The following is a 72,089-nucleotide window of genomic DNA, read 5'->3' as shown; positions in this document are numbered from 1 at the left end:
TTCGATTCGGATTGAAAATAGGAAGTTTTGATTTATAGTGCGTGGTTTCCCGCGTGTGAAGCATAGTGCCAACGACCATCCCGAGTGCTGCTGAGCTCTTGGATCCATGGGCAAAGAGCTGATGGACGGGATTCCTGGTGAATTTCCCTCAGCTTTAACCAAAGTCATTCAGTAGATTGATTCCAGTCTTACTCCAGAGGAAAGAATTTCTGTTCCTGGGGAAGAAACATTAACTATGCCACTCTTTACTTGGGTTATCTGGTAAAAACTGAAACAAAGCTTGATCTACCTGACTTGCTTCAAAGCAAAACCAGAGTCAAGAGCTTCTGGCATGAGTTTCCAAGAGTAAATGTGGACTACAATGAAAAACATACACTGATAATTACACTGTCTCCACAATTTTCACACAACAGAAAAGTTTCCACCTATGAAAATCCTAAGACTTTACTCATGTCTCCAGAGACACAGTTATAAATCTGTAGATCAGATGAGAGAAAAAGGGAAAGTAGGAGCTGAAGGAGAAAGAGAGCAGGAGATGGATGTCCTCACTCATGCTAAATGGACAGCATCTCTTCCAGAAGGGTCTTGAAGGCTTCTATCCGTCAACTAATCAGGATGTGTTTGAGTGGGATACTGATTAATTTAAGGCTCTGTGGGATCAGGAGATTAATTAAAGCTTTACTGATGTAAAATCTCTTGCTGAGAGTTCACACGTAAAGTGTACTTCATATCTCAGCTCAGAGAAGATTATAATCTGAACTTCGCTGCGTCTTTCTCCAAAGACCCAAGACCATTCGTATCCTCTGGTTTCTCATCCTGAAACTCAGGACTGGAGATTTCATTGTCAAAGGGACAGGGAACTAAACAACGCCATGAAAATATTGCTCCTACCACCCCTCTTTATTTTTCCATTTCTTTTATTTTCTTCTTCAAATGAGATGATTTTTTGTTGTTGGGTTTAATCATGAAAATAATTCTTCTTCTTTTTCTTCCTTTTCCCCTTCTTCTCCTCCTCCTCTTCTTCTTCCTCCCAATGATGAAAGAAAAAAGTTTAAATAGTAATTCCCAAAATTTTCTCACCTGAGTCAACCAATGTTGATAATTTTGCATACATCTGAATACCTCCCATGATTTCTCCAGTAAAGACATGGTCATGCATGGTCTCAATCTCCAAATTATGTTTTTCTGTTTTCTTGAGTTTATCCTTGTTTGGTTTTGCTTGTGTTACTGCTACCTTTAATGATTTGCTATGTGGTCTTGTGTTTTGCATTCTGTGTGTTGCCCTATTTAATTTGAAAAAATGATATTTTTTTTTTATTTATACTGTTGACAAACCAATATTAAACAGAGGACTGTGTATTCTTTCCATGAAAGAGAATAACATTAGGATATCTACATTCTTGCCTATTTCACATTCTAGGCTTGGCAATGAAGATTTCAAGTCTTTTCCTTAGTCTGTTATAGTTAAATGACTTTTGCAGAATTGTATCTTACACGGGATTTACTCTTTTTGGAGCTATTCCAAATCTCATGGAAGAGCCCAAAATCATGTGTTGTCAAAATTAGCTGTGAAAGTTCCCGAGGAGTTTGCATTACTGGAAGCTAATAAAGACTTCCAATAAGTTGAACAAATTCAGTCTCTCATTCAAAATGTTGCAAACAACAGTCAGTTTTTTGGTTAAGTATCAGGTAAAGTGGCTGGCTTTCAGGGGCCCCTGTATACCAAGTGGGGACCTTTAATGCTGGAACCACAGTACAAGAAAATGCTGATGGTCTGAGAATCATGTGAGACCCAAGGTTTCCTAAGGAGACCTCAGAAATGTCCTTCATCTCACCTTGCCCGGGCCTCGGCCGTGAGTTATGTGGCAGGCAGAGTTAATGCCACTAGTTAGGCTCCCCAGGCCCAGTCCTATTTTGGGGGACTAGAGCCTCAAGCACATACAGCTACATCCAGTCGATGCGCCCCTGTTTCAGTGCTCACATTACCATAGCTTTCTGCATGAAGGAAGACACCAACATATTTAAAAAAAAACATAATATCTAATTCTTTGGAGTTAATTTCATGTATAAATGGCTTGGACCTCATTGCCAGATCTTTACATCACAGCTTCCCATCTGTGGATTAGACATGCCTACCACACCCTCACAGAGACGTCCCGGGAAGGAGGGCAGAGAGAACAAACGCCACCAGACGCTGTAGGTTAGGGGATTTGTTTTCACTGACATCACTTGCAAACAACAACTTGGGTATTTTTAATCTTCACTTAATGCTGTAATAATATTGCCTGTCTCCTAAGTTTATTTCTTTAGTTACAAAAACTCCTGTTACTTCTCAAGGTGTTGTCATCAAATCATCTTTTATTTCAGAGAATTTTTTTTAAATTTTCTTGAACGTATCATACTTTTGATAAAGCACTGATTTCCTGAGGTACGTCTTCCAAGATGGTAGCGGTACACTAAGGCTTTCTGCTTATTACATGAGTCTCCCCTGCTTCTGTCCTGAGCTGTTTGTCTGCAGAAGGAGGCAACTCTTCTTCGGCCCCGTCCAAACGCACATGGGTGGATGTGTGTCCCTCCCCGTCCTGACCCACCACTGGACATCTCCTGGCCTAACCCTTTGCCGGGGTGGCGGTGGGGGGTGGCCAGAGCGCTGAGTGCCGGGGTTCGCATTATCTGTTCAGTAACTCATGGCTTTAGGGAGGTGCGGGAGGCGTTAGGACCCTCCTGACTCGGGCCACGATCCCTGAACTACAAGAGCGTAGCCCACTCTGTCCGGCTGTTGTCTGTCTCTCCGACTCGGGCATAGAGGCCATTTGACAATCCAAGTCCTGTGTCCTGGGTTCTTTGCCTGATTGATGGCAGGAGTTTTCTGTTGGTTTTCCGTTTTGAAAAAGTTCTTCAGAAAATACCTCGTGTTTTTCCGCATCTAAAGTACTGCCTTCTGCCCTCGGCCTCCCTCTTCCCAGGCTGCCCGAACGTCAGGATGCGCTCTCTGTTCAAACACGCAACTGCGGCTTGCATTTTCTTTCTTTTTTCTTTTCTTTTCTTTTCTTTTCTTTTCTTTTCTTTTCTTTTCTTTCTTTCTTTATTTTATTATTTTATTTCTATTTTATTTTATTTTTTTTTTCAGCGGAACAGTATTCATTGTTTTTGCACCACACCCAGTGCTCCATGCAATCCGTGCCCTCTCCAATACCCACCACCTGGTTCCCCCCACCCCCCCCCCCCCCCCCCCCCCCCAAAACCCCCCAGATTGTTTCTCAGAGTCCAGTCTCTCATGGTTCACCTCCCCTTCCAATTGCATTTTCTTTTTGCATTTTCATTAACAGGGCGGGGGCCACACAACGTCCTGCTACGTGCACGGCCGCTGGCACTTGCCCTTCCAGCTCTGCTGCTCCCGCTCAGGAGGCTCTGTTGGACGTGGCCAAGAAAGGAACCCCGAACAGGGGTCTCCGGGTTCATCTCTGGGGCCTGGGCCCCCGGCTCCCCCGCCCAAAGTGAGTTTTATAGCATTTCCTTCATTTCTCTCCTATTTCACGACCCTCCCTCACAGGAACCAGAATCATGTCTACGTTTCTCGTGCCATCTTCATTGTATTGCTTTTGGTGAATACGGCTCAAAATGTGTGCTGGGTCCCAGAGCAAGCCCCTCGCGCTGTCTAGCAGTCTTTCTTAGCCACGTCTACATCTTGTTTGTTTGTTTTTTCAGTAAGTCTGCTTCGGTGAGAGGTATATTAGAAATCCAGCCCGAACATCCCAGCATTCCTGGAATTCTAGTGTTTCTTCCTCGGAATCCGTTCAGGCTCTCAGGCTCTAGTGGACTGTCGTGTTCTGAATCCACTTGGCCCATGTGAAATTTTGTACATCCTTGCTCGGCCAGACGCTGGGAGTCCAAGCCCCTGTCCTTACTGTCCTGGCTTCACTGTCCCCCCAGGGAGCCCCACCAGAACGCCCAACCTCCCCCTTCTCCAGCCTGGAATCAGGCACCCATCCCTCTGTCCCCAGAATCCGACTGTCCACTCTTCTCGTGCTCCACTCTGGGTGGTTTGAGTTTCTGCACCTGGGCAACCCCTGAGCTGGGCAACCCCTGAGCTGGGCAACCCCTGAGCTGGGCAACCCCTGAGCTGGGGACAAGCTTCACCTTCTGGCTGACGCCTCAGTCTTAACTGGCGGGTGTCTCAGAGCTCCCTCACCTCTCTCGAGAAGCGACCAGATATGAAACAGTTCTCCCTACTCGTCCTTTACTCATAAGAATTCCTTTTAAATATTATACCCTTGATCAATTTGAAGGGTTCTTTTAAAGAGACTAGAGGTAGAGACGATGGGGACAGAGGATCTTGAACACCTGTCCTCAAGCTTTGCGTGCGCGCGTCTAGCTTTCCTGTGCAGGCACGACCATCTGGGCTTCAACCTGAGCTCCTTGGCTGAAATTCCAGAACAGCGGGACAAGCCCCCTTTACTATCCTGATACTCCTAGCTTCCCCTCATCCGGGCTTTGCCTGGACGGCTGCTGATTTCTTCTCCCCACTTTTCCAGACACGACGTTCCCCGCGCCTGGATAGACACCCATGCAGCCTGAGCAACGGCGTAGCAGCACAACTCGCCGTCCTTCCATGAGGCATTTCAGAGAATATGGACTTTAAAAGACCATATGGTAACAGAGTTGCTGAACTCGTTCACCGGAGCCCAGCACCCTTGTCCACGGGCATGAATTTCTGCTCCATCACTGAAGGACGAAAGACAGGATGGACAGGAATACCCCACGCTGGGTGGGAAGCCATGTGCAGGAGCGGATGTGCGAAGGGGACATGGAGAACCATTGTCTGGAGGGGGGTCAGCGATGGGGAAGAGCAGGCATGGCGAGCCAGGGGTCAGCTGGCCCAGGACTGTTCACAAAACCGTAGCTTCCAGGATACCATCCAGCATGCATTTGCTGAAAGACCTTAAGCATTTTTACTTTCTTTTAAGTATACTTTTGCCCATTTAATAGCACCTCTTCCTGTTTCTAGTATATTCCTTCCCTCCTCACTCCCCAAATCCAGTCAAGGGGCATCGCACTCTACAGGAGAAGTTTTTCCAAAACTAGCAACAGTCTGATTCTGCGAAGCTCATGAGACTTCCCCTGGGAGCTTCTGCAATGAACCAACTTAGGAAAACCCACTCTGTGTTCCAAATACCCCTAAAGGAGAATCCCTGTGGATCTCAGTTGGAACAACATTATCATCGCTACCACTCAGGAGCCAATGAGGCCTGGGAACAGAACCACCAGAGATCCCAGCGACTCCAGCGTTGCAAGGTGCCGATCAGAGAAACCAATCAATTAAAAGGTTTGGATGCATTCCAGGGCCTGGCCGGAGAGGCCCAGCTCAGCGAGAAGGCCCAGAAGGGCCCTCTGGCCTGCAGTTCTGAGGTAGCCGACCTTGGACCTCGTAAATCCTCAGGGTCGCGCTTCCTGCCACGACCTCTCATGGCAGCCGGGTATCCCTGCTAATGCCTTTTCCACATGGGCCGGCCAGAAACCACCTTGGGGGCTGGGGCGGGGTACATCTTCTCAGCTCATTTTCAGCTGCATATTTAGGTGATCATGCAGTGTCTTACACATCCTTGCCTTCCTAAAAATGCTCTTACTGCCACGGAGTCAGGCAGACGGGACTTTTCACGAGAGCATGTGACCCCCGCACTGAACAACGGGCAGTGTCTCCGAAGTTCACGTCCATGACATGCACCCTTGGCTTCCTGCCATGACGCGGCTTAATCACTCGTGCCAAGCAGCGGTCGGAAGAAGGGAAAAAAGAAATGCCAGGTCTGCTCTTTACATCAGAACATGGTGACCGTAATTTTTAATAGGAAGTATTCTGTTCGTAGGCTTGTGACCTATGCCCATTCTGCAGAAGCATTTGTGCTGGGTGACAGAAGCTGGTGTCAGAGTGTCGACAGGGCTGGACAGGCTCTAGGTCCGTTTTGGTCAATGGGGTGTCGGAGTGAGGCTGACTGTGCCTCTGTGACCCATGGCAAAGTCATGTGTTGGGGGTTCCTGGCTGCCCCCGGACTGTAACACTTCCTTGAGGCTCTCATTAGGACACTCTGATATCTGGGGATTTTTCCTGAGAAGATCCATGTTTGGTGACGTCTCTTCACCCAACCACTGCTATAATTCGGGACCTTCGATAGGACGTTTCACAGGTACCCTTGAGGCATGCTGTTGGAAAAAGGATTTCCCAGATCATATTGAAAAACAAAACAAAATAAAACAAAACAAAACAAAGTGAGGTTTTGTGTGACAAGGCAGTGCTAGGACCACAAGCTAATATGAGTGTAAGAATTAACATGCAGTGTTCTCCCTTACGAGCAAATAACGAGGTTATTAAAAATACACGTATAAATGCGGAAAATCCCCTGTCCCTTGCTCAGCTTTATAAATGAAGCGTCTCCCTGGAACCCCAGGCCCAGGCCGCTGCCGTGGAGCGTGGACTCCACTTTCTCTAATGTGTGGCACCAGCTGTCTGGCTCAGGTTCATCGGACCAAACTGTCCGTGCAGCTGCTGCCAGATGGCAGACGAGGCCACGGCCATCTGGGGTCACAGCGCTTTCCCCTCAGAGTCCGGGACACCAAGTGCTGCTGAGGGTCCCCGACACTGCGGCCGGGCCTCCTTCGGCCACATGCCATCAGCCCCTGCCCGAGCCCCTAGCAGACCCTTTATCCAAATCAAGACACGGACACACACACTTTTCTCTTATGAAAATCAGTTTTGAGACCCAGTGTCTGGGAACACCGTATAGAACAGCGTGGTCTGGGTCTCGCTCACCCCACACCGTGAGGTTCATGCCCTCCGGAAAGGACTGCTACACCTGTCCGCTGCGCTCGGGGCTGGTCCGTACAAGTTGACTGGGAGGGTGGGGAGCCACCAGCAGGAGAGATTGCGTGGTCCCCCTGGGTTTAGTCTGGTGTCCATTCAGTTAACGATCTATTCAAACGGCTTGAGTGGAAAAGACGAACGTAGTGGCAGCTGATGACGTGAGGTTCCACATCGCCTAAAATGACTGCCCAGTACAGTGTGAGTATTCAGATTAACATGCGTTCCCTCACGGCACCAGATGCGCTCGAAGTGGCCGACAGCCGTGTGCCCCACAGCCCCTTCAGACTGCACGTACGGAACAGGGTGCTGTGTTGGGAAATGCTCGTCCAACGGATAGCTATTACTTCAAATTGTCCAATGTGGCTCGTTAGAAAAAACGGCCGATAAAAACACAGGATGGATTCTAGCAAGAGCATATACAATGGAATAGATGTACACAAAAGACAAATTCATTTTACTTCAACACTCAGAACGCCAGCACCCCGGGGAGCTCTGGCCAGAGTAGGGGAGCACCATGGGCCCTGGGGGTTGCCCCTGAGTCAACAACTCTGTAGAATCCGAGAAAAGGGGTACCTCCTCTAGGGAGGGATCACGAGGGTGGGACATGAGGGGGAACCATAAAACAAGAGGTGTAATATATGTTGTGTGCCTGGTCTCATCAGTTCCTGCGTTGGGTGCTGTGGTGTTACTGGGGTGAGATGCGTGTGCTGACCACAGCCAGGCACGTGGGGAGAGCTGCTTTATCTTTCAGAGGATCATCCCATTTCATTTGCAGAACAACGTCATGAACAAGAGGACTACTGATCCCCCGACTTCGTGAAGGAGGAAACCAAGGATCCTGCTGGCCCATGGTCATGTGACCAGAAGCCGAACTTGAAGGGTGACCTCTTTCTGTCCAGATACAGACCCAGTAAGCTCCTGAAGATGTGAACTCCTGAAGATGTGGTCTGTTCATTTTTGGTTTCCCAGTGCCTAGGATTTTGTTAGCATTCGACGATGTTTTTCAAAAAATATAGGAATGAATTAAATCCTCAAATGCTTAAACCATAAAACAAGGGCAGATAGAAATTTCCAAATGACTGACATAGTACTGGATGCCGCAGCCACTAGTAAATATGGCCTTACGATCTCCTACAAGATTTAGCAACTGCAGGGCAATAGCATCCAATGTTCTCCTTGATGTTCTCCGAACACAGAGTCCAACAAAAGACAGGTGTGTCTTGAACGAATCCCCGAGCATCCAGCCCCAGCTAAGACTCGCCAGCCACACCTGATGTGCTCATGGTGAAGGTTCTGTCCTCAGATACCTGCTCCTTGCTGTCCTCAATCCAAACTACATCCCACACTTCAGGAAGGTGGGCAGTCCTTCCCGCTGCTGTGCCTGCCCCTGCTCTACTCTGCTCCCAAAAATGACCAGACCCCAAAATCCTGACAAATGTCGTCCTTCAATCCCTCTATATGGTCAGCGAAAGGATTTGGGAACATACAGTGTTTGTCCCGTGGCAAGATCCTATGGAAAGGTCACTGGGTTTAGACCCCCCAGGAGCTGAGTGAGAGCCAGAAGAAGCCCTGATAAATGCTGGGCCCACAAACCAGTCACGAAGTTCTGGAATATTATATTCTCCTTCATAAACCGATGGTGCTATTTTCTTCAAAGTATTGATTAAAAAAAATGAGATAAATCATGAAAAAGCACTCGAGATATTAATTAGATATGATAATTGGTACACATAGTTATTGGTTTACTATTATTTATTATTTATTTGTATGCTTTTATTCCCTTCCCCAAACGAGCTGTTAACTGCTACCACATAGGGCTATTTTATCATTTGTCTTCCAGATACTCTACCACAGTGCCTAAAACCCCGCTGGCATGAACGGTGTTATGTGTTAGTGTTTGTGTCATGTAGTAAAAGCCCACATTCATCCGTCACTGTACTGGTCGTCATGATGTCACAGAGGCTAATCACAGCCCCTCATCCCACAGCCCCTCATCCCACAGCCCCCTCACATAACACCTGCTTTGCCCAGAATTCCTGCTGCCCCCCAAAGTAATTTTTTAAATAAGAAATATCTCCATTTAACCCTGATCACAACTGACTAGACTGGTGGGGAAGGCAAGACCCCGAGACCGGGCCATGCCCTGTGGTCGCACATAAAAGGAGAAGCAGGCAGACCAGCTCCGGGAACTTGGTGTAAAGAAAAGAACAAAGCTATCGGTCACGGCTTGAGTGTTGCAGCCAAAGGCCACGTGAAGTCCGGGCTGGAGAGAAATGTCTTCCATATGCTCGCCCGAGTCACAGAGAAGAAATGACGGGTGAGAAGGAAAGGATGAAAGAGCAGATGTGCAGAAAGTCTGAGCAGCTGGGAAGGGAGTCCCCGGCACGCCCTCATTTCAGGTTTCAATTCTAAACCCCAAGAAGCTCATGTATGTGTTACATCTTTTGCTCCCTGGGCCATCATTTTGATATTCTTGGGCTATCTTGAGTGTTTCTTTGTACCTTGGATCCATGGTGCCCTAACCAGAGCAGGTGAAGGGGTAGCAAGTGCCCCAAACCCAAGGCACAATGAGCAGCTGCTCAGCCCAGTTCCGGGGAACTGCTTCGGGGACTGAGTGAATACACGGAAGAGGAGAGAGAAGGAAGCAGCAAGTGAATGCTCTGTAATCGTGAAGACTTCGGTTCGGAACCTCCATGGAAAACACCATGCTGTTGAGCTGGTCTGGACTATGCGCGAGCCCAGGGGTGGTTCTTCTCCCTCTAGCTTAAGACAAAGACGAGGAATTGGCTAGGGTTGGTTAACATGTAGACCATATATAAGGTAAAATAAAAGTTTCTGTGTCTCCCGTTTGTTGTCCAATGTGGACAACCAGGATGATCCTGGGCAGGATGGGTCTTTTCCTTGAGGCACCTGGGGACCCAGGCTTCTGCTGTGGTGACAATGCTGCCGTCACCCGTACCTAGCTGAGGAATGGTGCAGAGGATGCTCTGGAAGCCTTGGCCTGGAGGTGGCACCTCTGACTTCTGCTACATCCTGTTGGGGGACTGATACTCCTCGCATGGGCCCGTTGTAAGGGAGGCTGGGAAAGGATGCTGTGGATGCATGTAGCTGTGGATGCACGGTGGAAAGAGACCATGAGCGTTGGGTTTTGGCCATCTGTGTCAGAGCCCTGCTTCCAGCCTTCTCTTCCCTGAGCCCAGCCGCAGGCCCCACTTTTCTCTTCTCAGGTAGTGAGACTCCCCGAAACAAGAGAAACCCTCAAAATCAAGAATGACAAAGTCATGGTTCACACGGGAGAAGAGCAATGTGCAGCGGGATTTATGGGGCAAGAATGACTTGAGACCCCTCGACACCTCTCACACTGTATCTCCATCCTGAGCACCATGACCAAATCCATCTCAGAGAGCCCCCTTTTGCAGGGAAGTGTGGGAAAAGTGAGATCTCAAACTCCTTGTTCAAAGTCAAGGACCCCACTAACATTTATCACTTACAAAGGACTTCCACGCCATTGAAATGTCCTCACAAAGTCATCAAGAAATAGTCATGACCATCACCATCTACTACGGCACAAATCTACATTCCAAAGGGATGAACGGTGTGGCCAGATCTCACAGCTCCGGTGAAGTGGGATCCAAACCTGGTCTTAATTTCCGTTGAGGGCTTTCCATGAGCTCATGCTGATAACTGTTTGTTTGTTTTTTAAAATTTTATTTGCTTATTTTGTCAAAAACAGAGAGAGCACAAGCAGGGAGAGCAGCAGGCAGAGTGAAGGAGAAGCAGACTCCCCGCTGAGCAGGGAGCCCAGTGTGGGGCTCCATCCCAGGACCCTGGGATCATGACCCGAGCCAAAGGCAGCCGCTCAATGACCTGAACCACCCAGGTGTCCCTGCTGATAATAGTTTCATAAACATCATGCTTGAGCCTAGGGTCCTTCGTGCTTTCCAGAAAACTGCACAGGCCCAGGCTGGCAGGCCTGGGGGATTAGAACCAGATGTGAAGGTGTCCCGGGTAGCAGAACATCCAACAACTGGTTTCCACAGCCCCTCATGCCTGATGCCTGTTGGCCGTGCGGACAGTCTCTGCCAGCTGTCAGGGACACTCTGTGTCGGCTGTGGGGACACTCTTTACTGGCTGTGGGGACCCTTGTTGCTGGCTGTGGGGATGCTGGCTGCTGGCTCTCAGGGCAGTTGGGAAGTTCCTGGTAGGTAGCACCTGGAGAGGTTTCATCATCTGATAATAATCACAGATCCTATCTCCAAGATTCTGTTTGTTGTTTTAGCCTCATCATCAATTATTCTGAACGAGCCACGCATTCAATTAGCAGAGGATTTTCGAAGGCCTTGTTTTGTGTCCAGCAACAGGTTCTGGGAACTTCATAAAGGAAGTCTTTGGAAGTTTGGAAGAATGGGCCGCGCACACCTGCTGGAGAGGAAGGGAGGGAGGGAGGCGCTTCCTCGCCGCACAGACCTGGTGAGCAGGTCCGCGGACCTGCTGCATTCTCAGTTACCGTCGCTCTGTCCTGTCTCTTCCTCGGGGGCTGACAGCTCATCCCGTTGCTGTGTGTGGCCCGTAAAGGTGACCGGAACTCCTGGACCGGGTCAGTGCGGAAGCAGCTCAGATTCGAAAGCCTGACGCTTCCTGCCATACGGCACACTTACTCGGAGCGCGGTAGACACCCGACCCACAGTCTTCCACTCGGCATCCAAACGGCGTCCTCGCTGCCGGGACTGTGGCAGTGCAGCGGCCGCCGGCCTGACGCTCCTGCGGGGCCTGGTTCTGTCTCAGGTTCTCCCAGGTTCTCCCGCCTCCTGCGTCCCGAAATTTTCCCTCCTTGGTGGCTTATTCCTGACCATGTTCCACCCTGGGTTTCGATCCCGTGCACCTCCGGCTCCCATACTGCCTCTGACTACCTCTTATTTTGGAGTATTTGTCCCCCTCTGAAAATACATTTTATTCTAGAATAGATTCTGGGACTCCACTTCGTTCCTCTTCTTTCTCCAAACGGGCTCCTGCAGAGCAGTGGCCATGTGCCCTGACTCGGATCACCCACCGTGAGCTTAGGGCTGCCTTCCCGATCTCTTCTCCGTCTCCGTCTCTGTCTCCTTTATCAGACTCTGGGATCAGGCAGGTCCACACTGACATTGAAGACACGTCAAATCCCATAGATTCCAAGCAGACTGCCATTTTCCTCGCCACAAACCTTGTTCCTCTTTCTGTGCTGCTGCCCCAAGAAAGAGATGCTGCGGCCATGGCCTTCTTCTTGCCTGATGGCGGGAGAACCATGGCACCACCCTGGATGGACAGAGCAGGGAAGATACAGAGTGAGGAACCTGGACTGGAAACTCTCCTGCCAAATTCCAGATTCTCATGAGGTATCCTACCAGACCACTTCCTCTTTTATCTTTTTTATGTTGGGAGGAAAGTGGTTTTAAAATGTCAAAAACCACTAGGCTATGTGATTTTCAATCCCCTACACTATTTTGAAAATGTAAATGTGGGAAAAATTATAACAGTGATAAAACTGGAAAATATAAACTCAACACTTCTATCTCCACTTCTCCTTTGTCTTTGCATATTCTGAAAATTAAGTGCATCATTCTGTTAACTTGTTTTTTTTTTTTTCCAAAAAAGTAGAAGCTGTAGAAATTGAGTCAACATCTAGCTTGCCGATTCAGATAAGAAGAAGGAGGAGGAGAAGGGGGGGGTAGGAAGAGGAGGAGGATAAGGATGAAGAAGGAGGTTGTGGAGGGCGGAGAGGAAGAAGGAAGGGAAGAGAAGGAAGAAGGGGAGGAGGGGAGAGGAGGGGGGAGGATGACAGGGGTAGAGGTGGCAGGAGGAGGAGGGGTGGGGAGAGGAGAAGAAAAAGATGGCCATCAACCAGAGGAGCCCCTTTGAAATGGTTTTCTTGAATGAGGTCATCAGCCACAGAGAAGAGCAAGATGGACCAGGAGGGGAGGCGTATGTGGAGAAGACGCTTCTGGCCAGACTGAAGACACCGGATCTGGCTGCATTGACACTGTGGCTGACAGCAGCTCACCGGACTGCACACAGCCAGGGCGTGAGGCTGGCTTTGGCCCCCTTCCTGCAGAACTCTGACTCAGGAAGCACACTCCATTCCGTTCGATTCCATCCCAGTCCCTCCACAGCTCCATTGTAATTGACTTGATTTTTTTTTCCAGTGCTTTGAAAATAAGGTATCACATGAGTAGTTTTCAGGAAATGATCAGACCAAATAGGGCATTAAACAAAATGCATTATTGAAGGTTAGTCTACTGCTTCACGTATATCCTCCCTCAAATGTGCATTCATGTAGAAAGCTGGAGGGGGAGAAAACAAGCCATAAAAAGCTGTTCAGATGCATTCTGCTTTTTGAACCCAGGAGACGTGCAGAGAAAGTTCAGCTTTTAATATTTTAAAACAGAGGACAGCCAGTCCAGGGTGATTTTCTTGCATGGCTTTTATTTGAGGAGCCTATGCCTCCGATGGGTAATTCTGTCTCCTTAAATATGTATATTTTTCTCCAAGACAAAACACTAGTTGAGGTTATGACATAATTCTACCTAATACTAGATTCCATTAGTCTATAGACTAATGTGTGTGTGTGTGTGTGTGTGTGTGTGCGTGTGCGTGTGTGTTAATTGCAGTTACCCACAATCCCACCGTCACCAAAAATGCCTTCACACTTACCAGATGGAATTTTCTTAACTCGATACTTTTCTTTTGATTTAGGGGGACAATGAGGACTGAGCTGCTTCCAGTCGTCTTTAAAATTTAATAGAACGTCAGATAAAAAAGATGTTCCCCGCCCTCTGTGTGTGCGTGTTTTCTCATTTGCTTAAAAAAGTAACAAGTTTTCCTAGATCTGTTCAATGTCCAGCCCAACATTTATTTTTTCCTGCTTCATACGGCGTTGGTTCGTTTATTCTGCCCCTAAACACGAATCCTTTACCAAACCCCGGTGGCACCGTGGCTTACGTGAGCTGGCTCACCAAGGGTGTGGGAAAGGCGGGTGCTTGGGTGATGGATTGGGGTTTCCAGAAAGGTCTTGAGACATGATAATCCTTTATGGGAAATGGGATTAAAATTTGACACTTCTACAATCTTCCCTCTTTGTAGTGAAAATTTCATTTTTCATCAGTTGGCCAAATAATTCCATGGGCCATCATCCTTAAATTAATCTTGAATTAATTTTTAAATCTTCTGCCTCCCGATATATAATTTGCCATAAGAAAACGCAAGACAGTCAGTCTTCCATTAGACACGGCTGAGTGGGGTCAGCAGACACCCTTCCAGACTCAAATGACGGCCCCACGTCAGCGGCACTCGCCGGTCTGCAGCGCACAGGGCTTCACGGCGAACCCAGGGCCTCAGAGTCGGGAGCAGGCTCTGCGTAGGGGGCGGGGGGCAGACGTGCGGGACCAACTACCCCAACCGATCCGTCGCCCGTTGAACAAGCTGTGTGTAATAAAGCCCACTCCGTGCAGAAGGGGGGCAATCCCTCCGGGGTGGGAGAGACCTAATAGTAGGAGCAGAGGGCGTGCTTGGGTTCGTGGACGTGCGTTACTAGCCGCAGCCTCTTTGAAGTCAAAGGGAAACGCCCGGGTCTGTTACCTGTGACTCCGGAGCTCCGCGGGGGTGCGGGGACGGGCTTCCGGCTTCATGGTTTCCCCGGTCCGGTCTCGGCAAAGCCCTGTCCGCTTCTTTCTCCATGCTCGGCTCACAGCGAAAACGCAGGACAAGCCCCAGGGTCCCCCACATGGCCACAGACGCAGGGGTAGGACTGAACTCCGCCACCGTCACACTTGGCAGAGCATGGCTGAGTTCTGTGCTGGGTAGTTCAAGTGAGTGGAGCCCAGGGCTCATGCAGGTGGGGGTCCCACGTCCGATCTTGAGAGGAGCCCATTCACTTATGACGGCGGAAACGACTCAAAACGCAGGGACATCTCCTGATCCCAGGCCCTGACGCGGGAGGCCTTGGTGGGACAAGAAGCAGGCTCAGGCCCAAATCATCAGATAAGTGATCTCAATGGGATCCACTGGTGCTTTCAGGGAATGGGTTAAGAAAAGCCATTTTCACAAAGCTCCTTGGACAAGGGAAGGGTGTCTGTGTCCCCATGATCAGTTATGCGGCTCAGGTAATGCTGGGTCCTTCCTGCCTTGGGAAGGAGCCCCTTCAGTCTTTGCGAGAAAGGCTCTAGTTCTGCCCACAGCAGGAGATCGAAGCTCCTAGTGGCAGAGGCTGGTGGGCTGGGAAGGTGGCCCCACAACCTGCTTGCCCTGCACGTCCGAAGGGGAGAGAGACAGAGAATGTGGAACTCCTAAGACTTCCAGAAAAACAGGCAGGAGTGTGTGTGTGGGGGGGGGACCAATCTGTTTACCCAAACGTGAGGCTGGAGGGGTCTCCTGCCTATGTTTGTTTCCATACGGTCATGTGACGGTTGTCACTAGGCTGGACGGTGACGCATCTAGTTCTGACTTGTTTCTGAGTCCAGTTTGATTGCTAAAGCCATCCTCCCAGAGACAGAGCCTTGCTTACCGACTTTGAAGCTAGCCAAAGAAAACAAGACCCCAGCACAGCAGCGGAGGGCAGCCCTCCGCAGGAAGTTTGAACGAGGGGTGTGCGGATGGCGCGCCTGCTCGGGGAAGAGTGAGGAAGCTGTCTACACACAGAGCCGCCTCCCCGTGGACTCAACACTTGACGTATTTTCTCACTTCCTCTGCAAAACAAACTCGTGAGAGCCCGTGGCATTGCCATACTGCTGGTGACAAAACTGAGGGCTGCTTGATAGGGCAGAGAGGGAGTCCCACTTCTCACTAATAACAGATCCAAGATCAGCACAAACTGGGAGCTTCTTTTGGCTTCCTTTGTTTTGCCTTAAAAAAAAAAATGTGATATAAATACGTAGAGTTAGCCCTCACTTCCTAGTTCGTTATCATAGAGATCAAAGAATGCGTCATTATAAAACTCTGGGAAAATGAAACATAGACACAAAAGAGCAGTCTTTATTGTTTTTAGTTTTTTTTTTTTTTTAAAGTAATGTTTTTTGTGTATGTCTTTAACAGAACAGGTGAGGTGAGGGGGGTGCTGGGTGTTAGAGAAGCCTCAGGATGGATTGGGCAGGTGCATCTCTGCAAACACGTATGTGCAATAAACCAAGAAAACAGGGAACAAAAACGTCTTCCTGAAGAGTGATCCGGTCCGCCAAAATGAGGGCAAAGCCACAGCTTCCATCACCTCGGAGCTGCAATGTCACCCTGAGGCCGGGGGCCCAAGCTGGTAAAGAGCAAGACCGCAAGGCCCTTTCCCCCTCTCCCTCCATCTCTTTCTCTCCCTTTCTCTCTCTCCCCTCCACCCTCTCCCTGTCTCTTTCTCTCTCCTCCATGTGAACACACACGAGAAGGAAGCTATCTGCAAACTGGTAAGAGAGATCTCACTAGGAACTGCATCACCAGCACCTTGATCCCGGGTTTCCACCTCCAGGATATGAAAAATAAGGTCTGCTGTTTAAGTGGCCCAGGGCAGGATTCTCTGTTACAGCCCCAATGTGACTAAGACAACCACGTACCTTCACTGAGTAGGACATCGTGTAGAATCTGGCAAGAAACGGTTGTCTCTTCATCTTAAAGAGGTTACAATCTGGTAAGAACTATGTTCCCAAGAAATATAAGGTAAAAATGGTAAGTTTTACAAAATGGGCAAATTCAAAACACCAAAACACTGAAACTCAGAGGTAGGAGAGAGATTTTCCCTGTTAAGATGACCCCAGGTTTTAAGAAAAAGATGGTATTTTGGCAAAACCTAGAATAGGGGATATTTTGGCTTTCAGCAGAGTGGATTGGAGAGGTGCGGTGGAGAGGCACAGCAGAAGGGAGAAGGGGTCAGGATTAAAAGTGACATTTAAAGATGACTGGTAAACTTGAGATTTTTAAAAAATTTAGAGATTATAAAAAAAATCAAAATTGGCTTTAATTTTGATCATACAACTTTGCACTCCCTTAATTTATAATGGGGGTATTTTTGTAATCGCCCTTCTTTATACACCAAGAGAAACATGCATATATTAAATAAATAAATGTAACCAGATTTTATGCACCAATGAAAACTATGTTTATGGATGCCTTAATAAAATTAATAATAAAGCAAACCATAAAAATTGGTGAACTATTACTCACAGACTCACTCATCAGCATGACTCAGACCTTGACTAAGCCCTGTAGGAAAGTCACCTCTCCTCCCTCAGCCTGAGTAGGCAAGAGACAAATGTATATCCTGGAACCCACCTTCTGACTTCATCCAAATGATTGATTTGAAGCTGGCCAGTGCCTGGTTTTGTACAATAATCAGAGCACCAGAGTGCAAAAAGCAACATAGGGTTCTAATTCTTGATGTCATTAAATCTTCTGGGATTCAGAGTCCTTGGGGATTAAAAAAAAAAAAAAAAAAAGGAGATGGAATACATTTCCATTTGCAAAGGATATTTCTGAAAGCATGGAGGGGTGGGGTGGAGAGAGAGGCGTCCCCACAGCACACCCCACAGGCATCTGGGGGTGGGGTGCCACATGCCACACAACTCTAGGGAAGAGGTCTGCTCCCCCTCTTACCAAGTTCATCTGCTCATGGGACCATTATTTGTATTAATACCCTTAAAGATCTCAAGTAATTTAACTTGAAAAAGTCCTGATCAGATCATTTTGAAGGTTATTTTGAGCATAACAGTCTGTGTCTCTAGATCCCAATTTAAAATCATTAAAGTACCCAGACCAATTTGCATAAATAAATTCAATCGACTGTTAAGTTTCTCTCTCAGTGGATAAACAGTTCTTCAAAATTGTAGCCTAAAGGAAGAGTAGCCAACTTGGCTGCTCGTGGACCTACAGACGTCATCCCCGCCATGTGCACTGAAGAGCCCCCCTCTGTTTCAGAAGGTCTCTTCCTCCTCCTCCACTTGGTGGACTGTTTCCAGGAGGGAGGCAGGAATGCAGGCTCTGTGTGTCATATCTAATTTTTCAGAGAAGACTGCCATTCGGATATTTATATAAAGCCTGTCCACTTGAAGAATGTCGATAAAGCATTTGCTGAAATAATCCCTTGCAGTGGTGCTCGCGGTGGTCCTAGAGTCTTTCCCCACCCTGTGCTGGTGCCGCTGTCTGGTCTCCAGCGCTGTGTGCCCACGCGTAGGTGTCCCCCCACCCCTATGCCTGCGGAGCCCGCTCCATAGCCCCACGTAAGCTGTCCACGCAATCCCATCGTCCTTGTGCACCGATAGCCTTATGGTTTGTAACAGTTTTTTGATCACTTGTGGAGATTCTGTAAAACACTCTTGTTGGTCCCACACGGATTGACGAAAAATCTGAACGTCTTGGAAAGGGACTCAGGACCTACACATATAGTGAGCTTCCAGAGATTTCCATGTGCACCAAAATTCAGAACTCGCACTTGAAACGTCCACACCAAAGTGGGGAGTTACAGGTCTCGTGACGGACTTCATCGATCATTCGTTCCAGTAGCTTTGGCTTCATATCAGCAGGGAAGAAAAGGCCTGAGAAATGGACTTCCCTAGAGAGATGTCGGTGACTGGACAGGGGCAGAAGCCCGCCTGTGACTACCAACATGGTAGATACTAGTTTGTTGATCTTTTATGTGATTCCATACGGTGCCCGAAGCAGACCGATCATTTCCTTTATCCTAGAATTGCCTGGCGGGGTGGGCGCCGTGTAAGTGATGTATGCGGATGAGGTCTGCTCTCCAGCCGAGCCCCAGAGGAAGGGGCCTCCACACGAGAACGTCTTCCTCCAGCACACAGATTTTTAAAAGTCACCGAAAGGGACGGGGAATGAGTAATAAGTGCTCCTGTTTCAGGAGGGGTCCCTGCTCCTTCACCTCCAGTCTAAGCACCATCCGGGAAAGGGAACTTGGCCGTGGGAGACTCAGACATGACCAAGAAGAAGCCTCTGCTCCTCAGGGCAATGGTAGTGTATCCCCCACTCCTCACGTAGAGGTTGGCTCCAGCTTGAAGTAAAGGGGGTGTGAGTTTCCATAGGTCTAGAAGGTTCTGTCCCATTTTCAGGTGACCTGAGACACAAGCGCCACCTTGTTCCATGTGGTCAGAGAGCTTGGATGAGCCTCTGAACTGTGGCATCCACTGACTGAATCCAAAAAGAAACCGATGTCTGGCTGGTATGGAAGGTCATGCCTCTATGTCAAGGAGACTTCCACTGCAGATTTTCTCCATCATCTTCTACAACAGACACTCTCTTCTCGGAGGGAGGAAACTGAGGTTGGAGGCTAGGTGATCCGTCCAAGGTCACCTATCCAGCTGTGGGTGAATCAACCTCCTTATAGCATGCCAAGCCTACAAGAAGTTCACGAAAAACTCAAAGGATTCCCAGTAAGTTCTCAGACTAACTTCTTTTTTTCCCCCTTTTTAAATAAAGAAAAATAAAAAGTGGTGAAATAAAAATCACACATTTTCTGTGAGTAGAAAGCGCTGTGCTTCAGATAGAACTCTTCAAGAAGAAGAAATAAAAGGTGAAAAAAAATTAACTAAATCAGAGCAGACATGATTCTTCATTGAGTGATTAATCTGAAACCAGGAAATTCTCAGATTCAACACAGATTTCAGCTTCTTTGTAAATCACGCAATCCTGGTCCACAGTCAGAAGTGACCTCAGCCATTTGAAAAATCCCATCGCCCCCCTCCCCCAGCAATCAATCCGGCAGCTCCCAAGGGAAAATGGATTGCAAATTGAAAATATTCAGCAAAAAATGGTATGCATTTCTTGCCAGAAAAGAAAGCTCTAGGCTCACAAATGACATTTACAAAAATGCTTGTTCAGACCTTGGGCTGTGTGCATGTGATTTTTTGTTAGGATTGCTAAGTGCATTTTCTCAATATTTGAGTGTAAATCATGATGGCTACTATCCACAGTTAGCATTCAAATGGCTAGAGCCAAGGGTAGTCTGGAAGTTCTCATCCTCTGCGACAGACTACTGAGACACACAGGCAGGTGCAGCCTCCGTGTGCACCCTGCAGTGGGAAGTACCGCATTACAGCGGCCCCCACCCGGCACTCCTGGCCTGGGCAGTAGTTCAGGTCAGCCATGGGACCACTCTCACCATCACTTCTTTTTGACCCGCTCTCCAGTCTCTTTACTTGCCCCGGACAACACTTCCCATCCCTTGATTTCTCACCTTTCTAAACGGAGACTTTTAGAAAACCCATTCTTAATTGATCTACTTTAAAACATGTTCTTTACAGCTATTTGGACAAAAGGAATGTGATCCTTGGCTTGTTTAAACAGTTCAACTCATGTGAAACACATTGCTCACGGAAAGCAGGGGATTACAGGCGGAAACGTCACAATCAAGAGAAGAAAAAAAGCACAGGTTGACCTGGATTTTGTTTTCTCTCCAGAAATTGAACACAGCTCGAGGCACCGCTAATGCCGGTGGGTACTGGTGGGTACACCGGGGGTGGGGGCTGGGGGTGGGGGAGGGAGGCCGGCAGAAGACAGACCCTGTTTCTGTCACTCCATGGTGAGATCCACCACCCACCACCCTCCTCTTCCTTACCCCGGGACACGGCTTGGACTTCTTAGACATGCTCTGATGACTTTAACACATTCTGTGAATGTATCTGCGATTGTTTTCTATTTATTTTAACTTGCTCTATTATGTGTATCGATATGAACTTCCTTGGCCTCTTACGTACAAAAAATGTAACTACTTTTGTTATTTGTTTGCCTGACAATAGTTGAGAACTGAATGGCCATTAAATGTCCCCTCCTCCAACCGCATCTATTTACCTGTAAATAGATCTATTTACCTTTCCAGGTAATTAAAAAAATGTATCTATTTACCTTTCCAGAAGGAAAGGCAGATTCCAGGACCGGTGTCCCCTGCCTCTTGCCCAGCGATCTTCCCTCCAGGGAGCAGAATCTCTAGTGTGTGCTAGAATCTTTCAGGGGTAGGGGAAGGATGGGCTCTGCCACCGTTTCCAGCTCTGGATCTCGTCTTCACGGGCTCAGGTTCTGACTCAGACAGTCTGCAAAACACGTCAAAGCCTAAACACACATTACTTCAATTAATTAGAACTTCCCCCCACCCAAATAATTTCTTGTTCTTACCACTAACCCAGGGAACAGTATGAATTTCCCAAGCACTTCCTTCATCAAAGATTATTTCTTACAGGGGTAGGATAGCTACAGACTGTAAAACTTGTCGTTATAGCCATTTTTAGGGGGGCAACGCACTGCGTTTGGCACATCCCCACTGTTGCAGGACTAGAGCCTCTGTCTGTCTCCAGGGCCTGTGCCTCACCCCAGACAGAAACTGCCCCATTAAACAGTCACTCCCCATCCCTCCTTCCCGACTTCATTTTCTGTGGCTATGATTTTGCCTGTCCCAGATATTTCGTACAAGTGGAATCATACAAGATTTGTCCTTTTGTGTCTGGATCTTTTCAGTTAGAGCAAGGCTTACGTTGTCATATAGACCTCAATTTCATTCCTTTCTATGGCTGAGTAACAGTCCATCGTGTGGATACAGATACGCCACAGCTTTTCCATCCGCACACCTGCTGACGGACACGCTGTTGGCTTGTTTCTACCTTGTGGCTCTTGTGGACAGTGACACTCTGAACATCTGTGTCCAGGTATCTAGCGGGCCCCTGTTCTCAATCTGTTATGTACATGCCCAGGAGCAAGATTTGGGGTCGTATGATAACTCCATGTTCCACTTTTTGGGTGAACACTAAAGTGATTTCCACTGAGCATTTCCTTTTGCAGGTCTGATGGACTCCATGCCATGGTGAGCTGAGGACATGACACATGTAGAGTTAATGAGTAGACACGTGATCATGGCTCTTGCATTTTATTTATTAACGTCCAAACACATTCTACAGAGACTTGAGCTGACTTTCAAGAATATATAAAATAAAGTGGAAAATATAAATAATGTACATGGTATGATGGTATAAATTAGACTGAGAGAAAAATAAAATTTATATATGCAGGTCATAGGCGCTTACACCATTTGATTCTGAGTTTCGTGGCAACCGATACGAAAGGTAAACACACTCCATCTCTGCCACCTTCCCTACCATCCCCATCCCCCCATCGCCCCATTCCCACCATTGCCATCCCCACCACCTTCACCACCTCCACCGTCCCCACGAACCTCATCACCACCACTGCTACCATCTCCACTCGGTGCCTCTCTGCCTGTTTCCTGTCCACACAGGATCATGTGGTTCTGCGATGAAGAGGGATGTCTAAAAAAATATTTTTTATCTAAGCGAAGGGCATTTTAAATTTTTATTCATCCAATTACTCCTCCAACTGAAGTAGAGAGTCAGAACCTAGGCCACTCATCAGAGACTTTGTGCATGAGCCTGGCAGCTGATCACCCCCGGGTAAAGGCATCTGCCTGACCACCTTGTCAAGACTTCATCCCATGGAGGTGAGGTGGGAACAGACGGAGCAGTTAGTGGGGAACAGGGGAGACTCAAAATCAGCCACTCATGCCCACGACAGAGGTTGGGAGACCCATAAATAAATAAATTTCTTGTGTCACAAAACAAAGGGAGTTACTACAGGGACCACAGCCCAAAATCTACCTGTAATTCACTTAGAACTGTGGCACTTGGTGATGTGGAAAGGGCTTCAATGAATGCAGACAGACACACACACACACACACACACACACACACACACACACACCCTCAGGGAACTGAGACGGGAAATATGTACCTGGGACACCCAGATGGACTGTCTTCTTGATGAGGCAGGAGCCTGCATCTCACCTTCTCAAATCCCAGCCCAGAACGTGACCCACTAAGTGTCTGTAGAGCTGAACTGCGTCCCAAGTGTGGGCACGACTCCTTCAATTCAGTAAGAGTGTGGAGACCTTCTTCAAGTCAAAGGGAAAACCCAGTGGAGAGAAGAGGATTCTGAGAATTCCCAGGAGCACCTGATTATAATGCAGATGGATACAACCCAGAAAATCCCGTAGCTCTCCTACAACTAACTCACTGGGACTGGTGGAGACAGAACAGGTCAGTGTGCCTACAAATTTATGTTTCTAACCCGATAGTAAATGGCTCCTTTGTTTTTTCTTTTCTTCTTTTTCTTTTTTTTTTTAATCCAAGAATGACTCTACATGAAACATTGCTGTTTTTCAGGCAGTTACTAAGGCCAGAACTTGAATTTCTGCCGGCAAAGTGAGGTGACCAGGAGAAACAGTTAAGGGTAAAATTAATCGACTGTCAAAACAGAAGCATTACACCGGGAGCTAAATGAAGGCAGAGCACATTTACTCAGCAGATTAATGCACATGACCTTGGGAAGGACGGGCCAAGGCAGCAGCGGTTGTCCTCACGTGCTGGTCAACGTCCAGGCGAGCGTCTGCTCGGGCTCTGGTAAGATATTCTCCCACAGTCTTATGCAAAGATACAGTCCTAAAAGTCCCTCTATTAATTATTGAGATTTTGCTGGATTTGACTTATTTTCATATACAATCCAATATTTTAAGTCCTCATCTTTCAAATAGTGTTTATCCTTTTCTAAAACGTCATCAGTATTATTAATTTTTAACGTCTCAGAGACAAGTTCTTACTAAAAGTAAAACTAGGCGGGATCCGGGGGAAAGCACGCTGTCCATCACAGTGCTGTGCTGTGTGGCATTCACGCTGCCCTTTCTTCGATACCTGGGTGGGGGGAGATGCGGTGGGGGGGGGGAGCAGCTCAGCTGGGCCCGCCGTCCCCGCCACAGTCACTGGTCCCCACGACCCTGCTGCGTCGACATACTCACAGAAATGAAGTCACGCCGGGGCAGCTCCCTACAGCCAGAGATAAAATGTACTTGTGCCTTCTAAGAAGGGAAGGAGGAGGAGGAGGGAGGGAAGGAGAGGAGGGGGAGGGGAGGGGAGGAAGGGGAGAAGGGGGAGGAGAAGCATACACTGGCGAGCCTGCACTCAGATACCAAGCAATAGCTCAGCTTGTTCCTCAGGAGAGGGGAGGTGATGACGAGCCTGCAGCGAGGCGGCCGGAGCCTGGGCTGGAAAGGCTGTGGCCAACCTCAGAAAGGCCTGGCCCACTGACAGCAGCAGGGCGATGTGGGCCCGAACCATAGGAGAGACATCCACGGGAGGGGCTTTGTCTGCGGGTTTTGCTGGCTCACACAGCAACCCCCCCATACCCTGCAGGTCCAGAAAAACGTGAAAGGCAGAGAAGCGGGTTATATATCGGTGTCTGTGTTCCAGGTTGGCCCAGGAAAGGGCCCGAGAATGTTGAACTCCGAGGTGCTGTGATGAGAGGACCTGTCTGGTCAGTCGTCCAGGAGACGGGAGCCCCAGGACGCACCGTTTGTCTGAGGGTATGAGGCAGACTCCCAGCGACGGCCACAGCCACGGCCTGCAGAACTCTGGACCTCGGGGCTAGCCCTCTGAGAACTCTTCTCTTTGGAAACATTCAGTCTCTTACCCACCGGTTCAAAGTCACACTTGTCAGTGGGCGCACTGTCGGCACGTCATTTGTCCACTAAGCCTGGGTCTTGGGCACGTGGGGCTGCATCGCCGCCAGCCAGGCCTGACCCCACTGCTGTCCTCTCAGTCCCACTGCCCCTTCCCGCATGGCCAGTGGGAGGGAAAGCCTGTGGATGGGCTTCACGGGGTCAGGATGGTGGGAAAGGGGGATCCTAGGAGAAGAGGAGGAAGCCAGGCTGAGATACTTTGCTCTCAAACCCGCCTCGATGACTCCCAGGAGGGCGGCACAGGGGACAGGCGCGCACGTCTTCCAAGGGAAGAACACAGCAGAGGCAGAGGCCGCTCTTAAATAATTTCCTTACTATTTCCGGAGGGGGGGTTGCTGTTTGTCACTGAATACTCAAACACGGCACCGTTGTTGCGTTGCAATTGTTGGAAACATCTCTCCTACCCACCTGGCACGTATGACGGGAACAAAGTCCTTAAAGAACAAAGTGAAACAAAGGAAAGAAATCCGGAACATTAATTTGCATGTGTGCAAACGCACACACAATTCTCATTACTCCTTATCTTGGACTAACAGACCGGCCTACTATGGTGTTTTATACCCTCTGGGGCCTAGCTCTGTGTGTGTGTGTGTGTGTGTGTGTGTGTACACATACATCATTTTTTTAAGTGGAAAGATGAAAAACAACAACAACGAAAACCTACCAACCAACCAACCAAACAAACAAAAAAACACACATTTTAAATGCAGAGCCAGCTTTTGGCATCTGCAAACACTTCTGCAAGGGAATCTTCGGTTCCCCCCCACACACATGTTGGGTGGTAGAATGTGCTTAACCGCGGCCGCTGACTCCCTGCCAGGGGTCCCCGGCTGAAATGGGTCCAGTGCAGTGATTTAAGATCTTTAAGGCATTGTGGCAACAAACCGCCACATGTTGGCTATAAGTTAATTAAAATGGGCACAAACAAAAGGGCTTTATTACGAGGTGTTACGTTTAGACCCTGGGAGATGCATAATGTTTGCAACAAAAAATAAAATACCTGAATGTGCCAAACTGAGAATAGAATGTGGGTGCGTGAGTGTGAGTGTGTACGTGCGTCAGGAGCCTGATCCCAACGTAACTGATTTTTTTTTTGTCTTGCTCTCCGGGGCGTGTGTTTGAGTTAAGTAAAGGAAAATGTATTACACTTAAAGGCTTTGCAATTTCAGCAATAAATAGAGTATGGTGAGGTTATCTGGCAAAACCTCGCTGCCACTTTCCTCAAGAAAGAAAGGAAAAGTTAAAATGAACAAAAGCAAAACAGATCTAATTGGATCTAATACTCTGACAGATTTTGCTCCAAAACCTTGCACGTCAATGGCAAATAAACTGAATCCACCCCATCCAGAAACACTGGACATCACAGTAGCAAAAGATGATTATCATTTGCCTTCGTTCACCTCCGCTAAAGACAGAACTCAGGAAACCCGACCAGCTGACACCGGCCGGGGCAGGTGAGGAGGGAGGGACGACAATGCCGTCCGGAGGACACGGCACGTCTCCTTTACGGTTAAATCACTCTGCGTTGCACCAGCCGAGGGTAAGCCTCCCTGGTCTGAGAGCCGTCGGCCACATCTTCGTTTCATTAGAGACAGGTCTTTCACAGGAAAGGCTATTTCTGGGAAACGTGGCAGAATGTTTAAACTTCTACTTTCCATATTATAAAATGTGTCCTTTCAGTAAGTGAAAACAAAAATTCAAGAAAACTATGAAAATAAACAGGTTTTACTTGATCTCTGAACTGTCTCCAGTCTCAAAGCAGAATCCCTTGGTTTACACAGAAATAGGAGATGCGCGCAGGAAAGAAAAACAACCAAAATCCGTGGACGAGGCCCTCCCTCAGGCGAGCACTTCTCTGTCCTACGTCGAATCGAAATTTGAAAGGTGAACTCGAAGCACCGTGCATATGAATTGCTTTCAAAGGGCACTTTGTTTTGTCTCTGGGTATCTCACACAATGATACTGGTTTAGAACCAAACCTCGGCTCTCTCTTATTACCAGCGACGGAAGTCTGATAAACCTACAGCGGCTTTGTTTTGGGGATTCACGTGCCAGCACTCATAAGCGCGGGTGGAGACTCCTCGGCGAGTGGGGGGACACAGAGGGGACAGCCTCTGGGTTGTGTCAGCTACGACCAGACGGAGCGTCTTTGCACACCGGTCCGCGCGCACCTCACCTCTCCAGCGTTGCTTTGCCGGTTACAGTGGCTGCATCCAGAGAAAAAGCATCAGGGACAGTCATGCCGGCTGCACTATCATGTACGAGTCAGGGCGCACCTCGACAGCTCCCACCACCCAGCGGCTAAGACTGCGGACCCCGAGCTACAGGCGGAAGCTCGCTCGCCCTGGGCCAACCCTCATGGGAGGATGCGGGCTCCAGGGACAGACTCAGGGACGCAGCTTTGCAGCCGCAGACTTCCAGAAGCTTCCAGCTGGCCGTCATCCCTGAATATGGGTTTGCTCTGCAGCCCTAGTCGGACAGCCGCCCTGCCTCATCTTTGCTGAGCAGACGACAGCATTTCTAAGCCTGTCTGTTCATTAGAAACTGTGCCTGCCGTGTGCGTTTTCACTGGGTGGTTCCTACAAAAACTCCACACACCCTGGCTTCTGTGATGCAGGCCCATGAGGACAGAGCCGTTGGACGTGCTCGAAGGATCATCTCCCGTGCCCCTCCTACAGAATGAAGAATAAATAATAACGCAGGAAATCCATGAGTACATGAATAAGTAAGTGGAGGAGAGAAGGTGGGGAAGCAGCAGGTGAGGGTCTGCATGGGGAGATGGAGGGTGTCCAACATCACCAGCTGGAAACACTCAGAAGGCTGGAGCGAAGCGCCCAGTCAGCGCTGCTTTGCCATCCCCATTGTTGTAGGAGGGTTTACAGTGGGCACCTAATGTTGTTTCACCCATGTGGGTTTAAATACATGTGTATGCGTACATATACCAAACTAACCAGTTCTAAATGTGCGTGTGCGTGTGTGTGTGCGTGTGTGTGTGCGTGTGTGTGTGAGCGTGTGCAGATTTGTTTCAGGAGAACATCTTATTTGGTGCTGATACTCATTTTTTGTGAACTCCAGCAGAACTCTAAATACACCCAGTAAAATCTCACTATTCATATTAGTAACAGGAAGAACCAACCACCTGGCAAATTTTGCCTCCCAGTAAATTGAGAAGATTAAGATAAAACCACATGAAGATTTCATTACCAAGAGCAATTTCTTTATTGCCCTTACACAAGTGCAATTTCATTTTAATTATTCATGGCATCTCATAGCACACTTGTAACTTACCATCTATCTCTTTGCAAGAATGATGAACTTTAGAAACGTAGGAACACTCTTGTATCATTCGCCATGAAAATAATCTCTTATTGTAAACCTGGGGTTACGTGGCAGCTTCTCTAACGCCACAAATGGGCCAAATCCCACTTCCATGTATGGGGTAATCTTCGGCTGACCACAGTGCTCTGTTTCTTGGCCTGCATGGTATGTGGCCTTTGCTTCAATGGCACATTGGTTTGGTTTGTGTACTTTTCTAGAATGTAGGCTCTATTTTGATTAGAAGTTTAAAATAGCAATCGTGATGTCACATGAATTGCATACTGACATCATCTAGATCACGTGCCACCGGCTAGAGGTCAATCTGATTGCCTGACCATGATCAGCTTCTGAGCCACCCAGGCACCCCTCTCAGGAAAATTCTGTAACAAAAGCATATCTGCTCATAAGACAAAAACATGGTCTTATACATTTTTTTTTACTTTGCATATTTTATTTATTTTATTTTTTTATTGTGTTATGTTAGTCACCATAAAATAAGTCATTAGTTTTTGATGTAGTGTTCCATGATTCAATGTTTATGTACAACACCCAGTGCTCCATGCAATCCGTGCCTCCTTAATACCTACCACCAGGCTCACCCATCCCCCTCCCCTCTAAAACCCTCAGTTCTCAGTCTTATACATTTTTAATAAGTGTTCAGTAAGTACCAAACCACAGTTTTACTTAAATCCAAATTCATCAAAAATTTTCAAATTTCAAAAAAAAAACTTTTATTACCAAAACCTTCCATTGAGATTTTAGTGAATAGACAGTAAATTCACAGTGAGTAAAAGATCTTAGCTACTGAGAGTTGCTGTTTTTAAAAAATTATTATTCATGGTTTTGCAAGTAGAGGGTTATTCTAATACTGACTCTTAGGGGTTAATTTCTTTGGAGCAAAGTCAAACTTTGGCAAGAAAATATATTATAATTAGAGTTTATTACAAGATATAACATTTTTTAACAATGTTCCTCAAGCTTTTGGCATTGACGATGGCACATATATATTTTTAAGATGGTGTCTCTGTGCTGTACAGAAAGGAAATATCTTGTGTTTAATTTCTCCTTCTCCTTCTTTTCTGCCTCTTATTCATTTATTTGTTTGTCTGTTAGAGAAACCTGCCGTGTGTTTTTTTAATCAAAGTGCATTCGTGAAATCTAACGTCATCTGCCCAGAAGATCCCAGCCATATTGAAAATAAAATACTCAAAAAGTATCCCTCACGATTCATAGATTGATTTATTTCATGAGTACCCACCACTCCAAATATTCGGGGTTAACAATCTCCTAAACCCACAGAGCTGGGTCCGAGGATTTTGCTGATCAACTTTGTCCTAAACACTCATGCTCAATCCTCAAAAACATGCTTACTCAATGGAACCGAGAGAAAAGACTCAGCGGGGAGAGAAATGTTCAAGGTATTCTTGTTGCCAAGGTTGCAAAGTGTAGACAATCGGCCGTGTGCACTGAATGCTCTGTGAAATGCCCTGATTAGCGCATAAGTAGAGCTCAGGGCTTGGCTTCAGTCAAGAAGGGATCTGGTTATTCACAAAGCAAATTCTATCACTTCAACATTTATCACTTGCTCTTGAAGCGTCCTCGTGAGCTGAGAGTCAAGATCCGACCCTCACCCGGCTGCCCACCGGCAGAGTGTCTCTGACCATCTGACCATCTTTTTAACGACTTTACTCCAGAAAATGATGGGGGAGAAAAGTAGAGCAAATTTTCTCTTCTCAATTATTTTCTGAAAGAAAACAAAATGTTCTTACAGCCACTGAATTTAAAAGAAAATAGTTTGACCAAAAATCGAATAATCTTCAAACAATAGTGAAATTATTGGAAAGTGAGATGGATGCTTACTTCGCTTCTGAAATATGATGCAGCTGTAGTCAAGTTTATCAAAAGCTTCATTTCTTTTCAAAGAAGTTAAAATCAATGTGTGTCTGAGATAAACTACAGAAAATTGGAAAATGGGGCAGAATCATGGGGGAAATCTGGTATTCATTAATTTCTTCATAACATAAATTCACGTGTTTTGTTTTTGTTTCTTAAAGGAAAATTAAAGGGAGTAAAAGGGAAAGGCAATTCTAACTCTTCCCTCTGGATATCTAACTACAGTTTGAATAGCAGAGGTTACATAGCATAAGCTAAACAGGATGATAATATGTAAAGCCCCAGGCTTCTTAAAATTCTGGAGGGGGGGGACAGAAACCATAAAAGTCATTATCAGGTCATTGTCATGACCCCTGGTGAATGGAAACATAATTTAAACCAATCAGTAAAAACCTGGAAATTAACCTAAAATTAAATTTTAAAAACTCTTGGCTGAAGTGGAAATGTCATTATCCATGTGGTTTAGGATTCCACATCTTCTGTTACTGTTTCGAAGGAGGGGAGAAAGAGGTAGGAAGAGAGGAAGAAAAGGGGGGAGAAGGAGAGGAAGAAGGAAGGGGAAGAGGAGGGGGAGGGGGAAGAGGAGAGGGGAGAGGTGAGGGAGGAAGACAGCTGTGGAAGATGGAAGAATAGGAAACTATACACGCCCACTTGGGTTCGCCACATGATAGGGAAAACCAATGAAATTGCAAATTACACTCCAACAACCCAAATGTCTCCAACAGTCCACACTGTGAAGAGTCTTGGTGAGGTCATTTTGAGAGTTTACATCTGGGAACATGGGGTCTGCAACCCCTCATCCTTCACCTACCAAATTGTAAGACTCTTCCTCTCCTTTTTTTGTGATGCTCTGGGGATGCACAATGATGATGTTGTCCTCTATCCATAGCACGTTTTGCCAGTGCCTCTGCCGCAGTGGCCATCTGTGCCTTTGCTGCATCACATCCAATGTAAATGTCACTGGCCAGTATCGGATGCTCTGCCTGTGCTCTGCCACACCCACTCCTGTGCTGGCATTTACCCACTCTTGACTTCTTGGTCACGCACTCCCTATTCTGTCGGTGTTGACTTCCCTGTCTCAACCCCTGGCATATGAAAAGGAGAGGGAAGAGGAAGGGAAGATCCCAAAGCAGCCTTTCTGGGCCCTCGGCTGGCATTTCCCGCAGTTTCCTCTGTGTCTGTCCCTTTCCTACTGTCAACAGTGCCCCCAGTGCGGTTGAGCCAGAGTGAGATCAAGTATCAGGCTCTATAGGAGTCTTCCCAGGACTTAGTGACTCTAAGGACCCACTGCTTAGTGTCAACATGGGCCACATTCTCTCTACACTGCGGGTGTGTGTCGGGGTTGGGGGGTAAATGTATTTTCCCCTCCTAGGGATCGTACTGTTCCTTTCATAGTCTTATTTCCACTGCCAACTCCCTCCCACAGTGCCCAGCCCTCCAGCACCTCTGACGCCGAGGACATAGTTCAGCTTCTTGTCGGTGGATCCTGGGTGCCTCTTTGGAATGACGAGACGGGGCTGGTCAACAATACCTACCTGCACAAGTCACGCTGCTGAGCCCATCACAACTCAGCGGGGAGACCCCGTGTTTCCTTAAAATGAACTGTCTGCTTCTTTCCATTTAGTTCTGTCTAGGAAGATTGTTCTCTACCCCTGAGACTTAGCCGGTTCGCTCGCAGAACAGTAACAGCCTGTCCTTAGGCAAGCCGATCTGCGAGATCAGTTCCGGTCATCGGGGCAGCTTGTGTCCTCTACCAGCCAAACAAGCACAAATTCAGTCAGTCCCGTAATAGAGTGGGTACAAGCTGAAGGAAAGACGTGATGTCTTCTGGCCACAAGGAACAAAATGGTCGTGATGGGAGAGATGTCCTTCATCTCGAAGCTTGAAATAGAGAAATTTAGGATGAGCAGAAAATGATATTGTATTCTGTGCTAAGAACACAGCCTTTTAAAAAAAAGCTGGGTGGGGGGGGGTGCTTGGAAAATTGGCAAGTCGCGCCCTGTGGCGAACGTACCATGCGTGTGACTGGAGTCACTGAGAATGCCGGCAGAGGCAGATGCTAGAAGTGTTCTGATGCCAAAATAGGGAGCTCGAAGCTCCTTTCAGAACGTGAACTGGCAACTTGCTCTAACCTGTCCCCGGTTAGAGTGATGTATTTTGTGCGATGTTAACTGACTTGGAGATAGCTCTTCACACAAGGAGGGAGCCTTCCATGACCAGTCCGTCGGAGGCTACCCTACACTCATCGGCTAGTGAGCGTGAGTGATGTGGCCTGCAGGGTCCTCGGTCACGCAGATCTCTGCTGGGCCACCCAGACACCAGATGTGCTCTCACCCCACAGCACGCCTCCCTTTCCGCTTCCACCTCGGATTCAGAACCAGCTCGGGATGGCGGGTGGATACTGTAGCAATAGTAGTGCTGAAGCTCTTTGTTGCAAAGAAGCTGTAGAAGGGTCTTGAGGGCTGTTAATATACACATTTAAGATGAGCTGAGGCTCCCTTCAAGGAAATAGATCAAAAGACGGGGAGAGCACCAGGTGGCAGGAGCAGGTGAGAATCATTTACGCCGCAGGAGACTTCATCAGTGACTCTGCATGGTCCGTGCTCATACCTGCATGGTCCGTGCTCACACTTTTCATTCCGGCCAGGCAGTCTTGTCCTTTGCTATGGATGAAATGTTTGTATTGTTTCAAAATGTGCGTATTGAAGCCTAAATTCCTAGTGTGTTAGTATTAAGAGGTGAAGCCCTTGGAGAGGTGATTAGGTCACGGGGCTGGAGCTTTTATGAATGGGGTCTGTGCCCTTATTAGAAAAGAGCCCTGAGAGTTGGCTTCCTCTCTCTCTCTCTCTCTCTCTCTCTCTCTCTCTGAGTGAGGAAACAAGAGAAAATGACTCTCTCTACACCAGGACGCAGGTCCTCCTCAGACGATCTCCCAGCACCTTGACCTTGCACATCTGGCCTCCAGAACTATGAGAAATAAATGTTTGCTACATAAGCCACATGGTCTATGGTAGCCTGTTCTACAGCTTGAACAGCCTGAACCAATCCCCAACCGGCAGCAGCAACTTGGGGTACCTGGTCCACACATTCAGTGTCACTTAACATGGTAGCTGTTACAAGTGTTGACCCAGTAGTCTCAGAGTGGCTCCTTTCTGGCATTGAGAGAGTGTGTTTCTCTACCTCCTTAACATCGAGTGGTAGTAAGACTTGCTTTGGGCCAGTAAAATGAGAGCAGAAGCAAAACGCGTCACTCTCAAAGAAAAGGATTAGGAGCCAGAGTGCATCAGCCCTATTTCCATCCTGGGATGGGCTGATCCCAAAAGCATGCGACAAGATGGAGTGTCCATTAGCCTGGGACTGGAGTGAGCAGGAGGACCGGAGCTCCGAGGCTGACCCACGCGGGATATGCAGCAGGGCAAGCAAAGCTCGCGGTTGTACTAAGCAACTAAAAATTTCAGATCGCTCACTACGGCAGCGGAGTTACTGCGTCCTGATGAGCACACGTGGCCGGCTTCTCTTCAGGTGTGAGGAACCTGGCAAGACTCTCCGGTTCAGGAAGTCTGAGAGTAGAACATATCTGTTAAGCCATCAGAAGACACCGTCACTGTCACTGAAGACACTGAGGTACAAAGTAAAGAAGGGCTATGCCAAAACTCAGCCAAACAGATAGAAATTGAACATTTCTGGGGCGCTTGGTTGGCTCAGTTGGTGAAACCTCTGCCTTTGGCTCAGGTCATGATCTCGGGGTCCTGGGACTGAGCTTCCTGCTCAGCGGGGAGTCTGCTTCCTCTTCTCCCTTTGCTGCTCCCCCTGCTTGTGCTCTCTCGCTCTCTCTCTCTCTCTCTCTCTCTCTGTCAAATAAATAAATAGAATCTTTTAAAAAAAGAAACTGACCATTTCTGGGGAACAGTAAAAGACAGCACACTGTAATCGATGCACTGAACATACAGAAATGCTGAAGGGAGGTCAGACACGTTTCTTTTATTTTAAAGCGAAGGCTAAGAAACATATGGAAAAGGTTACCAGAGGAGCCCATTGAAGGCAACAGTATAAATGCATTCAATAAGACTCCCATCTTTTTCTGGAAGAGGAAGGGATTAAAGGCAGAGTGGAAATGCAGGCAGGCAGGGTTAGAGTAAGACTGAGAGTCGGGAATGGCGGGCCAGATGGCCTTTTCCTCCTCCCAGAACTTCTTACAGAGTATTTCTGACATGCCCCCGTTATAAACCACAATGCAGATAGAGTGTTTTCAGAAAAGGCCCATATTCCATTCCTGAACTCCAACATCTCACAAGTAAATCATTTTCAGATGTTTCCAAATTAGGAACATCCACAGTTGGAGGGAAGGTTTGCTTTGCTCTCTGAAATGTGTTTTATCTTTTCTATTTTATCAATTAACTGTCCATGTTTTTCTGTTTCTTCATTGCTCAGTTAGATAATCTATACAAAGAAAATGAACTCATGTCTGTGTGGAGACCACATTATGCTCCTCATGATCTCTCTGACAACCCCTCTCCCCACTCAGATCTGCGGGCGCCGGTTCACTACAGAGGAGGTGAGGAGTGATAACCAGAAACATAGAGGTTGTGAGCCTGTAGTCTGCTCTTTCACAGGAGATTGAGTAATTGTGAAAATGGAATTTTGCACATGCACTAAGGAATATGAATATAAGCTGCAAAATAAAAGAAGCCATTTTAATAGGGTAAGACATGGCTCACTCAGTCTCCTTCTCCTTCTTCTTTTTCTTTTTCTTCCTCTTATTAGCATTTTTCCTGCAGGATATCCCTGGGCATAGACAAGGGAATGGAACAGATAGTTGTTTTGTGTAGCTAAATGCAATTAACACTACACTTCACATTTTTTTCTTAATCTTTAACATTTTGCAATGATCCTGTAAGTTAGATATTACCTTCCACTGTCTGAAAATGACAAAATTATTCTTAGGCTATTGGGCCTCTTTGAGTGAATAAGCAAGTGACAGAGACAGATTGTCAAGCCATCAGATTATTTTGAAAGGCCTTCGAAATCTAAGGAGGGGGCCCAGAGCCAGTGGTCTTTCCATCACACCACACCCCTTTCTGGAGAAAGAGAACAAACACCCTTGGGGCTTTTGGCTATAAACCAGTTGCAGGCTTGTGTGTGTGGGGGGGGGTGCACAAAGGGAACAATGAGGGCTTTGATGAGGTGAATCACATGCGTGTGTGTACACACACATATATACATACATATATATTGCAGTAACATGTACTTACCTATAATACGTTAATCTTCTCTTCCAAACTGATGAGTTTGAACAAATGTAAGCACTACAGATACACTTATTAGTTCCAATCACCTAATGAAGGGTTTTCAAGCCTCCTAGCAGCCTGATTCCTCACTCCATACCGACAAAGTTTTTCTGACTTGGTTTTGCCTGTTCTTGGAGTTACACCTAAATGGGATCATAGAGTTATATATTTTGTACCTGGCTTTTTTCACACGACACATAAAGTTTGTTGTTTTTTCTTTTTAGTTTCATCCACATTAGTACAAATATCACTGTTTCATTTTTCATATTTCTGAATAGTGTTCTAGTGTATAAATGTCTCAATAATTGCTTATAAACTCTTCTAAGTTATTCTGTTGACGCATATTTGGATTGTTTCCAATTCTGGGCATTATGATAAACATGTAATAAATATTTTTGTTCACATCCTTTTGTGTGCCTTTATTTTTATTTCTTTTGGATAAATGCTTAGGAGTAGGACTGTTGAATCTTGTGTATGGTATGATACAGCGCACAGTCTTCTAAAATGTTTCTAACAGGGCACCTGGGTGGCTCAGTCGGGGAAGGGTCTGTCTTTGGAGAAGGTGGGATCATGCCCCACCTCAGGATCCTTGCTCAGTGATCGGCCTGCTTCTCCCTCTCCCTCTGCCTGCCCCTCCCCCTGCTTGTGCTCTCTCTCTCTCTCTCTCTCTCTCTGTCAAATAAATAAACAAAAACTTTAGAAAATAAATAAAATGTGGTTAACATCTTTCTCTCCTTCAAGCAATGGTTAAGTGTTCCATTTCTTCAACAGTCTATTGCCAATCTTATTCATTTTAGCTGTTCTCAAGAGTGTGCAGTGTTATCTCACTAAAAACAAACCATGAGAGACTGTGGGCTCTGAGAAACAAACTGAGGGTCTTGGAGGGGAGGGGAGTGGGAGGTTGGGTGAGCCTGGTGGTGGGTATTAGGGAGGGCACGGATTGCATGGAGCACTGGGTGTGGTGCATAAACAATGAATCTTGGAACATTGAAAAAAAAATAAAATGTTTTTTTAAACTACATTATTTTTTTTGTTTATTGTTTGTATTTTGACTTAGTCTATGGTATTTTGGGCCATGTAGAAAGGGGTAGCCTTTAGTCATCTCACTGTGGTTGTAATTGGTGTTTCTCTAGAGACTAATGGTAGTGAACTTGTGTTTATTTACCTATTAACCACCTACATTTTTCCATGTGCAATGTTTGTTCAAGTAGTTTGCTCATTTTTAATTGAGGTTTCTTTTTATTATTTTATTATTGACTTGTAGGAGATATATATATAGAGAGATATCGATATATGAAACTTATGTATAAGTCCTTTGCTAATTGTATGTATTGTCAGTTACATTTTTTCCAGTCTGCAAACTTTTTTTTTAATCTTTGTAAGAGAGTCTTTTCAAAGATGTTAATTTTTATAAAATCCAGTTTATCATTTTTTGGGATTTTGTTTTAGAGCTAATGCCTTTATTTCCTACCTAAAAATTCTTTGCCGACTCTAAGGTCACATAAATTTTGCTTTTAAATATATAATGTCTTCTAGAAGTGTTATATATTTTGTCATGATGCATTTATGTGGTGATGTGAGGTGGAGGTCAAGGTAATTTTTTATAGTATTTATTTATTTTTTTCTACTACCATATGCTAAAAAATACTTTAGTATCTCCCCCTGAATTGCTTTGTCACCTTTGCTGAAAACCAATGGGATACATATGTAGGGGTCAATTTCTTGAGTCCTTTTTGTTTGATATATTTGTCTATCCTGAACATATTGTCTTGATTAGTGAAGCTATCCAGTAAATCTTGATATCAGATAGTGTACACCCTTCAACTTTGTTCTTCATTTTATGATTGCTTTTGACTTTTTAGAAATATATATTCACACACATACATAAACTGAAACAGCTTGTCAACTTCTACAAAAATAACATACTGAGATTTTGATTGGGAACAGTGTTGAGTATATAGATCAAATTTAGGAAAATTGCCATTGTAACAACAGAGTTTTCCAATTCATGGATATGAAATATCTCTCTCTTAATATAGGCCATTTTAAAGTATCTCTCAGCAACATTTTACAGTTTCCAGTATAGAGTTATCGCATAACTTGTGCTTACTGCTATGAACTTCATGGTTCTTGAATACATTATTAATGGAATATTTTAGACTTTTCCAATTGCTTTGCTTTGGGTAAATAAAAATATAATTAGGTAAAGGAAGGGAGTTTTCCACACAATTGAAATTAAGTTGTTATCAACTTAAATATAATACTAAAACTTTAAAATGGTTTTTGTAATTTCAATAGTGACCACAAGAAAATATCAACAGGATATACATAGAAGTGAGAAGGTAATCAAAGCTTATCAACATAAAAAGTCAAAGAAACACAAAAGAAAGACAGAGAGGAAAAAAAGAGACAAAGATGCTATAAGACATACAGAAAACAATTAATAAAATAGCAATAAATTTACTTTAACTGTAAATGGATTAAACTCCCCAATCAAAAGACAGATTGGCTGAATGAGTTTGAAAAAAAAAAAAGGCCAACTGTATTTTGTCTATAAGTACTCACTTGAGATCTCTGGGCATGTGTAAGCTGCAAATGGAAGAAGCAGAAAGGAGAAACCATGTCAATGGCAACCAAAGAACAGGAGTGGCCATACTTGCATTAAGCAAAATTGACTTTAAATAAAAAACAGTTAAAGATACAAAAATGGACAACATATAATGATCATATAATTCACCAGGAGGGCACAAGGGTTATAAATATTTGTTTGCTGCACCTCAGAGCTCCTAAATGTATAAAGGAAATTTTGACAGACTTGACCAAAAAAATAGACCCTGAAAGGAGACTTCATCAATAATGGCCAGAACAAGCAAATAGAAGATCAATAAGGAAATAGAATTTGTACTGGAACAGCACTGCAGACCAATTGGACCTGACAGACATATGTGGAACATTCCACCTAACAGCAGCAGAATGTAAATTCCCAAGGGCACATGGAACATTTGCCATGAGAGACCACACATTGGGCCAGAAGAAGTTGTAATAAATTCAGGATGATTAAGATCACCCAAAGTATTTGGTCCAATCACAATGGAATATAACTAAAAATTAATAGCACAAGGAAAACTGGAAAATCCACAATATGTGGAAATAAAATAAATAATAAACAGATAAAACAAAAATAATATGTTGTTTAACATACTTTAAACAGCAATTGAGTCTGAGATGGCACAAGAGGAATTTCAAAATAAGACAAATGAAAATGAAAATAGCATATTGAAATTTATGAGAAGCAGCAAAAGCAGGGCTTAGAGGGTAGTCTTTAGTCAGTCTGTGCATTAGAAGAAAAAGTCTCAAATTAACCATATAGCTTGACACCTCAAGAAACCAGGAAAAAAATTAAATGCAAGACTACACAGAGAAGGAAATAATAAAAATTAGAGCAAAGATGAACAAAATAGATAATGGAAAGACAAGAGAAAAAAAGCAACAAAATTAAGAGGTGGTTGTTTGAAAAGATAAACTGACAAACCCTTAGCCAGATTAATCAAGGAAAAAAAGAAAGAAAAAAAAAAAAAAAAGACAAAAGACCCAGATACCTAAAACCAGAAAGGAAAGAAGGAATGCTACAACAGATGTCACAGAAATGAAAAAAAAAAAAAAAAAGTATGAGAGAATACTCCTGAATAATTTGGGTAATTTAGCAGAAATGAATACATTTCTAGAAACAAATACTAAGACTGAATCATGAAGAAAGAGAAAATCTGGAGACCAGTAACAAGTTCTTAGAAAGACTTTTGGTAAGATTCATATTTATTCCCTGTGTACTTGATAAAAATCTACCAGCAAAGACATCTGGGTCTGAATTGCTCTTTGTGAGAAGGTTTTTAATTATAAATGCAACTTTTCCCATAAACATAATTTGTTACAAGTTTCTATTTCTTCTGTGACAGGAATTATGTTCTTCAAGGAATTCATCCATTTCAAACTTATGGACATCGTGTTGTTCATAACTTCCGTTTATTACACTTTTATATCAGGAGGGTCAGCAGAATCCCGGGGCTCATCCCTAATACTGGTTTCTGTGATTCCTCTCTTTTGCTCTTAACCATTTACCTAGAGTCTATTCTAATTATTAATTTTCTCGAAGAACCAACTATTAGCTTTGGTAATTTTCTATATTGTTTGCTTGCGATTTCATTGCCTTTAACTGAATATTTTCCCCTATTTACCTTAGATTTCCCTTGCACTTGTTTTTCTCACCTTTTACTGTATAATCTTAAGTCTTTGTTTTCATTTTTTTTTATTTCAATATAACCATTTAGAGATGAAATTTCCCTCCAAACTCTGCTTTAAAAGCATTCTCCACTTTTTATGTTTTGTTTTCATTTTCAGTTAGTTTGGTAAGTTTCCCTTCTTTGTCATTTTTTTCCCCCTTTAACTCAGAGGTTATTATGAAGTGTGGTGTTTATTTTCAAACTACTTGTGGTTTCTTCATGTATACCAACTGTTGGTTTGTAATTCACATCTTGTGATAAGAGAACAGAATTTGTAAGATTTCCAACTTCCTGAAATTTAATGATGCTTATTTTATGGTCCAGTGTATGGTCCATCTCATGAATGACCCACAAGCACTTGAAAGGAAGCTATTCTACTTTTAGAGGTAGTGTTCTATAATGGCAATTAGATCAATTCCATTGATAGTGTCATCCCAATGCTCTCTGTCTTTATGCAGGGAAGACTATTGTTTTGTGATATCCTGAGAAAGATGTAGAATGGCTGCCTGCAAGGGTGCATGGCCACTCTTTGTCCCTTAACCTCTGTGAACTTTTTTCATCATGTGGTGTGAAGTCTGCAATGAAGCCCACAAACGCTTAGGATTGTTCTGCCTTTCTGATAATCAACACTTTTCTTCATAGGAAAGACGACCTTTAGTTGGGAGTATAAGAGATGCAGTCTGAGGACAAACAGACCCTGTGTTGGTGTAGATCCTCAGGTCCCATGACAAGCTCTGAACACTGGTGTGGTCTCTGCTACAGTCAGCATATTGTTCTGTCATTCTGTCTGGATGGGGCAGAAGGAAATATGGAGAAACGTTGCCTCTGCTTTAACACACAGGTGACTAGAGGGACACCTGAGTGGCTCAGTCGGTTAAGCGACTGACTACTGATCTCAGCTCTGGTCATGATCTCAGGGTCATGAGATCAAGCTCTGCCTAGGGCTCTATGCTCAGCGGAGTGTGCTTGAGCTTCTATCTCTCCCTCTCCCTCTGCCCCATCCCCCATTAAAAAAAAAAAAGTCAACTGTGGAATACAGCATTCTCAGATGCAGTGATGAGGGATTTTTATGTTTGTTCTTCCTGTTCTAACAGAAGAGCCAGACCTTTGGAGAAAGGGACCTGGATACCTAGAGTATAGTTCTCAACCATAGCATTTGTGCTAAGATGAGTGGTAAGGTGAATATGAAATAACTTGTTACTGATAACAGATTATTCACATTTCAAGAGAATTTATAAATAATGAAAGCCACAGTGTGGTATCACACCATACCATCGTCCTCAGACCTTGGAGCTCCAGGCTGCTTCCTTCAGCTGAGGTGAAGTTGCTGAGTGCAGCCCCTGCACCTCTCCCCATCCAGCTCATCCTGACTCACCTCTGCCCAAGCACAGGGTGGGTTCGGAGGCTGGAGAGGAGGGAAGGAAGGGGGAGGTAGTGACATCAGCGAACATGGAAACCTCTTGCAAGAATCTGAGAAGAGATGTGAATATACAACATTTAACACCAATTCTGATGTTAACTTAATCAACAACATGCTACTTCTCCTGGGCTTCAGATGCTGCACCCAAAAGTAGGTTTTTGAGGTGATCGTCCTTCAGATTAAACCCAGCTCTGAAATTCTGTCACCTTAGGGCTCCTCTTTAGTCTTGGAATTATGTCATATAAACATATTCAAAGGTTGATTATTTTTTGGCCTATTTTTTTTTTTCATTTATTGAATTTCAACCCTCTTCACATAACTAGAGAGATTCTATTTTTTGTAAAGAGGTCCACATGTAATTTTATGGTTTTGATCATATTATACATGTAACTTTGCCTCATGCACTTATCATTCAAAATTCCATCAGCAAGAATGAACAAATTCTTTATAACCTTCACTTTAATGATTGTATAATATTCTGTCATGTGTTTAAATGGTAACATATTCAAATATTCCATTACTATTGGACATTAGCAAAATTTCCACTTTTTTCCCATGATAAATAACACCAAAATGCAAAAAGCTCTGTCTGCCTTCCAGTTCCTAATGGTCGGTTCTTCCAGAGGAAATGCCCAGAAGCCCTGCCTCAATTTGGACACCTTTTCATATTAAGGTGGTCCACAATTGAACTATTTCTCTCTCAAGTTGGTGGACAAGTCCACTCCATGTTAGCTCCTGCCCCCTGGAAAGCTAGAGTCCTTACATCCTAAGTGTTCTTCCTTCTCAGATTCATGGTGCAGGCTTCTCCTAAAAGTTGGCACTCCTGCTGACTTTGCCATGCAGAGACTTTCACACAGTTGTCTCATGAAATCTCTCATCCATTAAACTAAAGTACACATAGAACTCCAGTCTATCATTAAGGCTTCTGTCCCTTACACTGACCTCAAGAACTATTTGTCAATCTCCTAGGAGTTGGGAAATGGAGATTCTTGATACCATCAAAGTCATTCCCCGCCCCCCACAAGATGTTATGGTTCAACCAGATACTAGCAGGAGCCTTGACACTCATCTTTCCCTCAAATCTTCTATGACTTCTATTGCTCTGAAATCATGTCAACGAGACAATATATTGAGTTAATATTAATCTACAGGTCCAAAGAGCCTTCCATATTGCTGGTAAACATCATCTTTCTCCCAATAATGCCAGGAGAGCTTAAACATTTGCAATTCTGACCCTGCAGAACTCTGTAATAATCACCCATTCTTTGATCTATGTTACTGTCATCCATGAGTTCTAACCAGACTGGAGTGGTCGGTTAGCCTTGATTAGCCTTATGTCTTTCCTAACTAGGTTATGGACTCAGGTATTTAGGTACATCTCTTCAAAATAAATGGCCTGTAGTACTTTCTTTTCTTTTTTTTTTCTTTTTCTCAACTTAATTAATTATGAATCAAAACAAAAATAAGTGTTTTTATTCATTGAGCCCACCATTTGAAAAAAAAAAAATAGTCCCAAGATATGTTTTGGTATAAATCTGGAACTACAAATGATGTGGAAAAATTGGGTAGGTAGTTTTCCTAGAATTTCCCAGTTCAACGAATAAAAATATGAACTTTCCAGTCAAAGTTGTTGGTCATGTCTCAGCTCTTCTTTATAGAAATTGTGATCTTTGGCAATTTGCATATCTCCTTTAAAGCCTTATCGTCCTCATTTGGAAAGGGAGAGTATAATCATACTACTAGTCCATGAGGAGTAGTATGGGTTAAGTAAAAATATATGTAAAATATTTACCAAACTATCTCACACGTAATAACCAAACAATAATTTCAAAAATTATTATCCTTCATTTTCTAAAAATAATTAAACTCCCAATATGTCAAATTTGACTAATCCAAAAGGGACGCATCTAGACTGAATGCAAGTAGTGTTTCACCTCCTTATTTCACATATGTCAAAGCTGAAAGAAAAAAAAAAAACAACTAAAGAAAAAAATAAGGAAAAAGACATTAATAGTAACTATTAGCCAAGTGCTGTGGCAGTTCTTTTCTCATTCTGTGGAAATTCTATCCTCACAGTATGACGATGAATGTTGAAAAAGAGCAAATGATCAGGTACATTAAGCATCAAGTTTCATGATCATTCCTGTACTTTTAAAATAGCTAAAAAAAAAAAAAAAAAAAAAAAGGAAATCTGACTGATATAATCGATTAAAGCAGAGGTTAGTCCAGACCTGACTTCTTCAGATTCTCAAGTCCAGTGTGCCTCAACAGCTGTAAAATCACTGCTGATCCAGAGTGTCCTGAGTGTGTGAAAGATTGGGGAATTGCCGTAATGTGCGTCCACCATAAAGCTGCCCACCCTTCCCTCGCAAGAGATGCTAAGTTTACGGAGATCAATTCCAGAAGGGGAGAGAGAAGGCCTGGCTCCTTCACGCTGGCATCCAGGCACTCAAGAGTAGCAGAGCTAGTGAGAAGGTATTCACTCATTTACAAAGTGGGGTGGGGGCAGATAGTCTTTCAACAAATGGTTTTGGGAAATCTGAGTACTTTCATTAAGGAGAATGAAGTTGAATTCTGACCTCACACACCTTCCACGAAATACAAAAGTAGTGCAGCATTAATAATAGACCTAAGTGTAAGGGCTAAACCTATAAAACTTGTAGGAGAAAACATAGGAGTAAATTCTTGTGACACTGAGTCAGATGATGGTGTCTTGGATATGAGAGCAAACACACAGCAATGAAACTAAACAGAGACATGTTGGATTCATAAAAATCAGACACACTTGACCCCTAAAGGACAGGAAAAGGAAAATACAGCACACAGAATGGGAGAAAATATTTGCAAATCATATAGTCAGTGAGGTACTTATATTAAAAACACATATTTTTACAAAGGCAAAGGATCTTAAAAGATATTTTTCTGTGAAAGATATGCAAATGGCCAGTAAGCACATGGAATGATGTTCAACATCACTCGTCATTAGGGAAATGCAAACCCAAACCACCATGAGTTGCCACTTCCCACCCATTAGGATGGCTATAATCATAAAAACAGACAGTGCCAGGGTCTGGAAAAATTAGAGCCTTCATTCATTGGTGTCACAGACGCAAAATGGTGCCGTCACTTCAGACAGTATTTTGGCAGTTCTTTAAAATGTTAAACATGGGGTTATCGTATTTCCCAGAAAATCTACTTCTAGATATAGACCCAAGAGAAATGAAGGTAGCATCCACACAGAAACCTGCACATGCATGTTTATAATAACATTATTTGCAAGAGCCAAAATGTGGAGACAACTCAGATGTCCATCAACTGGTAAACAAAACGTGGTCCTCCTTACAATGTATATTATTTGTTTATAGAAAGGAATGCAATACTGAGGTGCACTATGACATGGGGAAACATTACGCTAAGTGAAAGAATCCAGGCACAAAAGACAACATGTGGTATGACTCCATTTATGCAAGAAGTTCAAAGTAGGCAAATCCATGGAGACAGAAAGCAGATTAGTAATTTCCACAGACTGGAGAAAGGGGTAAAGGGAGTAAGTGCTAATGGATATAAGGTGTTTTGGGGTCAATGAACATGCTTTTATTTTTATTTTTTATTTTTTTAATCTTTTTAAAGAGTTATTTATTTCAGAGAGAGGGAGAGAAGAGTATAAGCAGGAGGGGCAGAACAAGAGGAAGAGAGAATCTCAAGCAGACTCCACACAGAGCTTGGAGCCTGACACAGAGCTCAATCTCCCAACTCTGAGATCAGGACCTAAGCTGAAACCCACAGTTGGATGCTTAACTGACTGTGCCACCCAGGTACTCTGAATTTGTTTTTAAAATAGATGGTGGTGATTATTATACAAACCTGTGGAGATAAGAAAATCACTGAATTGCACACTTTAACAAAAGGAATACTATGATACTTAAATGTGTAAATTATAACTCAATAAAGATATTAAAAATCCATCTATGAGTTTGAGTATCAACATTGAAGAAACCAAACCTTAGTCAGGTACAGAAACAGATTCAAGAATGGCACTTGGGACTGAGTGGCGATGGGCTAGGGATATGTTGAGGTGGGTAGGGCAATGACTAGCACAGATAGAAGTAGGACAGGAGGGCCCATGGTCTATACCTTAAGAGCAGCTAACCTACAGGAGGTCCTAGTCATGTTGGGGTCAGCCTTGGGGTAATGCAAGTGTTAATTCCAATCAGTGGCTCACAGGGTATGATCCAAGAGCTTCTGAGAATCTCCGAGACACTTTTCATTGATCCATGAAGATAAAATGATTTTCATAATAAAACTAAGATGTCATTGGTCTTTTTCAGTCTCATTCTCTAATAACTGTACAGAAGAATTTTCCAGAAGTTTTCTGATGTGTGACGATATCATTGCTCTGGCAGTGAATGGAAGGTGTGCTTCCTTATTTTTGTATTTTAAACATTTGATTTAGAATACGTTACATTTTGATAAAGCAAACACAAACTAAAGATCTTTGAGGTCTTCAGTAATTTTTAAGAGTCAGTGGAGTTCTGAGATGAAAACATCTGAGAGCTGCTGGTCTACCTCTGAGCAATGGGTTGAGGTGGATACTGGATGATTTTACAACAAATGATGGACCTATGGGATCGTGTGTGTGGACATCAGTGCTCTATGTGTGGGCTATCCAGATTCCTGAGGCTCTATGGCACCACTTGGTCTTCAGTCTTAATTCAATTTCACGAACACAGAAGCCCTCCCGATGATGAAGCTAACACATATTGGTACCACATGCCAGAGATACAGAGGAAAATCAAACAGGCATGGTCAGTCTCTACCTGTCTAGACTTTAGACTCACAATCTTATCCTCTCTTCCCAGCTTTCTTGCTCTTCCTCCCAGGGAAAGTCTGGAGATTTTCACAGTCATGGTCAATTAACTTGTGCTCTTTCTCACAGAAGCTTCTGTGACCTCTCCTTCCACAAGGGAAGACCGGGGTACCCCTAGCCATGCGGGTGGGGTGTCACGTTCTTACCTGTGTTCTCACACTAATAAAGCTGCATGTTCCTGTGAGTACTTCACTCAGTACCTGGTACTGTCAGGGACAGAGACCTTCTGATACTCAGAGCTGTATCCCTACTTCCTCGCACCATACCTTCATGAATGCTCAATAGAGCTTTGGATCAAATAAAACAGTGAATTTTCCCTCGACAGAACATAGTCATGGGACTCTCAGACACTGCGAATGAGTGTGAAAATGTTCTGGATTCCGGCTAAGTGGCTAGAGGCTGAACCATGAACCAGCAGCCCTCAATCCAGACCTACTCCCCACGTAGATCAGACAGGTCTAGTGCCTGGGACGGCAACACACCGAGAGCTCTGTGAAAGGTTGCCTTCATGCAAAGTGTCAATAGTTAGCCAGCATAATGGACTGGGCTCACCAAAATCTCCCACAGCTCCTGCCATCTGGCCACCTCCTGCTGGCTCTACGGTTTTGTTCTCTCAAATGCAAAGACCGGGACAGGCTCTGTGACAACAGCACCAGTACTTTGAGCATGACTACAGGGATTTTCTGTTTGACTCACAAGGAGTATCAGAGAACAATGCTTTGGTCCCAGAAGATGCCCCCTGCATAATGAAGATAGAATGCCAGGTGTATCCAGAAAGAAGGTGCTGGAAGCATCTAGTTTTTGTGCTACTTTCTGGACACAATGCCTTCCACACACAAATTTAAAGAATAGTCAGAAAGCGGTAATAGCTATGTTCTTGATCCAAAATTTTTTTTGAAGATTTATTTACTTACTTTTGCAAGACAGAGCACAGGAGGAGGAGCAGAGGGAGAGAATCTGTAAACAGACTCTGTGCTGAGTGCCAAGCCCAATGTGGGGCTTGACCCCGCGACCCTGCGATCATGACCTGAGCCAAAATCAAGATTCCGACGCTTAGCCGACTCCACCACTCAGCCACCCCAAGAAACCACTTCTTGATAAATATTTCCACCAAGTTTCCTCAGGTTTCAAAAGCCTTCCCACCTCCCGCCCCAGCAAGAAAGAGGCCAGAGGAAATCACGGCAAAACAGCTCCTAAAGAGTTTCGAATCACCCACTTTCCTCCATTCTTTGCACAGGTGTTCTAACTGAAGGGGAAGATTTGGAATCCTCATGAAGAAATTAAACATAATTTAATTATAAATGCATCAAGGAGAAACCCGTTCCCCTCGGCAATGACTGAAAAGTATTTTCAGTGGCCACTGATCAAGTTTAGCACAGGGATAAGAAGCACTGAAAGCTGTTTTTCTTTGCTAAAAGTTTCCTACATCTCTCTCCATGACCATCTCCCACAACTAAAATTACGGGAACGACTTGTTCTGTCAGATTAGGACCCTGACGCTGCAGTTACAAACCGGCTGGGATCCACAAGCACGTGCTCAGCCCTTGCTGTGCTCTGGTCTGATCCGAACGAGACTCACTCTCAGAGCATCTACAAAGCTGCGAGGGTGGGGTAGGGATGCAGGAGGTTAAATATACATAAAACATTATAATAAAACACACACACAGTGGGGGCGGAGAGAGAGCTCAAATGGAGCACCAGAGATGAAAAGTAGCATCAAGGGGCGCCTGGGTGGCTCAGTGGGTTAAGCCTCTGCCTTCGGCTCAGGTCATGATCTCAGGGCCCTGGGATCGAGTCCCGCATCGGGCTCTCTGCTAAGCGGCGAGCCTGCTTCCCTCTCTTTCTGCCTCTCTGCCTACTTGTGATCTCTGTCAAGTAAATAAATAAAATCTTAAAAAAAAAAAAAAGAAAGAAAAGAAAAGTAGCATCAATTGTTCACGAGTCTATGCTGGTTCTGCGCAGATGTTCTGGACCACAGCACACGCTCCCTCCTCCAACAGACCTGTAAGGTCCACATTGTGGACTCCGTCCTAGAGGCCGAGCAGCTGAACGACAATCCCCAGACAGTCTCAGTGACCAGCTGCTGTAGAGGAGGTGCCAGAGCAAGGCTTTGAACCTTCCTTCCTTACTTTCCCAGCGAGTGAAGACAAGGACTCTGGGGACAATGTTTTTCAACAGCTTAGTGACAGAGGCATTCCAGAAAAGGGAATCGGGTGCTCAAAGGCACGCTTATGGTGGGGGGAATGTGCTTAAGAATTACCTATTCGAGCACCCGGAGGAAGGTTTCATGTTGTGTAACCAAGAACCTTCGGCTCATCCTTGGAAATACACGGTACAGTTGAGTCTGCACCAGGACCCCACTCACGGGACAGGGGCTGGCAGATTCTGTGGGTTGGCAGGGGGAGCAGAATTTCAGACTGTCACGCAGGGTGGCAGGGATACGATCTACTCAGCGAAATAAAAACTAGCCCATATCCTGAAGGTCACACTAGAAATCCATAGCATGAAGCAAGAACAGATACCCAAAGCTCAGAAGATGTCATGCCATAGGCCCTTGGTTCTAGAGATTCACAGGGGTGCTTCCGGAGCCGGTGCAGGGCTGAGGCAGCCAGGAGGAAGGAGCAGGAGATGCTGAGCATCCCTGGGCCGGAGTGTTAGCACGAGCAAGGGAGCAGGCAGGCGGCAGGCGGCCGGGTGGCGAGTTCTGCCCAGTCTTCTTCTGTGCCTTACCCCCGGGCACGCCCGTCCCTTCAGATGGGGGAGGTGACTCCAGAAGGAGACCAGGGCAGTGGGCTCTTAAGCTCCTGCTGCCCAAGGTCCCCAAGAACGAATGGGACACAGGCTGGTGAGTGTTTGGGAAAAGGTGGCTTCTTTGGAAGCATGCATGGACCCCCACAGAGCAAACAGGAGGTGGAAGGAAAGCCCGGAATGAGGCAGAGAAGGACGCTGTGGGACCGACTTTCCTGTCCCTGGTTTTTATGGCGAGGGAGCTGAGTCTGAGAGAAGGCGGGAGCTCGCTCCGGGTCAAGCTGCTGGGAGCTCGAGGCCCATCTTCTCCTGACACTCAGGCCCTCAGCCGCTGCCTGACCCTGGAGGTCCCTCCCCGTGTAATCAGCCTTATTCAGGGCAAGAGAAAAGTCATTTTGCTGTCTGTGTATTGTGGGATTTCAAAATCTATGGGGCATACAAATGGCAAAATAGCTTGTTGGACGCTGGTAGCTTACCTGTAAAACACACCACCATTTCCAAATCCGAAGTTTTAACATCTCAATCTCATAATTCCGGTTTTGCTGTCATTTGAACAGAGGTGAAGCTGTGCTCACCATGGTCATTTTGCTGATGTGGCTGTTTTTGTCATGTGGTGTTTTAGTCTGCGCTCGCTGTGACAGATTACCACCGACCCGAGGGCCGAGGCAGCAGGTGGTAATTCCTCACAGTTCTAGAGGCTGATGTCCGGGATCTGGGTGCAGCCACGTCCAGTCCCAGGGAGAGCTCCCTTCCCAGCTTCCTCCTGCGCCCTGAGCTAGCAGGCAGCCTAGACAGAAACAATCTCTCTCAGATCTCTTCTCAGGAGGGCACTAATCCCATCCCATCATGAACTCACCAGCTCCCAAAGCCTCCGTCTCCTGATACCATCACACAGGAGTTAGGGTTTTAGAGGTAAGCAGCGGCGTGGTCCACGACCTATGGAAGGAGGGACAGAAAAGCAGGCAGGCAAAATGAGTCGACATTACAATTGCTATAGCGGAGACCTGTGTAAAGTACGTGCCAACCTGTCCAAAGAATCAAGGAGGGCTTCTTGGAAGAGGAAGCACCTTTCCTCAGGAACCCCTGGCCGACAGAACACATTCCAGGCAGAGGCGATGCGAGGGTGTGAGAGAGCGTGGCGCGTCTGGGGAAGTCCAGGTGAGTTCAGAGCGTGGGAGGGCATGGGGCCAGGAGGAGGTGGTGAAGAATATGCCGCAGGAAGGGGCAGGATGCCGTAGCCCCACGTGCGGGCCTAACGGATTTCTACTTGAGGAGCCCCTGAAGAACTTTTGAACCAGGAAACAACAGTATGATTTTATGTTAACCAAGCTCTCGCACATGGCAGCGTGGCGACAGGGTCGGCAGCCGTTCTGAATGCCGGAGAACCAGCCAGAAGGTCAAGGGGATAATTCCGAGTCCGAGACAGGGAGTCACAGTTCGGTGAGAACAAACACAAAACCAAAGACAGGACAGTGAGTTAGATTTGAGCTTTAAGTAAATAACACGTTTTTGGGGTGCGTGTGTCCGTCCCGTGTGATATTGGCAACGCTGACTTGCACTCTGATGTTTTCTCCCCGTACTTTTTTATTTCTCCCTGGCGATAAATTGATCCACCACGCCGACTTCTGATTAAATGAACATTCTAGGTGAAAGGAAACAAGCTTGTTGTATCCGCGCCACGGGGACAAGGACTCCAGGGCCCCTGTGAACACAGGGGACGCAGGGGCAGGGGCAGCCGGCAGAGCTCGGCACCCTCCAACATCGCCTAACCCACCAGCCGAGCTGGCTCGGGGGAAACCTGGGGCGCGTGCACCCTGCTCTGCAGCTGCTCCCAGACTTCAGGTGACCCTGCCAGGGCTCTGCTCTTTATCTGTAGAAATTCTCAGACTGACTAGAAGAAACAGAGCTTGGCTCGGGGAACTTCCAGAGGCCACCCAGAAGTTTCCACAGAAAGCAAGGCAACATCTGGTTTGGTCCCGGGAACACATTTGCTGAACCCAGACATGAGGCAGACAAGGGCCAGGGGCTGCTCTGACTAGGTGTGGAGTGGAGCTCTGCGTTTCCAGAACCGCTGAGACTCTGGCGCGTCGGCAATGGAATACGCAAGGAAAGGAAGTCATTTCTGCTGCCACGAGGAGTGGAAGAACACCCTGAGAGCTGACAGTGGGAATCATCTATCGAAGCCTGAGGCGCAGAAAAGAGGCTCCTGGGTGTGGGTTTTAGCGCTGGTTCTCTCACCAACGACCTCTGTGACCTTGGACTAGTCACCTAACCTCTCTGAACATCAGTTTCCTCCAACCTGAAATGCGGAGGTTGTCTTACCTCAGTGGATTTCAAACTGGGTTCTGGGTTCCGTGGAGCCCGAGGGTACCTCCAGGAGCAGAGCGGCAGGGGAAGCTGGGAGGCCGGGAGGTTACCTGCCCCCGCCCCCTGCACCTCCCTCAAGCCCCTCCTGCAGAGGAATGACTCTGTGGTAGCGAGCTGTGGTTCCTTGTAGGTTGTTTTGTTTTGTTTTGTTTCGTGGGAAAAGAAAGACAGCTTCACTCCAGAGAAATATGTGGAAACACGAGTCTGAGAGGGACTAGCAACCTTCCAGCAGTCTGCGATTTCACGATTTTTCCCTTTTTCTTCTTGTTCTTCCCTCCATCAGCTGCAGCGTTCCGTATTTCACTTAGACACGAAAGGAGAAATGGGGACAAGGGGAGGGGGTTGGGAGGGTTATAAAACCGGAGGGCCGGCAGCCGCCAGTTACTGCCGCGGACGGGGAGGTGACGGCCACAAGGGTCAAGGCGCTCGTGAGCCGTGTTGTGAGTTTTACATAGTGAAAATTAAGTGTGCGCACGAAGTGGCACAGATGGGTGCTCGAGACAGAGGCTGGGAGCGGGGGGATCTGGGCGTGATCTGACCGAGCGGGGCCGTAGGCAGCCCGGGAGCTCGGCTAAGGGCGAGGCGCTGGCATTTCCCAAACGTAGGGAGGTGGTGGTGTCCCGCACAGAGCAGACGCTGAAGGACAGGTTCAAAGCCAACAGCCGGTACCTCAGCACCCGCTCAGGGCGCCTGCGGCCTCGGGGCAGAAAGGCTTTCCCAGCCACACGCTCTGGAGCTTCCCAACAAGGCCCCGAGTCGAAGTGCAGGGGACCCCCCCACGCTGTGTGGTGCTGTGTGGGCCTGCAAGGGATTGTTCCCAAACCTCCGGGTTCCCTCCCCACCACGTAGGAGCCCCTCTCCGTGCAGGGTGAGGACCCGCACAGCAGACAGCGGCCAGCTCTGAGCACCGACTCTCACACTCGCAAAGGGGGTTCCGGGCGCATCTCTCCCTTGCTAGCGGTGTCACTGTGAGCCACAAGACACCCGCCTTCTCTGCGTTCCCATTTCCTCATTAAAATGGGGACATCGGATGATGACACGGGAATTATTACCATCAGTCCTCGGTTATGAGCGTCCAATAGAGAATGGATAAGAATGGGCTGCGAAAAGTGATTTAAACAGGGGAGGGGCACCAAGGTGGCTCAGTTAAGTGTCCTACTCTAGATCTCAGGCTCGTGAGATCCAGCCCAGAGTGGGGCTCTGTCCCGAGTGTGGAGTCTGCTTGACATTCTCTCTCCCCTGCTCCTCCCACCTTCCCTCCCTAGGAAGGAAGGAAGGGAGGAAAGGAAGGAGGACGGAAGGGAGGAAGAAAAGGAGAGAGGGAGAGAGGGAGGGAGGGAGGAGAAAGGAAAGAAGGAGGGAAAGAAAAGAAAGGACAAAAAGAGAGAAAGAAGAGAAAGAAAAGAAAGAAGGAATTACTGGAACACCGAGCTACGTTCGCTGTCATGTAAACACTGCAGTATTCAGGACTTCTGGACGCACAAAGTGTACCGTGGTACCTGTGGAAAAACTAAACCTGGGGGACGGCTCAGATTTATGACTTTTCTGGAGAAACCAAACTACGTGTCACACGCATAAAGAAGCTTTGCTTGGGAGCTCGAGGCTTGGCTCTGTTTGGGCCAGCAGGCAACCAAGGACATTGCTGAAAATTTTACATGAAATAATTCTGTGAGCTTTCAAACCAAAATGTTTCTGTTTTCATTTTAACTAATGACTTTTAAATGAACGACACAGGCTTAGGGACTAATAAAGACCGACCACAGAAGGGGAGAGGAGAAGCAGTTCAAACCTGACATTCTCCTGGAATTCATTTAAGCAAACGGCGAGGAATGTCCGTGGGCAACCCACCCACTAAAGCAAACAAAGGCTCTCCTGAAAATTAAAACACAGCTAAAAGCAAAGCATACCATTAAAAAAAAATAATCCCTTTGGGTGAGACAAATATTCTAAGCATCTGTTTCATTAAGAAGAAAATGATTTAATATACTATCGAGAGATCCCTTTCCCCAAACTCATAAAAGGAATCCATTGCTTTCTCGGGCATCTGCCTTGCTGTGTCTTATGGAAACCAGAACTAGATGCAGATCCCCAAACAAGACATTTCCACACGGGCCGAAACGTTTCTGTGTTTGCACAACTGAGCTCCTGCTCAGAATCGCAACTGTGATGAACTGAATGGGTCCTCGAAGAATGTTTGTGGAATGAATGAATGAACCAGAATGAGGTAGAAGGACTCTTTTCCTCACTGGGAACCCTTGGTGTTGCTATTTCTATAGGAGAGAAGACATTTCTCACAGGTGAATAGCTTCTGCTTTAGATATCTAAGATCGAACCATTGTTAATGGAATAGCAACGTAACAAATTTTCTTAGTCCCGCAGTTTTCCTACTTCTAAAAGGAAATAGGACTTTTCCACTCCAAACACAGCTCCAGGTTTCCCAGGGCTTGTTTGCACACCCGGGTGTGCTGGACACGGGAGGACCAGTGACACGAGAGAGAGAGGTCTTGACCGTGGCACTTCAGCCTGACAATTTCCCGTGCGCACCTGCTCTGTGAAGGTACTGGGTCCCTTTAGGGTCTGCATGTTGTCCTCTCCTTATGGGAACCCAATGAGCTCAATTCAGCTCATGCCTGGTCATGGTCAGGCCCAGCCAGGCGGCCCCCTGCTCTGCAGTAAGTCTGAATCTACTTTACTCCATCACACACACGCACATACATGTGTGTGCACCAGAATGTACACATGTTAACTTAGTCCATTCGGGCTGCCGTGACGAAAATACCACCGATGAGTGGCTCCAGGAACAATCGCATATTTCTCACAGAGACCGGAGAGTCCAAGATCAGGGTGCCAACAGTGGCCAGGGTGCACTGCTTTTTCATAGATCTCTTCTTGCTGTGTCCTCCACAGGGCGGCTCTTTGGAGCATCTCTCATAAGGACTCTGACCCCATTCAGGAGCGCTCCATCCTCCTGACTTAATCACGTCCCAAAGGCCCACCTCCTCATCCCATCCTTGTGGGGGTTAGCTTTCCACACATGAGTGTTGGTGGACACATTCAGTCTGCACTACACAGCCCGAAGAAATAAATAAGTTATGTTGCCTTCCCTCTTTGAAAACCTGAGGAAACATCCGAAAATATAAGTTTATTAATGCAAATGCTTGTCAAAACCAAATAGATAATGGGGAAATGCTCAGAGGAGATCTGTCTTTGATAGGATTGCTCTTACAGCGCAAAAGAAGCGTTTCTCACAAAATAACGGCTAAGGTATTCTTTTAACAATCTTAGCCTCAAACCACCATGTTTTGGGGCTTTGAAAGTAAGTTCACTCAGAGATGAAAAAGACTCTAAGAATATAGAAGCTGCACCTTCGATGAGTCTGGAAGATGATGGATTTGGTCTACACAGTCACAGGTGATGGCTTTGTAACTATTCACACTTCACGCTGAGTACAGATCCCGGGGTGAAAGCGTCGCAGCCCGGTCACATGCACACACACTGTGAAGCCAGCGTGTTCAGTCTAGAATGAGGCCTCTCCAGCTCACTCGGTCTAGAACAAGGGCTCTCCAGCTTGCTCGGTTAGTAGAGCTCTCTTGTCGTGGCCGTCTTCGGCAGACATCAGAGTGTCCACGCACGCTTAACCTTACGGCGCACACGTTGAGAGGGCTCCTGCAGAGAATGCGACCGGCTCACATGCATGTGCTACGGTATTTCAGTCATGATGGTCTGAATAGAGAAAAACAGGTAAACCAAGTATCATCATCTGGTCTTGAGTGTCTTTATTACAATCTCTTAGTTTTTCATATTTTTGCTATATGTTGGATTTATTAGCCACGAAGCCTAAAAAGTTATTGAAATTCACCTTCAAATAGAGAAGAAGCCCCTCATAAACTAACCATTGAGAGAGCGTGAGTGTGAATGTGCACGTGCGTGAGTGTGTCTAAGTGTGTGTGAGTGTGGCCATGTGTGCTGAGAGGCACTGAGGAGGGGGACTGGGACAGTGCAGTTACTACTGACGCAGCTCTAGAGGCAGCTGGTAGAAATGCTGGTGGACCCTGGTGTGAAAAACATGGCTTAAAAAAAAGAAAATGCTCATATGATCACAGTTTCTGAAATTCTCACAGGTGGGATAATTCCTTACTCGGGGTCCAAGGTGCACCTGTCAGTAAACGGGCTCTGCCCAGCCCCTCCAGGAGAATGCTGTGCTGCTCTGAAGACCCAGCCACACTCACCACCCGAAAGACTGCATACAGCTCTGCAGGAGCTTGTGATGAGACTGGGGAGACCAGGTGCTTCGGGGGGATATGGTCTTGGGGAGGGATGAATACTGGATAAAACTTGGTATTCAGAGAAACCGTGGACTTAATGTACTCTCTAGGGAATCCCATTCTGCCAAACGGACATCGAGAAGTAGGGAACATAAACCTGGAAGGGCTGGCTGCTTGGGGAAGGGAGGGGGAGTCTGTGCGGGTGTAGACAACAGCACCCAGCCAAGGCTGACCTCGAAGCTGGACCCCGTCTGCCTGCTGCTGAGTCTGTGCGTGATGCTTTCTGACCAAGGAGCACAGCCGGATCCACAAGGGAGTAGCTGCTTTCATGCACCCATGACACCGTGTGCAAACGGGGTGTGAGTAGGGGATTCAAAAGTCACGCAACTTTTAATTCAACGGTGTGTAGACGCGGTATTGAACAGCCCCATACCCTGATGCCGTAAACTTTCACCGAGGGATTATTTGAAAGAAAACACAGATCGCTGGCTCAAGTGAAACAGTCTACGCCTTGAGGGGACTTTGATCCAGGGGCTTGGTGGCCTTACCTGGGCTGGGGGGACTTCACCCCTGAGCCTGCTGTCCTCTGCACTGAGTTCACTCTCAGTGCTCCAAGGCTTAGGAAAAGTGGAACCTCTTTCCAGTGGCTTCCACACAAGTGTGGACACCCGTGAGGTTTGGATCCTGCTGCGTCGCATTCCCTGATAATCCTTGCTGCCTGTGAGGGGCTCTCTGCTCTGACTGCTGCCCGACCCTGCTCCATGACGGGCGTCTGCTTCTGCAAGGCCCCTCCCTGTTGATCCCTGTTCACCGCATGGCTCCTGGCTAAGGGTCTCATCAGTCCTGAAAACAACAGTGAACATCAGGTGCATCCGAGCGGGTATGTGATACCCTAGAGTGTGCAGGTGGAGGTGAGTGTGGACAGGTGACCACTTAATGACTTGTGGTGGGTAACCTTGCCACTCACCGAAGGGGAAGAGCTGAAAAGGAAGAGCTCCACAGGCCAAATTTACTCAGAAGGGAGAAGGAAAAAGTGTGGAAAGAAAAAAAAAGAATAAGGAAAAGAAAAATCAGAAAAGAAAACTGTTTGGGAAGAAGTAAATACACTTGATGTTTGACATGTTGAGTTTAAAGTGGTAATGGGCCCTCTAAGCAGACCCATTGGAAATTCTATAAATATCTGTGAGGTATCAAGAATATGCTTTGTGCCAACAATTTTACAAGACTTATTTCTAAGACTCCCAATAATCCTGTAAAGTAGATTGTTTTGCTCTCATTTTATATAAAAATGGAGACAGAGAGATCCATTATCATTTTTAGCTTGCGAGGGGTAAAGGGGAATCCAAGCAAAAGGTCTGCCTCGCTTCAAACTCTGTGCTACATCCAAAGACCAAATTGCTTGGCAGTTGCAAAAGGCTAAATCTACCCATATTCAACCAAATAAAGTCCAAGTCTGAACCCCTTTCCGCTACGGCTCCCTGTTCCCGCTGGTTACCCACTCTGCCGGCAATGTTTGCATAATTCGCAAGCTAGCGAGATGGATCTGGACGGTGGTGCAGGCTGCTCAAAGCTACAGATCACCTGGAAATGGGATTCTCTTTGGAAAATGGGGGGCTTTTTGACCCACTTCTTCACCATGGTCATCCATCCTACCCCAAAGCACTTCCATTCCCCATCTGGGAACTAAGGGATCAATATTGACTGAGTTCGAGCCCAGGGTCTGCCTAGATCAAATTCACCAAGACCTTTTATCTTCGCGTCTTGTTATATATGTTTCAGGTCAGTTCTGAGACAGCATAAAATATTCTTACAAAACAATTAACCCCAAGCAAAAGCCAGATGCAAGAGCTTTCTAGAGACCCAGTTGCTTAGGGAGCCACAATTTATGTCAGGAAGAAACTTCAAAAACAGAAACAAAGAAAAACAAACAAGAACAAGATACCTTCCCATTTCATCACCGATCCAGAGTGGGCAAATACTTTCCAAATGGAAACTGTGGACAATTTCAAACATAAGGTAGTTGTGTAGGATTCAGGATTCGTGCTCACAGATTTCAAGAATAGAATTCAGACATAGGGAAAAATTCTGTAAAAAAGCATGATCCCAATGGGGTAAAATGTGTTTCAGATAAAATGTTTCTTTACGTACATGGAGCATCTCTGTTTGATCTGGAGCAACAGCGGTGGTTTCACTCTTTGCTGTCATGAGTGAAGGACCACGATCTTCAAGTTTTATTGGAAAAAAGAAAGCTCAGATGTGTTAAATATTTGCCCAAGGTCACATAACACCGCAGTTTTAATTCAAAACTAGGCTCAGTACCCCATCTATACTCCCGATCCCTGAATGTTTCGGTGCAAGCTGACCAAATTCTGACTGGCAGAGCCTGTACTGTTCCTGCCTACGGGCTTTCTCTGGCTACCAGAGCCCCTCTGTCTGCCCAGAAGTAGAGCGGAAGCTCCTGAACCAAGGCTCATGTAACATCTGGCTGTATAGATGCCCCAAGACCTTTGATCCTTTGGTTTATGAACACTGGGGCTTGTGGCCCCCACTGGGTCTCAGATTTCCCTAGAAGGATCAAACTGAGTTAACTGTAGATGTAACTTGTTTGATAGCAAACCCTTTATTGGCTCTCCTCCCTTCCCCATCTCATACCTAGGATCACGTCCAGAATAAACTCAAAACCGTGTGTCAAGGTCTGCTCCTAAGGGGGCCTAAATGAGTACAGCCAAGCCTGATTCTAGAGTCCAAACCAACGTTCTCTTGCGAGCTGTTGGAGGGGTTAAGGCCATGCATGATGGCTGGTATGTGGGAAGAACAAGACCGAGACGCATGAGGGGCAAGCGCTCAGAGTCTCATGACAAAACCAGGTTAAGTTCATGGAGCGGCATCTTATCATAGGACGTTTATAACTGATGGTAATTCACTGTGAGAATTTTGGGGAAATAACCAACACTTTCATCCAGAGTACCAAACCAGCCTTTCCCCTCGGCAGCTGGCATGGGGACAGAGTGACAGAGGTGGGTGTGCAGCCAGAGCATACCCAGAACCCTAGGAAAGTGGGGTCTCAACTTACAGGGTCAGAAACTGAGACCCAGTAGGGACTGCCATGCTAGGACTTGGGTGGGGCCCTATGAAATTGCTGCTTTTGTTAAACATGGTGGATTGTCAAAAATTCACATGGTCAACCTTTAAGATGGGGACTCAGAACATCTTTGTTTTGAGCTTTCTGGGACTCTCCAAACTGGATCTCTTATAAAGCGTTTGGCATCACAGAAAATGAGAAGAGGGGTTACACCTTTGACTGGTTATGTGGTGGCCAGTGTGTCACCCATCCCTGAGTCAGGTGTCCTCATCCATAAAAACAGGGCTGGCACGGCCATCCAGACGGCTGTGGAAGAATTAAGTGGATCATCAGAGGGAAGCATCGGTCACAGTCTCCAACACAAGGCTTGTGCTCAAGAAGCAGGACCCGTCCCCAGGGCCACTTCCTGCTGATTGCAGTCCGCCCCTGGAAGAAAACCACCCGGCATCAGGGATTGGTGCGCCATGGTGCAGACCTGACAGTAGAAGGAGGTGTGGACGATTTGTGATTTTTTATAAGGGAAGCTATTCACATTAAGACAAAAGCAAATTATTTGACCTGGTATGGAAGCTCCCTAGGAGAATTTTCCATAAAATATGGTGGGGGAGGATCTCTGAATGGCTTGGACCAAATCTTCAAACAGCAATTATAAGATTTCTGGCATTCAACAGTAGTCAAGGGAATTGTTTGGGGGAGAGACAGGAGTTTCATTTCAGTGCTCTGGAAATCAAAATGCCAAAGCAGACTAAATATTTGGAATGGAAAGTTCTCTGAATGTTGAGATTCCTTTGAACTAAGCTTTGCACACAAAATTTAGATTGGAGGTTCTAGAAGGTATGATATAATTTGTGGAAAGCAAGATTGAAATTCATAGGACCCAGGTCCACGTCCTACCTTTGCTACCTCCTTATTTGTGATTTTGGACTATGTAATTTTCTAATTGTCTCTTTTTGACATATAGCATGGGAAGGCAAATCTACCTTCTATGCCTAACATGCTCAAATATATTTGCAATTAAGGGGTGATTAAATAAGAGAATGTCTGAAAACGCTCGTTTAGAAACTGAATGCTATTCCTTGTCTGACAAACTGAATGATCTGCGCGCCTAAAAGACGCCGCTGCGTCCTTCGTGATGCATTACCTGAAGCCACAGAAGATGCAGTTGAGAACAAGAGAAATGCAATCACCATTGCCAAGAAGGTTAGACACACCTCAGTTGCATGAGCAGGGGGACATGTGATAAAATCAAAAAGGTATCTTTGGGCAAATTATTTAGCTTCCTATCTATAAAGCAAATTACAGCACTTTACCCTCACACAGACATGGAGTGTTTTGAACTTCAGCGTAGAGGTGTCATTCATTTCTTGCGTATCTGAGCAGCAGGTGTGATAACTTCCCTTCTGCAGACAAGACAGCTACAAAGCACGGGAATGGACTCCTTGACTCATACTTATTCAATGCGTACCTTTCACGTGTTTAACTTGGTTTGGACTTAACATACCCCAAATTGAAGTCCTGATCGTCCACCCAAATCTGAACTTTTCCAGATGCCACTATCTCTGCCTGTAGAAGACAGCTCTGGTTACATCGTGACCCAGACTGGAGAATCACTCTGCACACTTTCTTTGCCTTGCTGCATACAGAAAATCAACTTTCGTGTTCCCTTAACTCTGTCTCTCAAATGTACATCAAACGCTCCCACTGTTCTTCATCTCCCTCAGGGATAACACGTCTGAGTCACTGTTATTCCCATCACCTGGGCCATGAAAGGGCATTCTTTTCATCTCCTCATATCTCAGACTGGGTTTCCCCAAAAGCAGTGTCCTAGGTAAAAATTCCGTTGATGCTAACTTACATGGGAGTGGATCCCAGAAAGTGGGGTTAGGGAGGAGTTGGAGAGAAGTAGAGAATGAAAGAAAGACCATGAGGCAGGCATCCTTGAACTGACTCAGCCGCTGCAGTCCTGCACCCTGGGAACGCTCCACGGAACCAGAGAGAGTGAGTGTCAGACTGGTCTCCACAAGATGGAAGGGCTGTGGCATTTATCTGCTGACTTCTGGCACCGTCAGGAGCGGACTGCCTCTGGAGCCACAGCATGCCTGTACTTCCACACGGATGACCTGCACCTAGGCTAGACACCCCCCAACCCCAAGGCTTTTTAGTCTACCCCCGCACAGCCTAGTGAGAGATTCTAGGAGTGGGAAGTCATCAGTGTCCTAGACATCCAGCTCAGAATTCACTTAGCCACACCATAAGACTATATGAGACAACACCTCCCAATGGACGACTGCCACTTGCCAGAAGCTTCCAAGAACTATAAGCCACTTTTTCCAGGCTAGAGAGCTTCAAAATGACTAGCACTTCTTGGAAAGGGGCTACCTTTTTGCTGATGATGCTTCAGAAAACTATCTTCCTGCTCAGATTAACACTAGGAAGATTAAAAACAAAACTTTAGAAGCTGGACTCCATCAAAAATGTTTGAACGTTTTTTTCCCCCTTTACTACAGTAAACTTTAGGCAATATGGCCATTTAAATTTAAATTCATTAAAATTACATACAATTAAAATTCAGATTCATAGTTAAATTCAACATTTTTCAAACACTCAGCAGCCACATGTGGCTAGAGCTCCAGTGTTGGACGGCACTTCCGTCACTGCAGAACGTTTTGTTGGGCGATGCTGGTCTTCATCATCCATGCTTGATGGCAGACGTGGTCTTGAGTTCTTGCTTTCTTCTCCTGAGGGCTCTTTACTATGTGATTCTGCAGGAACTCTGTGGAGAGAGGATGCCGAGTTCTTTACCCCTTGAATCCAAGCTTACTATTGCTTCAGCCAGTGGGAATTCAGCAAGACAGGTGCCTGTGGAGGGCTGACGCGCACTTGTGCGTGGAGCCTGCTCTCCTGCTGCTTTGGGTCCCCATCCCTTCCTGGCACATGTTTTCTAAGTATCTGAGCTTTCCCCTCTTCTCCTCAAGATTTCCTGGGCCTGAGCTCACACCATTCCCTCTGCTAGGAAAGCATGTTGCCCCTGTTCTAGCACAGGATAACCGCATGTGGAGCCCACACTTGAACCGCTCTTTGTACGTTTTTTCCTGGATTCCCTACTAGAAGGACCCCTCAGCCAGGAGGAAAACTTGGTCTTATCTGTGCCTCTATGCCTTGCATCTGCCCCGTGCTTGGCACTGGGTGGGCACCTCCCAGATCCCCAGTACACACTTGGGTAGATTTCACAAATTTATTCTGCACTTTATGTAACTCCTTGTAAATTTATCAAGTGCCTGCAATTCATACACTGAACACATCTGCTGCCCATCCTCCGCTCCAGCTTCTAAATGTCGCTCTGCTCACCAGGAGCTAACTGAAGTTCTGTGCATTGCTTTATTGAGTAACTTTGAGACAGTTTTCCTCACTGTGATTTTCCAATAATTTCAGACTGTGAAGGTAAAAGTGGTAGAAGACTGAGCCTCAAACTCGAGAGCTCCCAAACTCTGTTCCTGTACCATTGCTTGCCCTGAGATGTCCCCAGTGACTCTTGCCATTTTCCTCAAAGCCATGATAAGAGAGCCTCATGGAACATTCCACCACAGAAAGGACTCCTGGCGTGGACGCATGAGGTTTCAAACAGTCTGCTTTCTGACCTCAGGGTTCAGAGAATAACTGTAAGAACAACTTCAAAATCTTGCGTTAACCCCAGATTTTCTACTTACTGACCTGGATCTTGAGCGAGACACTGACCCTCCTGGTGTCTCAGTGCGTACGTCTTTGGAAGATCTAATGACCTCCCTGCAGAGCTCCTTGGGAGATCGAGACTGCATGCCACGTGTCTAGTGATGTGGCTAACCCAGCACCTGGCACTTTGGCACAACCCAACAAGTAGCAACGTGTAGAGAAAATGTATATTCCAGAATCCATCATGTGTTAGGGACTTCTGAAGTGTGGGATTCCTTCCAAAGGAAGCACCCCAAGGACAAGGAAACTATGTCTTCCTGGCTTAGATGCTCAGACCATTCCACGGGATTTGGGGAAAACTAGCGATCACAGCTGATGTGGGTGCATGAAACTTTACTTCTTGCCTGACAGGTGCTTCTCAGAAATTCCTCTGGATATTCCAGCTGAGGTCATACCAGGCATCCCCAACGGGTGATCGTCCAGCTCTGATGTAAGGGCTGTCCAACTGAGGCCAGAGAGAGAAGTCTAGGAAACTATAAAAAAGTGCAAATCCACCAATTCCAGCCAATACTCTGGATAGGGGACCTTCCAATCAAGTTTCTATTTCCTCGAAACAGAACATGTGTGACACTTGGGCCAATATCATTCCAAACTCTAGTAACAGAGAGGTGTAGGGAAGATTAAGACCCCATTTCTGTGGACCTGTTGACAGAACAAACATAGTGAAAACAACAATTGCAGAGCAATTGGACAGACGGAGTAAGATGATGGGGTTAGACCGGCTCATCCAGAAAGAAGAGGAACGAGTGATACCTGGAAAGGTCTCTTCTCCATCTCCACCCAGCAGATAGCTTTTCCATCCTGCTTGATGGAGTTCCCCTCCCCTACACAAACACATGCTTTCTGGACACATCCCCTCTGGGTTAGCTGGCCTTTTGACAAGGCTTTTCCTCCCACCCAGATCTACCCCCTGGTAGAACACAGTGAGTGATGATGAACGAGCAGTCATGTTGGAGTTTGCTGCAGTAAACGCACCTGCTTACTGATGTTTAAGCCTGTATCCACACACACAATCCAGTCTGGCAATTGTGATGTATTTTTTAGGGAAAGTGGATAATCAGGAACCTCAGCTTGTGCTCCTCGTTCGGTCAACGTGGAGCCCCATGATCAAGCCACTTCCCCTTTCTTGATTCAGTGTCCTCTGCCATAAATAAAATGAAGGGCTTGGATAAAACATCTCACATCTCAGGGATGCCTGGGTCGCTCAGTGGGTTAAAGCCTCTGCCTTTGGCTCAGGTCATGATCTCAGGGTCCTGAGATCGAGCCCCACATCAGGCTCTCTGCTCAGCGGGGAGCCTGCTTCCTCTCTCTCTGCCTGCCTGTCTGCCTACTTGTGATCTCTGGCTGTCAAAAACAAAAAAACAACAACAAAAAAAAAAAACAAAAAAAAAACAAAAACAAAACCTCACATCTCCTTCTGCTAAACATTCCCTGAATATAGAGATTCCCCCGGAAATAGTGCAAGAGAAGGAAATATTTGTGAGTATGAAGAGACAGAAGACAGAGAAGAGAGAGAATGGATGCTGGGGACGATGGGTGTTGGGGAGGAGGCCATGGAGCAAGGCAGAGGCCAGCCACGTGAGCTGATGCTCTGGGGTGGGAGCACCAGCACCCATGGGGCCGTGGGTGAGCACATTCCATGGGGGAGTTCGGGAGGAAAGGAAGTGGGAGTGACCCAGTGACAGTCTCTGTCTCTTTCCAAGGCCAGCCTTTTTCCATTTCCAGAGGGATCTCACCAGCATTATAGGAAGTGATATATATGGGGAGGTTTTAAAATCCCAGTCTATTTTTTAAAGGGCTTGAAAACAAGAGTCGAGACCACGATTGTGTTAGCGAAATCATAGCTCTCACACTGGCAGGGATTTCAGAATTCTTCTCTAACTCTCACATTTCATAGAAGAAAAACCCACACCCAGAGAAGTAGATCAGCATTCTTAAGGACACACAGCCAGTTAGCGAACAACACAGGCTCCAAATAAAATTTTAATTAGGGGAAAAAAGATCACACAAGGATTTAGTTCTCCACTTCAAAATGAGGAGCCAGAATATACTTTTCCTTTATGTCTCTTAAATGAGATCCTAGGTACACGACAATGTGTAAAGAAACTAGAGGACATGGGACGAGCTTAGTCCTGTTCCCCTGACCAGTCTGATGGGCATAAGATTTTACCCTGATGACAGCACTCCCTCTTCCAATGTTGAACGTTATCATCACATCAAATAAATGTCTTCCATTTGGAGTGAGAAGTCAGGGCCATGGCTTCTTAATTCCAGATGCAAGAGGAGCAAACAGCTCCACATTTTGACTCTGGTCACATGGAAACTTTTCCTTTAAACCCAGAAGTAACAATGATTCAGGTCATAAGACAGAGGACAGTAAAAGAAGAGGGAGGAAAAGAGAAGAGGAGGGGAGGAGAGAGGGATGGAGAGCGGAAGGAAAGTAACAGTCCGCAGAAGAAGGAAAGCATTGGAAACTTAAAGTTTCCATGACATTCTTGAGCATAATTAGAAAAAATGTTGTCATTTCCCAAAATAACACATATTTTCTCAGGGCAAGAACTCCTGATCGCTCACACAGATCTTATGTGTTCATGACACGCGCAGATCGAGTGCCGCCTCATTTGGGGAATTTGAGGTTCCTTGATCCTGAAGATGAATTGCTTCAATTTGGCATTTCCGAGGTAAAAACATCAGAGACCCTCCAGTTTCAGCAGAACGCAGTGCTAGCGCCGCAGACTGTCGAGGGGCCTCTGAGAGCAAGCTGTCCCGTCGGCTGCCTGCCCTGATCAGAACCTGGAACCTTCCTCGGAAGCTCTGGGTCCCACAGCCCCGACCTCAGGGGCCTCCCAGCCACAACGCAGCAGAGTCCGCTCCTTCTTGACCTCCCGCGACCGGCTGCCTTTGGCCGGGGCGCTGACCTGCTACTTCTCATCGGCTTCGCGGCTTTCTATCTTCCCCGCAAAGCTAAGAATAAATAAATAAACAAACAAACAGTTTGGTCTATGAAGGGCTATCAGCAAACACACAAACAAAACAACGACAACAAAACCTTTTCCTTCTGCAACATGACAGAGAGACAGAGAGATCCAGGGCATGGACCCTGCAGGCAGGGGAGGTGGTAGGCGAGCCCGGTGAAGGAGTGGGGGTGGGGGGGGGGGGGGAGCGGAGCGGGTCTTGGAGAGGACGACTGGGCGCGGACGCGAGGGAGCCTCACACAGAACCTTCGGCTTGCCCGGACGTCCTGAGAGCTCATCGTTTATCAAAAGCACGTGAGAGAACTACTGTTCAGAGCCCGCTGAGGTCTGCGGGACTCTTCTCTGGAAGATTGCGGACTGCGTCGCGCTCCGCATCGGCAGCTGCCCGGCCGTGCTCCCTCTAGACCGTGCGTTACTCTGAGACTCAGGGCTGGGGTCACGTCGTCGTGAACTTGAGCTGCAGCCGCGGGATGTGGCGAGTAAGCAGGGCCTGAGCGGCAGCCTGTGCGCACACTGGAATGAACTACCCGGGGACCCCGGGGACGCGGGCCTCTGCAGAGAACGGGGCGTGCGTTAGCCGGCTTAGCAGCCTTCGCCCTTCCTGCTGACCTCCCGCGCACAGGGCATGGCCCCCAGCAACGTGGAGTTGCTCTCCCTAAATCGCATTAGTCTCTACCGATCTGAGTTTTAGGCGTGGGACATGGAACATCCTACGTCCCCGGGCTTCAGTTCGTTGTGCTATAAACTGACCATGACCACATCTCCCTTGCAGGAGTCAAGAATGATTCCAGGATCTGGAACAACACCACACATGCCACCAGCAAACATCTGGGGTTTTCTCCACTCAAGTCTGTCTCACTAGCATTCCTGCAAAACTATGACTCTTCCCGATGTAGCCCATTACTCACGGGCTGAGCCGGTAGACCAGAAAGGGAGCTTGTAAAACCCACCAGCTGGTCATGCTGAGTTCCACTGAGAACAGCAAATTGGGTGCTATGTTATTTTTAGATCTTTCCATTTTGAAGGAAAGGGGAATACTGTTCATTTATTGCACTAATTCACTGACCAAATATATATATATATATATATTATTTATTTATTTGTCAGAGAAGAGAGAGAGCACAAGCAGGCGGAGCAGCAGGCAGAGGGAGAAGCAGGCTCCCTGTTGAGCAAAGAGCCTGACACTGGACTCTATCCCAGAACCCCGGGATCATGACCTGAGCCAAAGGCAGACACTTAACTGACTGAGCCATCCAGGTGCCCCAAGAAGTTATTTTTCTTAAAACAAACAGAAAACTCCAATACGTTCAGGTTCACTCAGCTGGTTGTCTGGGGCCTGGACCCTGCCTGCGAGCAGGGCATTCAGCTGCCTCCCCCTCCCCCACACCCACCCCACACCAGGCTCCAGGTTGCTGGCTCTGTCTTCATTAGGGACAGGAAAAGTCTGCACAGAGCCATTGCTACCTGCTGTGATGTCCGTCCTGTGGAAGACTGCACAATGCGGGTCTGTTTTCTCAGTTTCTGTCTCTTTTAGTTCCTGCTTCAAACCCCTTCCTGCAAACCGTGTTCCACATGAAGGGGCCTGTCTCACACCCTACCTTTCCATCCAGAACCTAAGGACTCTTCTGACTGCCCTTTCTTCATTCAAAATAATCATGATGTAGACGTGCTTCTAAAACTCACAGACTAAGAAGAGGATCTGGTGGCCATCAGGGTAAATTTTTTTAGTGGCATATAAGCTCTCATATGTTAAAAACTTCAAACAGCTTTAAATTCTAAGAAGAGAAGTTAGCCAACAACACCCCCACCCCCTAACACCATGGTCAAAACAAAGTATAAAACCTTTCTAAGTCCTAGACAGGGAAGCAGAGATAAGAGAAAGATGTGCTGTCTCCAAAGAGTGTGCATTTGCTTTTAGTCTTCATTCTAAGCTGGTGAAGATCTTCCCAAATGTGTTTTTGGTACAGTTGCTTGGACATTTAGGGCTTCTAATTTTGGAACATGGAGGAATTGCCAAAATTACAACAAGAGTCCCTGTGGAGAGTTGGAGCAAAGGAGTTGTTTTTCAAGTGTCCTGTACTTTCAGGGCACTTGGGGGGCTCAGTGGGTTAAAGCCTCTGCCTTCAGCTCAGGTCATGATCCTGGGGTCCTGGGATCGAGCCCCGCATCGGGCTCTCTGCTCCACAGGGAGCCTGCCCCCCCCCCCGCCTGCCTCTCTGCCTACTTGTGATCTCTGTCAAATAAATAAATAAAACCTAAAAAGAATCTACTTCCTGGGGAGCTCCACAGCCCCTGCCCTGCTACAGGGGATGGGATTGAGAAGGTTTAGGGGCTGGTGGGGCTGGAGGGAGGAAAGAGATCTGGGGGATCTGAGTTTATTTTGTGCACACTGACTCTGGGGATGTGGAAGGAACAGTCCGATATCCACGTCACATCTCAAAAGACTATCGCTCAGAAGTTCGTTGAAGGTCATTAGAATATAGAAGGTCATGGGGCGCCTGGGTGGCTCAGTGGGTTAAAGCCTCTGCCTTCGGCTCAGATCATGATTCTAGGATCCTGGGATCGAGCCCCGCATCGGGCTCTCTGCTCGGCAGGGAGCCTGCTTCCTCCTCTCTCTCTCTCTCTCTCTCTGCTTCTCTGCCTATTTGTGATCTCTGTCTGTCAAAATAAATCAATAAAATCTTAAAAAAAAAGAATATAGAAGGTCAGTAAAGTAACTCCGCACACGTGGAAATACTTAGGGAACAAATTCATCATAAAAATTAAAGATGTTCATGAGGGTTTCCGCATTTCAATGGAAGTCAAGAGAGGTCAGAGTCTCGAGGACTGGACTGGGTTGTCCAGTAAATAAAATGTATTGAGGGATCCTATAGGATGATGGATGGGGTCAAAGTTTCCCTGACACTCAGCAACCTAGAGAGTGCTGGCATAGAGAAAATAGTGTTGGTGGTATAGTCCTGGCGGAAGGCACACTGAGAACGTTGTGGAATTTGTGGGAAGAGAGGGATGGGAATGGCAGACAAATCAATCTACCCAGTGGCTAGGCAGAGAGGCAGAGGAGAGATGGGCTAGTAGCTGAAGAGGAAACTGGGCTTGGAATCATAAAACACTTTTTAAGATGAGGAAGATCTGATCCTGTTTAGGTGCTGACCCAGAGGCAAGGGAAGGGACTCTCAAGGAAGAGATACAGACACAAAGGAAGATACTAGGGCTTCTGACGGGTGGGAAAGGAGAACCTCACTTGGAAGGAAGCAGTTCCAAATTGGCAGGGGACACCTCAAGTAATGGAGTGGGAAAAAATCAGGGTAGTGTGGCACAGATGTCCTTGGCTTTAAGTGCCAGCTCTGGCACTTCTAACTGAAGGGGTGAAATTGTGTCTCTCAAAAAGATGTTGAGTTCTAATTTCCAGTACTTCAGAATGTGACCTTATTTGGAAATAGGGTCTTTGCAGGTAGTCAAGTTGAGGTCAGTAGGGTCAACCCTAATCCTATGTCCTTATAAAGAAGAGAAATTTGGACACAGAAGCAGATAGCCACCGAGGGAAAACCATTGAAGACACAAGGAGAAGAGGGCCATCTACAAGCCAAGAAGGCCTGCTGGCACTGAAAGCTAGGAGAAAGTCCTGGGATGGATTTTTCCTCCTTTGTCCACAGGAGAAGCCCACCCTGACTACACCTCACCTTCAAACTTCCAAAATCTCAAGCCTCTAGCCTCCGGGACTGTGGGACAGTGAATTTCTATTGTTTAAGTCACCCCATTTGTGGTTCTTCATTACAGTAAAACAAAGATACTACAGCAATTCTCGGTTCTTAAATTTTAAATCAAATTACTCCTAATTTTGTTATCTATCTTTGAAAGATTATTGTAGAGGTTCAATAAGATGCTATGCATACTTAGTAAGCACTCAATAAAAGTTTCCTATGTATCTAGATGAGGTTTAGGTGATAATTATAAATGCCTCTCATTAAACATCCATAATTAAAGCCTTTATTGTTAATTATATTAATTATCCTAATAGGAACAGCTGGAGAAACAATCACAACACTCATCCTGCAAAACAGCTCTGGGTCACACTTCAGTTGGCAAGCTCAGGAGTATCCCGACATTGCCTGATGACTGTAATTCTCACCACCAGGAAGCATACTGAATCCCAGCCTGAATGAGAGCAAGGGGGATGTTGGGGGCACACCGTGGCAGTGGGCTCCAGGGGGGGAAATCACTTCCTGTAAGGATTTCCATGAGATGGGATGAACATTGGGACCAGACTTTCAGGAGACTCGAGTATTCCAGAAGATGAATCCCGAGTACTGTGGAGCCATGCCTTTATCAGAAAGGAGTGATGATGTCCTCTCAGAATGGACCTTGCCAACTCAAGGACCAAATTACCCATTTGGCTTGTAAAATGGTCTTATTCCGTTTTAGTAATGGATGAAGAACAGCCTATTCAGGAAACAGCAGAGAAATGAACTATATTAGCTAACACTTTTATACACTGGTGATGTGCCAGCATTTATTGTAACACAACACACACACACACACACACACACACACACACACACACACACACACTCATTCATATACCTTGTGAATCCTCCACTAGAATGAAAGTACTGCTATTATCTTTGTTTTATAGATGAGAAAAAAAATGGGGGACAGAGTTACTTAAGGAACCTGCCCACAGTTATCACACAGATAATAACCTTCATTATTGGTCTTCTTTCCTCTCTACATTTTTCCTGGAAAATCATAACTGAGAGAAGAAACCCAGGGGAAACGTAGTTTTCCATGTGTTGGTTTGCTAATGACAATAACTAGTAGAAGGTTGATGTCTTTCATAAGTGTGTTCTTGAGGAGAGAAACCAAGACCTATGCCTGGAGCCACAGATCTGTTAAGCCATCAGGATAGTAGAGCCGCCCAGGAAAAGACGGAAGGAACGCGAATGAAAACTTTCAGGAACCTTTGAGAGCATCCTCAAGATCTCAGAGTAGAAGGCCGCAGGGCAAATGAGAATAAATTAATTATAGCTCATGCAGGAAGCTGAAATGCTGGGATAGTCATGTCACCATATATAAAATAATAACATCTAAGTGCTTGAATTTTAAGGTTCAAAAGGCAAAACTTGAAAATGTTTTTCTTTGTTTATTTGTTTTTAAATCAAGGAGAATATATTTCCTGAGGTATGGGAGGTTTTTTTTTTTTTCTTTCTTCTCTGTTTCTCCTTTTTCTTCCTTTTTTTTTTGAGGTATAATTGAGGCACAACATTGTATTAGTTTCAACATGATGATTTGTTATTTCTATATATTTGGAAGTCTTTCTCAAATGAGACTTTAAGCATGCAACTGATAAGAGAAAAAAAGAGGTAAGTTTGGCGCTATATAGAAATATATATATATTTCTTATAAAAATAAACATCATAAACAAAACTCTAAGACAAATCATAGACAAAGCAAAGATACTTCCCACTCAAGGCATGAAAGAAATTAGCAGCCAGAACATATTAAGAGCTACTACAAACCAGTCAGATAACCAACCAAAATAGAAAAATGCAAACAGAAGGCAAACACTGAATATCTAAAAGTTACAGAGAAATTCTTCACCTTATGAGAGAAGTCAGAGAAATAGGAAATAATGAGATGTCACTTCAAAATGAACAAATTGACAAAAGTTTCAAAAGTCTGATAGTTTCAAAAAATTAAAAGACGTAATGCACTTAAGGAATAATGGTGTAATTATTAATTAATAAAATATTATAATTTACTATGTATAGTTCTTAATCAGAAATAATAAATGTATACTTAACTATTCAAAAAACCAAGAGTCTGATAGTTTCAATAATTGAAAATATGCAACGATGAGAAAGCTTTTATGTTACTAGGAGGAAGGTGAACTGGTAAAACTAATTTGGAGAATAATTCTAACAAAACAAGAAAAGTGCAGACCCATGACCTAAAAATTTCATCACTTCTATACAACCTAGAAAAGGCCACACACATCAGGATAGGCAAACAAGGAGAGAATGTTTGCCCAGGATTGTCTGAAATAGTGACAAAGATTCTTTCATTGACCAACTTTTAGTCAGGCTCCTGAGCCTGATCTTAAGTGCATTTCTGGCCTACATTGTAAAATGCAATTTCATCAAAAATTCTACTAAGTTAGAATTTAGCAAGAGCCCCCCACCCTTCATATCTGATCACCCGTGCTATCTGATTAGGCTCCTCATCCCTTCCCTGGCCCCAGGTGATGTCTGACCACCTTGGCCTGCCTCCAGGAAGAATCCTGATAGGTCGGGTTAGCCAGAATCCCACTTACACCAGGTGTTTCCTTTTACTAATTTTCACTCCACTGACCTCCACCATGCTCTTGGTCATAAATGTCCACTTGTCCACACCATATCTGGAGGTGAACCTAATGTTTCTCCCCACTATAAAATACTGTTGCTGTGGTGCCTATACCTATCATGATGGTCCTGAATAAGGTCTATCTTACCACCTTTAACAAACTCCATTAATATTTTCTTTAATAATAGAAAAAAAAAAAAAACACTGGAAACGACTTACATGTCTATCAAGATGACAATGGAAAAATAAAACATGTGATCTTCAGAGTCCAGAGTGATTGCCATTACACCATGGAACCAACATGTGATCTTCAGACATGGTCCCATCTGTATTGGGTCATAATGCTGCCCTACTTCAGACCACCACATTCAGTACAAGGAACTATTGACCAAGCCTGCCATGGCCAAGAACTTCCTTCCTTCACAGAGATGCCAACAAAATCATGTCCTAATTTCCATTTGGGGGGAGTGAAAGGAAGATAAGTATCTTCATACTTTGGAAATAACGTGGAGGTAAACTGGAGAAGTGGAAGGTGGTCTCTTAGAATCTATGGGAATAAACGGGGTCAAAAATAAGGCCAAAGTCAATGAAGATACAGCAAAAAAAAAAAGTCATTCATTTTTTTTAGAAAATGGAATGGGCCATGGATTGGAGATGAAAAGAAATAAAGAAAACTCAGTTCTTCCAAGATGGAAGATCAGCCCCTCTTCTACCCAATATGGAAACTCTGGTCCTAATCAAAAAAGTAACTGCTCCCCCAAGAAATGTTATTGCCTCTTGCCGGAAAACTGACAGATATCTGTCCAAGTGTATAATGTCTCTGAAGGCATCTGCACAACATGGGAATGTGGGATATATTTATGGGATGAGAAGGAGAGAATGAAGGGAAAGAAACTCAATATCCAACTTAGAAAAAAGTCCAAGTGGAAGTTTTATGGAGGAAAATCCCAAAAGGGAAGGAGGGAATGAATGGAGTCAAACAACACACAGGCATGGCATTAGTGTTCACTAGGAAAGAACACTATGGCCCCCAAGATAAGCAAGAAAGAAACACAGAGGCAGGGAGTGGTTACTAAATATTAGGATGGAGGAAAAGGAATGGAAGTGTTGTCAGGGGTTTACCTCCGTGACTTCT

The sequence above is a fragment of the Enhydra lutris genome, unplaced genomic scaffold, assembly GCF_002288905.1.
Source record: "Enhydra lutris kenyoni isolate GAN:26980312 unplaced genomic scaffold, ASM228890v2 scaffoldscaffold35, whole genome shotgun sequence".
NCBI classification, from domain to species: domain Eukaryota; kingdom Metazoa; phylum Chordata; class Mammalia; order Carnivora; family Mustelidae; genus Enhydra; species Enhydra lutris.
Note: the sequence above shows the minus strand (reverse complement) of the source record.